At 36.6% G+C, this 62,469-nt stretch overlaps 1 protein-coding gene across 1 annotated transcript; it reads right to left on the bottom strand.

Moving 5' to 3' along the window:
• Positions 1-13,150: 13,150 nt before the first annotated feature.
• AEBP2 (AE binding protein 2) lies at positions 13,151-44,101 on the bottom strand. The gene is made up of 7 exons (XM_010288984.1): positions 43,896-44,101; positions 40,565-40,672; positions 32,182-32,368; positions 26,309-26,433; positions 19,539-19,606; positions 15,360-15,473; positions 13,151-13,728 (listed from the first exon to the last, which is right to left on the bottom strand). Exons 1-7 carry the CDS (start codon positions 44,085-44,087, stop codon positions 13,698-13,700), a joined length of 825 nt encoding a protein of 274 aa, XP_010287286.1. The 5' UTR covers positions 44,088-44,101; the 3' UTR covers positions 13,151-13,697.
• Between the last annotated feature and the right edge of the window lie 18,368 nt (positions 44,102-62,469).

The raw sequence follows: 62,469 nt of genomic DNA, 5'->3' as shown, positions 1-62,469 counted from the left end.
GAAGCCAACCGATCTTCAAAGGGAGAAAGAGGAAGAAAGTGCATGCAAGAAACAGAAGGACATGATGACTCTTAGATTTTTACTTTTAAAATATACAATCACTCAAAACACACGTCATCTGTAGGACTGACAGCTAAAACTTTGTCCCTTGTTAGGACAAACTGGAAACTGATGAAGTGCAGATGGCAACTTGTGTATTGAGTTGGCTGCTTCATAAACTGTAATTATGGCTGATGCAAAATGGATCACCTCATCCATCTGGAATAAAAATGGGATTATAACTTGGCAATTTTGTTCTATATAGAACTGCAAGATATCTTGCCCATCTCTACTCCTTGGCATGGCAGGGGTTTAACAATGAAATACAAAAAAGAAATATAAAAGAACGCAGAGCCCAGATTATCTTTTATTTACAGAAATGATAAATTAACCACTGGAAAGATAAAACCTGCCCAAACAATCATCTCTCCTCACTGACCTCATGCTTAGGCACTGCTTGGAATGAAATCAGCTTTGGAAAAAGTAATCCATAATTGAAAACAAATGGTGACAATACACAAAAAAGTTACACCAATAACTGACTTGAAGCTTCAAGACAATTTCTTAAGCTCCATGAAAGCCTGAACCATTCCTACATAGGCAGCGAGTAATTAGTGACACACTTGCCACCACCTGCGAGATTACGGTCATGTGTCCATTACACATCAACCAGTGGATTTGTTTGGTAAAAGACAAGTAATGGGAACTATTGTGCGCCTTTTAGCTGTGCAAACTGCAACAAAATAGATCTCACTATAAAGTCCACAGTACATCATGCAAAACACATAGCTCAGGACCATGGAAACACACATAATTATGACTCAATTCACCACTTAGAATCACAGAATCATTAAGGCTGGAAAAGACCTTTAAAATCATGAAGCCCAACCATCAACCCAACACCACCATGCCCACTAAACCATGTACCGAAATGCCACGTCCACACGTTTTTTGAACACTTCCAGCGATAGTGACTCCACCACCTCTCTCAGCAGCCCGTTCCAATGATTGACCACTCTCTCAGTAAAAAAATTTTTCCTAATATCCAATCCAAACCTTCCCTGGCGCAACTTGAGGCCATTTCTTCTCGTCCTATCACTAGTTACTTGGGAGAAGAGACCAACATCCACATCGCCCCAACCCCCTTTCAAGTAGCTGTAGAGAGTGATAAGGTCTCCCCTCAGCCTCCCCTTCTCCAGGACTGCTGATAAACGATGAAGAGTGGCTTGGCAAGCTCCTCCACCAGCTCCCTCAGCACTCTCGGGTGGATCCCATCAGGCCCCATAGACTTGTGAGTGTCCAGGCGGTGTAGCAGATTGTTAACTGCTTCCTCCTGGCTTATGGGGAGTTTATTGTGCTCTCCATCCCTATCTTCCAGCTCAGGGGGCTGAATACCCTGAGGATAACTGGCCTGACTATTAAAGACTGAGGCAAAGGCATTAAGTACCTCAGCCTTTCCCTCATCCTTGGTGGCAACGTTCCCCCTGCATCCAATAAAGGATGGAAATTCTCCTTGGCTCTCTTTTTGTTCTTAACATATTCGTAAAAACATTTTTTGTTATTCCTTATGACTGTGGCCAGATTGAGCTTTAGCTGGGCTTTTGCTTTTCTAATTTTGTCTCTGCAAGTCCTAACAAGATCCTTGTACTCTTCTCGAGTTGCCTTCCCCTTCTTCCAAAGGTGACAAACTCTCCCTTTTTTTCCTGCATCCCAGCAAAAGCTCCCTGTTCAACCAGGCTAGTCATCTTCCCCACCGGTTCGTCTTACAGCACATGGGGACAGCCTGCTCCTGCGCCTCTAACATTTCCTTCTTGAAGAACATCCAGCATTCCTGGACCCCTTCACGACTGTGTCCCAAGGACTCTCTCAACCAGTGACCTGAACAGGCCAAAGTCTGCCTTCCAGAAGTCCATGGTAGTGTTTTTGCTAATCCCCCTCCTTACTACACCAAGAATCAAGAATTCTACCATTTCATGGTCAGTAAGCCCAAGACAGCCCCTGACCACCTCATCTCCCACCAGTCCTTCTCTGCTTGTAAACAGCAGGTCGAGAGGCACCACCCCTGGTGGGCTCACTCATCAGCTGTGTCAGGAAATTGTCTTCCACACACTCCAGGAACCTCCTAGAGGTTCCTCTCTGCTGTGTTGCATTTCCAGCACATGTCTGGTAAGTTGAAGTCCCCCATGAGAACAAGGGCTAGCAATTGTGAGACTCGCCTGGGCATCACAAAGCCTAATGTCATTTAATGCAAGTAATGACTTAGTCACTCAGCATTTGCTTGTGTACTTACATTGACACCTTTAAGGGGCCCTTCCAGCTGAAAGATTCTATGATTCAGGAAGTACATCAGGGTTATGCAGTAAATAGCTACCTGAGTTATGAAACTAGTGTTTTAAAACCTGAAGATTATTTGATGATGCCGCTCCTGTTGGGATCGGGGAGCGAAACCACACCGAATAAATCCATCTTACCCTTTGTCAAGGATACTGACTGATAATTTGTAGAAATATTAAAAAAAAACCCACTTACATCATTGATTCCAACGAAAAAGATAATTCGATTTGTTCTATAACTTCTGATGAGCACCCTTGCTAGCGCTCGTAAGAATTCAAAATCACCTGGATAATTAGAAAATAACTTAACAATAGACATGGCCAAGAAAAAGATAAATTAGCTCTACGTCACTGGAAAAAAGTGTCCAAAAGCATCAAAATCCTATTTTCAACTGTGACTCATTTACCACTATCCCATTATAATTTCTAGTTTCATTCAGTTAATCACCCATTGCCTTTCACATCATGGCAGAATAAGTACAGGAATCCTACACTTCTGCTTTGGCAGTATTTTGCACCCATTTTAGATGACAGAGTTGAACAGCAACACTGAATTTGGCTAACAAATTCTTACATAGTTGAGATGCTTGCCAAAAAACCGCAAACTCATGTTTACTCATCATCAAATAAAGCACTGAAACAGAGAAAAGCATCTAAGAAACTGCCACGCTCCCACCTTCTCCTTGCAAATCCTTGCCGTAGCAATAGTGAGATTTAAGTCTAGGTCAAGGGATTGCCTTCGCATCAGATTATCTATTAATCTATTCATGGATTTTTAGCCTTCATAGTCATGACCAGAAACTGGCAAGCATGACCCAAGTGTACACAATGTTCTTCACCGGAGACTGCAAAGAGCCTAAAACTACAACTCTGGTGAGTTTTCTACACCAGAAATTTGATGACATTATCAGAGGCCCTAGAAAGCTACAGCGAGGGCGACGAGAAGCTGGTCCCTTTCCAAACAACTGCTGAATGAAGGAAAGAGGGCTGCAACCAAAAGATTTGGTATAAGGTTATAAGGCTCAGGTTCTACGACTCCTGGGCTAGGTGTGGAGCACAGCCCATCCACTGCTCCGTTCTTCCACATCTGGCTACGCAAGACAGTTTCTGAGATGCCAGCTTAGAATTTCAGGCTTTAAGCATGAGCAAGAAAGACACTGGATGTTAACAGCTCTGTGCTTACTGCATTATCTTGCACCACTCTTGGATAGATGCAAAGTAATTCCCCTTCTTACTGGGAACAGAACTATTTTGTATCATACTTCATTTACTAGAGGAAAAACGGTATTGTACGCGATTACTGCAAAACAGTAGATGCATCAAAAGCCATTAGAAACCTCACACCATTGAAATAAAGCAGGAAACAAACTAACACTTTTTGGAAAAAGGTTTTTCTTCAGAAAAGTTCTATAAAAACCAGCATGGTAGAAGGTTTGGTACATCTTACCATCATCACTTCAATGCTTCTACTGGACAATTCTGAGGGCAAGTGTAGATATGATTTTGGGAGTTTGCTTTAACCCTGCCTTGCACATGGCTACTAATTTTACAGGCAAAAATTGTGTTTTACCTCTGAAATGACTACTCAGATACAGAAAAAACTGTGATCCTGATTCTAGCAGCATTTTTATCCAGTCTCCTAAGGTGAACACTAATCTGAAACGTTTTGCAATTGGCAGAGAAATTCAGAAAGTTGTTGTTTTTTTAAATCCATGTTGAAATTGCCAGATTTTTACAGGGGAGGGGAGAAAAACAAAACAAAACAAAACAGCCTGATTTGATTGCTTAAACAAGTTAAGTTTTATATACAATTTAGCCAATAAAAACAGAATTCCATAAACACACTTCCTTTTTGTGCCCCTTCACAAAAATAATCAGGTGGTCAAAAGTGCAATCTTGGGCATCCCTGGCAAAGACAAAGCAACTGCAGAAAAAAGAGACCAAGCACCGTAACTGCCCAACATCATTTTACAGAATTCGGTAACAATCTTTTCAGTACTTGGATAATAAAATAAGACATTTCTTTAAAGTATTTTCACTTCTATTAGTCAGTTTTATGATAAGAGAAGGCAGTTTCTATTCTCCTCTGCAATATCTGAGACAAACCAACCAGTAAGCCAGTTAGGAGAGATGTTAAAACAGTAATACATAATTCCACCCTGTATCGAAGGCAACAAATTGCACATAAGGGAGACTGGTTTAGAAAAGCAAGTGAACACCTTAAGTAACATCACTACCAAGCGACACATTACATTTATAGAGTCATAGCAGTGTGGTGGATTGCTGCCACCTTTTGGTTACAGATTGCAATGAAATTCAGCTTGTACCTAAATCACACGTACAATGGAAATGCCTACCGTGATGTGTGGGATACCAGCATCTGGGAGAATAGCGGGGTGAGACAGGAACATCATTTGTACTTTCCCTAAACTGCACAGTATGTGGTTGCATGTCTTGACATCTACTTATCTTCCAGCTTAAAATATCTTCCTATCTTCTTCTCTCCCTGAAATCAGCTCCCATGGGAACGCATGTAATGGTTCCTAAATCATGAAATACCTTCTAAGATTAAACCTAACAAATATATTCACCAAAAGAAAAAAAAAAAAAGAGGACTCCAAGGAGATAAATACATGAGAAACTACAACGTGCAGTTTGTACAGCTTGTAGCAGATTACCCAAATGAGGCATTACCCAAGATAAAGCTTTTGTTTTGCACAGTAATTCACATCTGAACAATATATAGAAACTAGGCAGTTCAGCACAGGGCACCTTTCACCCTAAAAACAGCCTTCTGAAATTTTTACAGCATACATTCATTTTTTATCCTCATATGTTCATTTTAAAAGCTATTACTAACTAGACAATGAGAAGCAAAACATGCAAAAAAATTACTGCCACCATAGATTTGGACCCAGGCAGCCTGTGTTACAACTTGAGAGTCTATGTATGTAATGCATGAGCAAGTAAATCCAGACTGTTTTACCCATGAGGAAGATACTTCCAGACTCCAAGATCTGACTGTAACATAAATCATCAGCCTTCAAAGCAATGGCAAACCCTCAACAACAGTAGAGGGACTATCTACAATGAAACTAACAGATGAGCACAAGATTATTATTAAAAAAAAAAAATCTTAATTATTCCCCTTTTTAAAAGGCTATACAACCCAATCAAATGTTATCTGAATGAGGCAGCATGTGTATCTGGTCAGTGAGGACGAAAAAATTCAGAGATGACTGCACAAGCAACTCTTTGAGCATAGAGGCAGAGCAAAATTTTTTACACATGAACTTGCTCACTGTCAGCAGAACATCTCTCAACATCCTTTCATGATTCCTCACCTCCCCAGTTGTTTAAAAAGAAATAATCCAGCTGCAGGCAACTGCTAATTAAATACTTTGGATCTCAGCTACAGTTGCTGTATGCACACATCTGCTGTGCAATAAACACTGTTTTAAGTGTAATTGACATATTTTTCATGCTCTAGGAGAGAATATTTATGACATGAAGAAAGAAAAAGCAAGCAGGGTCCAAGCCCCTGCCTCATATACACTAGAAAGTAATAGCTGCAAAGTGTTTGAAATGAATCCTGCTTAAAATACTTCTATTGCTTATGGGCAGTCTTTAATCTCACATTCCAATGCTTTGCTCCCAACAATGTATTTACTAATTTTTTGGCCCCGAAATTGTGTAAATCCAACCATATATTTCAGTGCCTAGACACGTTTAAGTGGCTCATGTTGAGCATTTTGGCTTAAATGAATCATAAGCAACATCACGTTTCATTCCCCCTGATTTCACAATCTGGGTTTTGGACAACAGATTTGAACTGAGGTAGACAAGTCAAATACGCATAATGAAGTCCTTCTGAAGTCAACAAGGCATCGGTCAGACTCCATATGCCTGTACAAATCTCACTGAGCTACGTGAGCTTAGACATAACACGGATGGGACAAGTCAAAAAACATGACTGAACAATGACAAAGGAGATCGCAGAGTTTGGTCAGTGGCATTAAACCCCTAGTACTATTACAGAATTAGCTTTTGACTAAGTTGTTGTGCATTACTAGTATTCAAGTATTTCATAAGTCCCTTTGGAACTTATGGTGAAACATCTTCATGCCTTTTGCTAGATATTGTTGAAAGCAGCTATTCTCACAAGCATTACCAGGAGGAGGAACATTTCCATTTAGATTCACCTACCTCCCTAATCAGTAAACATTCTCCTTAAATACAATGCAACTATACACTTTAAAGGAAAAAGAAAAAAAAAAAAAAAACAAAGGACAAAAACCCCAAAACATCACCAACTCTAAATTTTCTTGCTTTGCTTTGTTAGTCAGAAGGGCTACTCACTGTCTCAAATCAGAGGCAGTTCTTCACAATAAATTTATGAGGTGATCTTATAGCCTCCACCGAGACTATGAACACAAGAAAAGTACTAAGACGAAAGGATATTATAATTTGACAAAACTTTTGAATGGCATCCAGTAGACAGTACTCAAATCTTCTGTAAGCAAGCCAACCCAAGGGTATGCTGATCAGCAATTAGCTGTCATCTGGGATGAAGTAAACAGATTTATTGTATTACTTATTATTTGTTGCTCTACTACCAAGGAGGATTTACACAAGTGAAAAGGACCATGTTTAGAATTAGTAAAAACAAATCATGTAGCATAAATCACAGCCTATTAGTCTTCACAAAAAAACTGCAAGAGCTGAATGTACCCGTAACTGGCAACAAATAGTCTACTTTTACTATGCAATCAACACAATTTTATTCTCTTTACACTTAGAGCTACATTTCTTTATTCTGGTCTAAGTTACATTGTGACATCAAAGACATCCTGATTTTAACTTTTCTCTAGAAAATAATTAGAGATGGAAGTACAACATATGTGTTGTACATATGTGGGAGAAAAGGGGAAATAAATATGAGAAACTTGATGTACAGCTAACAGTGAAATAGCACTGGACCAGAATAACAGGCTAGACTAGAACATCGCTTTTTTTCTTTTTGCCTTAAAATGTTGGAAAACAGAAAAGAAAAAAAAAATTAAGCATAGAACCTTGTAAGAGAGATCTAGATCACAGTTCCTTCCAGCCTAGAACTGAGCACAGTATTACTAACTCTTAATCTTCAACAGCTACCAAACTCACAAGTAGCATCACCTTCTTCCCCTCTTGTTCCAAGTCTACATGAAAGTCCAATAGGACCGCTTGGCACAGTGAGCCTTGTGGATATCACCACAGAAAGTGATGGTAAGATCATTGGAATTGGTATACTGGAATTGGTATATATATTTAAATCATTTAAGAAATTACAGATAGAAGTACTTTAAGATGAGGTTGCAAGGCAAGTTTTCAAAAATTAGGGCACACAAGAATTATGGGTACAGGCAGAACTTTACTTTGGTCCACCTCTGTACTTGTAGTACTGTGTGCTATAATATAGTGTAAATGAATTAGCACAGAAAGTACTGGACAGAAAACATAAGCAAGTTGGTTAAACTTTAAGGATTACAAAACCTTACGAGTAGACAACAGTATTCCAACTATACATGTCATTAAAATGAAGAAAAATACAAAGCAGTTATTACAAAGGATTTTCATGAAACTGTATCAAAATACAAACACACATACTCTGTAGATTACTGCAGACAGTAATTTTCGTACTACAGTATGCAGTAAGACACATGGACATATAGTCTGGGAAGAACTTTCCGCTTTAAGGACAGCTGCTGTAATACAGTAGAAAAGCAAAGTCTCAATATTGCCATTTCCAGTCAAAATCCAAAAATACGGGTTGCAACATTGGTCTACGCTCATCACCACAGTTTCTTACCTGCAAAGAGTAAATTCACACCTCCCGTCTCCTGGAACCAATGTTCTGCTTTAAACGCAAAACATTAATGTCTAGTTTCTCTCTCCCTCTGGGAAATAACCTGAGATTTGACAGCATAGCGAACATGTAGTTTTTTTCTCTAGTTTGTCAGCCATATTCAGGGAAGTGTAACAAAATAAATGGTTAAAAAAAAAATCCTCATCTTCCAGGAGTATGAGGTTTTATTGTTGGTCATATTTTAGTTTATCCTGTGTTAGAAAAAATATTATAATAGAGATTACAACAGTGAAGCTCTTCAGCACTGTAATAATCCTTCCCAAATACACTTTGAGAAATTCACCTCTAGTATTTCTACCTGATTCTTCTCATTATAAGCACTAGAAGACTACAGCTGTATTAATGAGTATTCATTCTTTTTGTCTAAATTTGGTTTATGTAAGTGCAAGCACATAGAATTTTAGAAAAAGGGGCCTTATTGAAAAGGCATGAACAAATGGATATTCTTGGGTTTAAAATACTTTTTCCACTGTATTGCTCAGACCTGTAGTACAGGGGATATGGGGTGTGTGTCCCCAGAATACATAATTCAAAAAATTTTAATAGAAGTTGAAGCAGCATAGTTTACCAAAGAGTTTTCTTTGCTTGGAATAAGTAAACACCAGGAAAACTAACAGATCTTTACTTGACTAAGAAAATCCATATGATAAGACCATCTTCTGCTGCTGGAAAGTTTTGCCAAAATGCCTTGCTTTATGGGTCAAACTGTTTATTTTACTGTCAGAGCCATGTGCCTATAGGACCCATTCAGAGAATGTCTACTTAACAACTCATAGAAAATGACTGAAAGAAACCACAGATTCAGCTGCTTTTAAAAAAACCAACTTTCCTCATTCCCCCTCCGCCCGTTGTACCTGTCAATACCACATATTAATGTGACAAGAGAAATACTTATGATAGGTTCACAGGCAAGTTTTAAAAAAAATCAAGGCAAGAAAGAATTAAGTGAGGATATCTCATCAATTTCAGATTTAAGTATTAAATAAGACTGGTGTTCTATGGTAATCAATTCACATGCTGCACTGAAAAACTGAAAGGAACACAAATCAACCACTTGAATTCTTATTATCAAAAATAATGCAGATTTAAAAATAATTAACCTATCTGTCCCCAAATGAAGCTAGTCCAGATTTAATATGTAATTTAAATTGGAAACTACTTATAGAATTACTTAACAGAGAATTTTAAAAAACCCACAGTATTGCAAATTAGGCATTTTGCCTAAAATCTACAAAGTCAGAGTGACTTCAGAGAAACTTATATGAAATAAGAATTAGAAAAGAACTGATGTGTTTCTGCTCTAAAGTGCTTTAGTAGATAGAATGAGATCTAGTATCAAACAATCAGCTGTATGCTATGCTCAAATGCTAGGAAGTCTTCCCAGACAAGAATTTCCATCCACTTAAGCAAAAGCCAGAGATGTTCTTGGTTCCCAAAACAGCACTCCTCACTCAAAAAACACTACCACTCAGCTTCAGAAAACTGTAAAATGCAAGCCAACACATTCCTAAAGGACTGGTGATTTTGGGCACAGTTATTTGGGTGCACTGCAACTCCTGAAAAGTGTAACTCTCAAAGAGCTTGATTCAGCACTTCCTTTTCAAAGGCATCCAAGAAGTAAGATAACCCAAGACACTCACAAACACATTTGAGATTTCTTAAAACCCTTGCTGGTGTCACCCAACAGTGAAGGAGTAAACATTCTATCCCAAGTCCTTTTCTGACCCACATCCTCAAGGATCAGCATCTACCTTAAGATGACAGTGCCAGGGTAGTTCGAGCATGCAGCAGACCAAAACAAACACAGACTACAGCCCCAGATCCAAGTAACTGCCACAGCTAATATACTTTCAGTTCAAACAGCTCCAACTCTAGCCATGATCTATGAACATATGAACAGCTTGCTAATGTGATCTAAAGATAGCTGATGTCTCCCTGAGCTTGTGGGCTGGAACAGAAAGCCTACTTAGTTCCAAATCACAGAAACACAGAATAATTAATGTTGGGAGGGACCTCCAAGGGAGCATCTGGTCAAATCTCCTGCTCAGTGCAACACTAACAACATTGAATCCAGACCACGTTACTCAGAGCTTTGTCTGGATCTTGAAAGACATCAAGAACAGAGATTTCCGGGGTCTCTGGGAATAATCTATTCCAACGCCTGACTATCCTCATAGTGAAAAAAATATGCCATTTCAATTTATGACCACAGACTCTCAACCTCCTGCTGTGCAGTTTTAAGTCAGCTTGGCTCTACCTTCTTGGTAAATTCTTAGGAACAGGAACACTCTTGTTAGGTTCCCCTTCTTTTTTTCCCTTCCTCCCTTCTTCTTTTCAGCCTTCTCTTTTCCAGGCTGAATTTGTCCAGCTCCCTCAGCCTCTCCTCATGGAATACACACTGCGGAATATTTTGCCATGATTTAACTGTAAAATTAGTAATTTTCTTTTGCTCACCTTCAGTAGTGTGTTAAAGATAATACAGAACCTCTCAGCAAAAAAGTATAAATTTAGGGTATTTACATAGTTACTCATTAAAACACTCTGGAAACAGACTGCAGTGAGGGTAAGGTAACTACAGGTTTGTCTTGGTGACATTTCTCTACAAAGAAAATAAACACTCCAGCTGACAGGAAATGCATCGTGTAGGTATTTGGAAAACCTATTTTTAAAAAAATGTTCTTGAGAAAGACAGGAGGAAACCTATGTATGTTACATCCCAGAAGAGAGCACAGGGAACTACTCAAAAAGGGGAGGGACCAATTATTTCATCAACACTTTTCAAGAATAACAATAACAGCACTAAGATTTTTTTTCAGAACAAAGTGACCGATGCCTCCCAGCACACTGTGCCAGTTTCCATGTATCTCGTACTCTAACAAAACTGAAATTCATCTAGGGGCACACACAAAAACTGAAGCAGAGCTTTAGGAGAACATGACTGCCATTTGAAACATAAACCACCAAGTAATTACATAATTTGTAGAATACAAACAACTTTCAAGCATAAATAATTTTAGCAATTCACTTTGATAACTTCAAGGTAGAAAACAACCAAATGTCCGCTTACCTTTTGACTACTATGGAAAGTTTAAATAATGCAGATGTATCCATTTGTTCACAGTTGTTTTGAGTTTAAACTGATTTTTCCTTCCAAGGCAGAAGCTGTACGATGAGAACATCAGATAATACTTTTCTCAAGCCCAAGAAGAGAAAAATCACAGTCTACATGAACAATACATAATTCGAATCCATGAATTCCCCATTTCATAAATGTATGCATGTTACTACTTACAGGGGAAATAAAGATATAGTGACATTTTTATATTTATCTTTGAAAACTTCATTGAAATCTAACAATTTTGAAGCTAATGAGTTTTGTTTGCTTTGTTTTATTAGAAAAAATACTCAGGCAAGGTCTACAATCATCTGTCAATTATAAATGACTTACAAGAAACTCATGAAGCAATAAAATTAAAAAAATACAAATACAAACTATATCTGAAACACTTCTATTTGGCAATTTTATAACAAATTCAAAAAAGAAACAAAGATTATGGATTACTTTATAGGTACAGAAAAAGCAGTAGGTGAAGTGCTCAAGCAAAAAAAAAAACCCAAAACACTGCATTTTTTTCAAAAATAAAGTCACATCACTACAGATTTTATGAATAATACCCTTATTAAACAACCATTCCAGAACATCTTATATTAGTGGTGCTTTTAATCTGCACTTCATTTTGTTTGATAAGATTTTTTTTTGTGTGTATATAAGTAACATTTTTAACCCACTGGAGCTAAGCAAGACTCTCATGTCAGTACCAATGCAGAATGCATTTGTATTATATTAGGATATGCTCACTTGTGCAACCAAAGGGTTACTTTAAGTTTTATTCTATTTAATAAAAATTTAGTGTAAAAATTGCTGGTTATTAGTTTCACTGTAGTAAATTCCTCCCCAATAAGGAGGACTAACTCTGCAGTTTGACTGCATATCTCCATACAAATTTTACATATTAGTTCCTTCCAATAGTAAGGAAAAGACTAATTTCATGTTCACTATTAGAAAGGAGCGCCATGAATTAATTATGGGTACTATTCATCCCTCTAAGATTTCTGGGAAGGACGTTCAATGTATTTTTGTTCTTACAACCGATATTAACAGTAGTATATAGTCCCTTAGGTATGTAAAAGAAGGTTTTTTTTTTTATTGTTAAGGAAGGTGCTTTTTTTAAACAATTCTTCTGGCAGCACTAGTGAATTACAATATCCTTCAATATTATTTCTACCTTAATATATACATTTTAACTTTCATGCCTCTAGAAAAACATCTACAGTACATTTCATAATATAAAAATATATTACAAATCTGCTGAAATATTTACAAGCAATGTCCTATTATCTATATGCAACATTTTTGTCTCCATACAAAGACTAACAGGTTAGACACATCTCTATTTGTCAGTTAAAAAAATCCATTGCTTCTTGCTTATTAAGCAAGAAAATGATTTCACTTTCCTTTTCAAAGCCAACTTTGGTGCATAAAGGATTGAATTTCTAGATTATTTTTTTAAAAAATACCATCTTCTTTACATCTAGAAAACATCAGGCCAAATAAAAAAGTATACTTTACAAGTGAACGTGGATCCTAAAGGGCCAAAAAAGTAAAATAAAACACCAGTAACACTAACTGCTTAAGTAAAGGTTTTTCAAAAACCGTCCATTGATATGGATCACATAAAAGCAGATCTCATTAACATACTATACTACTCCTGAAAAGGGGGTCAGACATACTGCAACACTCTTTAACATCTTTAAACCGTACTATATGTATTCATCGTTGACTGGAAAAGACAAGCATTCCATCAACATTTGTTTAAACATTATAATCCAACATATTTTAGGGATCTGCAAAAGGACACAAGATTACAAGTGACAAATGATTACTATCCACCATACTCAAAGGGCAACAGGATAATCCCTTGGTAGTAGTTTTATAGTCTGGCATGTGTTATATTTAGTTAACATTGACAAGAAGCCCAATAGATTGTTAACAGTTCTCCTGGCAATTGTGAGTAAATGGTGATGGTTACTTTCTCTTTTCTTCAAATATGAACTACTGTAATCACTAAAGAAAAAAAGCAGCTTAAGGAAGCAAGCATGCAAAGCCTTTTAGTTGTTCCACTAAGTTGCCAGAAGAGTGTTTGCTCAGTCTCCCACTGTACCATTCCATGAAAATGTGGATATACAGTAATATATTAATATATTCCACAGAAGCATCAACTTCATTCACAGAATGTTTACACTAAGCATAAATATTTATCTAAGAAAAAAAAAAAGGATGGGATTTGACTAATGTGCAACTTTATTTCTAAATCCATTGTCAGTGACTAAGACTGCGGGTGTCCCCACTTGCTTGGTTTTTACCTCTTCAACCTCTTCTGGGGCATTGTTCTGTAAAAGAAGATAGTACAGTTTTACATAAAAACCCCAAGATGTGAATTTGAGTCAGCTAGAGTATATTAAGAAATCATGACTAGATAAAATCTACTTTCATTTAATTTGATTAAAACTGAAAGCCATTTCTGACGATCCCTATTAGCATACATTTCAGATAATTATTTCACACTTTCTATTGGAGTCGTCATTTTAGCATGACATTAATCGTTGTCACTGAATTCCCTTAACCATTTTCTTCCCTTGCAAAGTTTCGGTCTTCAACTTTATTTCTTTATCTCCCACAGTTGGTCCCAAAGCTCTTTTTAATCACATGCTGATCTATACTGCTGAAGATCTAGTACAACATTATGTGATGGGACCTTAATTTTATTTGGGAGAGGTAGACACAGGTTGCTCATTTTTCTCAGAGGACTTAATCCCAAAGATCACTACAGTTTTATCTTAAAAGGTTATTTTTTCCTTTTCAAATCAAAGTTCTGCAAAGGTAATCAATATAAAGATGATTAACACCTAAATTAGATTATGATATAGTCACCGTGTTAAGCAGTTTTAAAACACACCATCCAATTTCCTCGTAACATTTTTATGATTTACTGTTAACATCAGTAATCCATATGCTAAAGTAAGTAGTTTAAATACTTTACAAATATAGCAGATATAGTACAATGATTTATTTTCATATTGCAAACCAAGTTTTCATTAATTTGATTAGTGAAATACACTGAATATTAAAGGTGAACTGAAAGGCTTATCACATATCAAGACCTCAGATTAGGGTTCTAGTTATTCCTTTAGACAATAGGTCACTGGATGTTAAGGAAGAAACATAGGAACACTGAACTTTGGTTATGGAAAAAAAAAAAACCAAAACCCCACCTTTTTTCCCCCCGACCCATTTTCATGAATTTTTACTATAATCCCATAAATGTGTATCTTTGGACGTTCAAAAACTTAAGAGTAAGTTAAGCATTTCAGATTACCTTTAAAAACTGTACACACACAGAACTGTGGGTACTGAAAATTATGTGAGCACACTAATAAAGAGAGGGGGAAAAATAATCAGGAAATTATTAGAAACAAGTTGGATTAGAAGCCAACCTGAAGTCCTAAAAACACAAATGTGAATGCAGCTTAAAGACAAGTAACGTGTACTGTCCCCTTCTGTCCCCCTCTAAAGAATCTTGTATTAAAAAATAACAGTACTTGTATACAAGTACAGATTTCAAGGTAATACTGCATGTATTACAGTTGAATATAGAAGATAAATTTGGACTTTAAAAAAATTGGTATACAAACCAGTATGTGATCTTAACAGAAGTGATCTTTCAGGATTCCACTGTATGTACCTCCTTTACTAGAATTTCTGTACACCAAGCACAAAAAAGTAAAATACACTTGGTAAATACACACATTCCCCATTTCTCAGTAACTAGAGTTCAGTTCAAGAAGTTAAGTAATTCTGAAACAATTTAAGACCTCAGAACTTAACTCCTGGACGCTGACAGGATCGAGGCTCCCTGGTCTGGTGTATAATACATTAGCAATCCTGATTTTCCAACGTCAAAAAGTTAAGTGAGGCTTAAGACTATATTTAAGTAAGGAAAGTTTCAAAATTAGGACGTTACCTGTATATGTTTGGGTCCAGAAGCAAGGCAGTATCTTTTGGTAGTTTTGATAAATGAACTACTTTAGTTTTTAACTGATGTCGCTCACTTTCATTTACCCACACATCAGGCAGACTATGAATAAATAAATAAAATAAAAATATTCAAAAAAGATCAACCGTTTTTCTTACCATAAAATTACGTGGTAAACTAGTACATATGAATTTTTTTTTAAGTATTCTTCACATTTCACTGGTTAAAAAGCATCTTCACTGGAATGAGGACAAGACAGCCCATCTTTACACATTATACTTCAAAGTTTTCCAAGTTCTCAGTGTGAAAGAGATATTAAACAGAATTTAGATTATTCTAGAAGAATACGAAACCAAACATACAGTGGTAATAGTACTACATTCTCCATTTTAACAGTTTAATGTGAAAATGGGTAGCAGGAAAAAATAACAGATATTTGAAAATATTTTACTGGGCATAAAATTCCTTCATGCTGTCAAAAAAGTAGGAGTTATATGCCAGAATATACTGCAGGCACCAAGCTTCAAGTTACACTAATTTGCTTACTCCAAGTTCAAAGCTTTCAATGTCAAAATGCACCAACTTTGCTGAAGTAAACTGATTATCTTCTGAGGGAATCCAGGCAATCACCACAAAATATTTTGGCTACGTAACAGTTCTCATTGTGAAATGGAATAAAACTTGCTCTTTACACATTAAAGGGAATTGTTGCTCTAGTGTCACTTGCAGTGAAACCTGGGGAAGAGGGCTGGAGATAACATACACAATTGACCTATGTTTTGTACTTAAATTCTTTGAAACCAAACATGCCTACTTCAAAGTGGCTTACTACATTATCACTTCTTTTACTGAAAGCACATTGGGTTTTTAAGGCCCTGCTGAGCTTTTTGTTAAAGAGAGGCACTGGGCTTGCAGAGGTCATCAGTATCTTACTGAAAACCTGCTCTTCTGCCTCCTTCCAAAAGTTCACAGTGACCAAGGCTGTGCAGAACAAGTGTTCTATTTTGCTTCCACTATTGGAAGAAAAAAAAAAAAGAAAGAAAACCACAAAAACCCAACACGCCCCTGAGATTATTTTCAGCCCACATAAAGCTGTTTGTTTTGGGCGTTTTTTCTGTTTGTTTTTTTTTTAACATGACCTAGGAGCCAAAAATAAATTTCAGGTTGGGGAAAAAAAGTTTAAGTTTGTACTTAAGAATTCTAACATTTTGAAACTAGTTTCAAACTGAGAAACCCAACGTTTAAGGCTATCTAAATGAAAGAGTTCTGATCAAAGCTATATGAAATTTTACAAGCTTTCGCAAATTATTAAACGGAATCTCTATTTTTCAGGAATTAAAGCTAGCTGTAACTTAAATTCAGTTCTTTGGGTAAGCCATCCCAAAAATTAAGTGAAACAGACAACTTCTATCCCAGTAGGAAAAGAAGTTTCTCCAGTGATACTTTTGCCTTTTCAGATGGCAGGCGGAACAACTTTTTTCTTCCAAAAAAAAAAAAAAAAAAAAAAGCAGCAAGGTGAACCCCACTCAAGAGGCAAGCCATATATTTACTAATGTTTAATATGGATCAAGAAATGTGAAAAAATATAAGGTTTTTTTTAAATGAAGCCAAATTAATTTTTTTTACAAGCAACGTTTGGAAGACATTTTTAGTAGAAGCTATATGCTGAAGATGCAAAATAATAGAAAGAGCAAGTAAGAAAACTTTTCACGTGCAAAGACTATTTGAAATATAAAGACAGCAACTCAGTAAACTAAGAAATACCGGCACAAAGAATAAATTCGTGCTCTAAAAAAAAATTTTAAAAGTTATTTCCCTCTTGTATAAGAAACAGGTTAAAGACTAGTATTTACTTTTCCTGAAAAAAATACTTAATGCACAGAGAATCTGGAGCAGTTTAACAGTTTCCCAAGATCACGCACAGAGAATCTGGAGCAGTTTAACAGTTTCTCAAGATCAGAGTAGAAAAAGTTAAATCATTATTACTAGCTCCATCTGAAAGGCTGATGAACAGCTCAGCACAATGGAAAGTAACCATCGTGACTGCATTCAACTATTCTAAAGTGTGAGTACATTCACTATGTATGACAGGTGGATGACATGAGCCATGATACCTTGCATTTGCTGTTCTCAACTGTAATAATCAAGATGAAACTGAATCTGCTGAATACTCAGTAATTCAAAACTACATCATTCAGTGCAGGAAATATATCCTCTACCTAACCCAACCAAGATACAAAAAATACCAATATAAAACCCACCTTATTCCTTTGACCTGACCAACCAAATCTACATTCTATTGGGAATGTCTTAACATTACTGAATAACTTGTATTCTCCAATGCAGAGATTCTAATATTGTATTCATCTGCATGAGCAAAAACCTCATTCGACTCTGTATTCGAAAAAAAGTACTCTGATTTTTTTCATTTTTCATGTTCTTAGAGTGTTTTATGTTTTTAATGCTTTTATCTTCAAATGCAATCAATATTAATTATTTTAATAAAGCTGATTTCAAAATGCTGTTACATACAGTATTACCAGCTGTCCTAGAAGGAAGCAAAAAGTACGCTTTTTACTAGACTATTTTAGTTACTCTCTCTCAAGCTGAATTGAAACTTGCAGTCTACAAGTGCTACAATGAGCAGCAAAAGCTACAGACACTTTAAAATCACATCAGAATGCCGAACATTGCTGCAGATAACTTATCAGAAACCTTAGTCCTCTGCAAATAAAAGTTATAATAGATTTGCACTGCCAAGCTCACACTACTGCACATGACTAATTTGGGACACTACAGAACTGAGTAATTTCAGCCACTTCACCAAAGCAAAGGTAAATTTCTGTTATGCTCAGGCTTTGCGTCACCAGCCCACTCAATCACTTAAATCTAAAAGAATCTGCACTGAATCTAAAAGATCCCCTTGTTCTAAAAGTTAATTGCATGAACTAGGACTATTTCACCTGAAAACAGATATCCTTACCTAATAAATTCTACCAATTTAGAGATATCTTCCTCATAAAACTGAAGTTCCTTTTAAGAAAGAGCCTCTAAACCTGCAAGTCCTACCTAATTATGCAGCTATTCATCTTAGTGCAAACTAAATGTCTTGGTAACTTCCATCTTAATGTGAACTAAGTAAGTTCACATCTCAGTAAGTTCATCTGTATGCAGGAGTATGGATCTAGGAATTGGTATGCTGGTGTATGGATCCGAGAAATAAATTCTATTATAATTATTCTTACCTTTTTCCTTTTCAAGTAGTTAATAGCCTTAAAACTTGTGGAAAACATGGACCATACAGCTACTGCCTCTCCTAAAACTACTCTGCCTACTGCTCTCCTACAGCATAGCGGAAACCAAACATTTATTCTACTATTCCTTACAATTCAGATCAACATATTTACATAGAAGTTCTTTCCTATGTTAGAAGAAAGAGATGAGATCTCAGCTATTTTAAAAAAGTAGATAAATTATTTCTAAAAGTGCACTTACTACTTCATATGTCTCAAGCCTACCCGAGGGCAGTACCTTCATCCTGAATTACATACAAGGCTACTCATTTGGAACAAGGCAGAACTTTGAAAAACCAAAGACAAAAAAGCAGCCAAACATGCTGGAAGATTATTCCAAGCTTCAGTGGGAGAATCCAAACAAGCAGCAATATGAGATGGATTTCTTAAAGGGCCAACTGTGGTTATTATACTGGCAAAGATTCTTGTAGTTCTACTGTTACACTGATGATTGTACATTTTTCAGTACCTAAAAGTATTTTAGGATCATGATGAATCAGTGGGTAAAACAAAGTTGTCTCAGCGATAACATTTCCTTATGCATATGGCTAGCAAAACTAACCTGAACTCTCCATTCAATAATTAGAGATCCTTGTTATTAATACCCATAGTGACAATATGCCTCAAAAATACAGCTTCCAGTTTACCTAAACTGGTATCGGAGTCTAAAGACTTGAAAGCTAATGTAAAAATCAAAGCATTTCTTATTACTTTTTAGATTTCTAAATTACTTTTAAAAAGGCATTTTTTAAAACGTAAACTTTAATTTAAATATTTAAAAGCATAACATAATTTAGTGATAGACAGTTCATTTACCGCACTGTAAACTGCTCCCCATTTAAGTCTTATACCATATCATTAGCCATATACTCACATGTCCTCTGGTGTCCAATGAAGCAAGAGTTTTATTTTTCCAGAATCTTCTTTTCTTTTAGCTATTACCTGATAATAATTACATAAGTCATAATTAAAACTAAATCTGCATTTTTTTTCTTAAAAACTGTTGTTCTTCATGTTCAACTGGACAATCATAAAAGGCAAACTTTCAAAAAGTAAAAGTTGTATTAATTATATATATATACACATATATAGGTAGAATGTACGTATCACTACTCAAGCCGTTCTCGGCAAGGTTTAATATTTTCCTTTACCATTTGTCAGCTGAATGCTCCCTGAAAAAAAAATAAAAAAAACGCATCCTGCAAGTTGTCATCTTTCTTTTAAAATAGTTCAAATTTTGAAGCAGCTATTCCAAAAGCCTTGAAGAACGTACATTCCTCTACAAATATGCTCATGTTGTTCCACAAGACAGCTATAGAAGATGTGAGAAACTGACACAGCCTGTAGCTTAATTATTCCATGGTATAAGAATAAAATCTTGTCTCAAATGCTCTGACATCCGGGCACATCATACGTATAACTTCCTAGGTAACCTTTACTCAGTCCTTTTCAATACCTAAACCAAGCACTGAATGAGGCAACAGCAAAGGCTGCTTTGAAAGAACTCACAGGCTTACAGAAATTGTTTAATGTGTACATAACGGGGATCCTTAACACTGTAGAAACTACACTTGCTACCATTTTTTTATGAATGACAAATCAAATGACATGTCAGAGACCTGTTGACAATTGATAGAGTTTAAGCAGAACATATGTACTCCACAGGCAAGGTCCTAGAGAGTAAGTGAGAACTCCTTTGTCACAGTTTCTTATACTAGCTCAGAGTAGACAAGCACGTAAGATACCCTCACAGAGAAGAAAGTGCAGGACCCTGAAGCTAGACCCCCACCTTTAACCAAGAGAAAAGTTAGAAATACACACACAGAAAGTATAAAAAAGGAATCTGTTCATTCACGTACAAATATATTCTTTAACACTGGCATTCAAAAGGTATCCCAAAAATTTACAGTATCCAGAAAAACAGGGAAAAGTTTGCTTCCCCTGCCACTGATTTACCCTCAGCTTCTCCTTTACTACATGTCACAATACTTCATACAGATTTTCCTATTTGCTTCAAACACCAATTCTGCCACCTTCTCCACCTCTGAGCAGAAAATGCTTAATTAAATCTTTGAAAGATTCTATACATAGCCACTGGAGATATTGTAAACTCCAAAAAAGTTTACTAGAGAACCTTTAAAGCACAGAATACAGAAGAGTGGCAAGTGATCCTTATGAAAAGGGCTAAACTACAATATAGCATATGAAATTTAAATACTGAAGTCCGTAATATGCATCAATCAAAGCAATTTCCCGCAACTGAATACCACAGTAAATTAGTCATGGCATTTCAAGGGATTCACAAATTTGTTTAAAGTTTCATTTTTACAACTACGCAGTGATCTTCTAAGCAAAAATGACACAAAGTGTCCGTTGATCTAACGGCCAGATTATTAATACAGATATATTTGAGATATCTGAAGGTATCAACATGCTTCTACATGAGAACTGGAATATTGGGTTTGCATGGCAAGTTTTTGGTAATAGAGAGGCTACAAGGGTGGCTTCTGTGAGAAGCTGCTAGAAGCTTCCCCTGTGTCCCACAGAGCCAATGCCAGCTGGCTCCAAGATGGACCCACCACTGGCCAAGGCCAAGCCCATCAGTGACAGTGGTAGCGTCTCTGGGGTAACATATTTAAGGGCGAAAACTGCTGAGCAACAGCAGCCAGAAAAGAGGAGTGACAAAATGTGAGAGAAACAGCTCTGCAGACACTCAGGTCTATGCAGGAGGGGCTCCAGGCACCAGAGCAGAGATTCCCCTTGCAGCCTGTGGTGAAGACCATGGTGAGACCGGCTGTGCCCCTGCAGCCCACAGAGCTCCACAGTGGAGCAGATCTCCACCTGCAGCCTGTGGAGGACCCCATGCCAGAGAAGATGAATGTGCCCAAAGGAGGCTGTGACCCTGTGGAGAGCCCACACTGGAGCAGGCTCCTGGCAAAACCTGTGGACCCATGGAGAGAGGAGCCCACACTGGAGGGGGTTTGCTGGTGGCACTTGTAACCCCGTGGGGGACCCATGCTGGAACAGTCTGCTCCTGAAGGACTGCACCCTGTGGAAGGGACCCATGCTGCAGCAGTTTGTGAAGAACTGCAGTCTGTGGGAAGGACTCAGTGGAAGGACTGTCCCCCATGGTTGGGATCCCACGCTGGAGCTGAGGAAGAGTGTGAGGAGGAAGGAGTGGCAGAGACAACATGTAATGAACTGACCATAAACCCCATTCCCCGTCCCCCTGTGCTGCTCAGCAGGGAGGACGTAGAGAAATCGGGAGTGAAGTTGAGCCCTGGAAGGAGAGAGGAGTGGAGGGGGGAAGGTGTTTTAAGATGTGGTTTTATTTCTCATAATGGTGATTTGATTGGCAATAAATTGAACTGATTTTCCCGCAGTTGAATCTGTTTTGCCTGTGATGGTAGCTGGTGAGTGATCTCTCCCTGTCGTTATCTCGACCCACAAGCCTTTTGTTATATTTTCCTCTCCCCTGTCCAGCTGATGAGGGGAGTGATAGAGCAGCTTTGGTCAGCACCTGGTGTCCAGCCAGGGACAACCCACCACAGTGTTTGAGATACAGAGTTTCTAAAAAGCGTTGAAGGCTCACACTAAAAGGTTTTAAGCCAAGTTTGTCATGAGATGGAAGCGGCCATTCAATGGCCTAAGGTTAGAGAAGCAATAAACAAAGTACAGTAATGCACAGTGCTTCCAAAAGGAGGAGTTTCCCATTAGTTAGCTCCAGTTTTAGGACCTCTCATTTAATATATATTCACAATTCATCTGGAAATAGGATTGGAATGCAGAGTCATAAAATCTGCTTTTGATATCAGGCGATTCAAGACAAATTGAAGGAATGCTCCCTGCAGGAACTGCAACAGGATGTCATAGTGGGATACTGTAGATAAATGACAATAAAAAAATCTTTTTCTAGTAGTATTTGACAATTAGACAAAGTTTAGTTGACTCTTGTATCAAAGAATACCATAAGGTTATTCAATTTAGGCATGCAAAATACTGCCAAGACTTTTCCTTATAAGTCTCAAGCCATACACACAACAGGTTACAACTTTTTGCTAAATTTGGAGCAGGCATGGAAACCCTGACTTCCTCTTAAATAAAGATTTAGAAAGTACTCCTCTAGTCCCTTCCAACTTTAAGTTTTGGCCTTTGCCCAGAATCCAGTTGCTTCTCCTGCAAACTGTTTCTTTGCTGCAGACTGGAGCACCTGTGCCTGGAATAAAGGTAAGTCAAAGCTCACTGTACAAAGCAAATACAACTCAGTTCTCATCAGCTTTCCCATTCAAAACCATACATTTTCTTGTATGGTCCAGCTCATACATACTGAAAAGTTTACAGGTGACATTCTGAAATGTTAACATGTGAACACTGTAAACTAGCTACACCCAAGTTAGAAGGAAGAAGCTATTCTCCACAAACTGCTCTTCATCGCACAGATATACTTATATCTGATGTGAATTTGCAGACTTTTTCCCCATTTCATTGGCTTATCTTGTCCCTACTATATAATCAGTATTCAAAATCTGAGCAATTTACTTGATTTTGACTGAAAGATTTTTCTCTCCACATATGGAACAAACCTATTTTTGTTTAATATTAAAGTAGCATGTTAACTTTGTTAGGAGACAGCAGAAATCTGGCATCTATAGCAGCCATTGCTTTCCCCCATGTATAGTTTGAAATTTATAAAATTTCTTCATATTTGACAAAGGTATAAAAAGTATCCACTTTTACCACAATTAGTGCAATGAAAATTTTACCATACCCTAGGCAGGCTAGAGTCAGAAACACAGCTATGATGCAGACAAATGCAAAATTGCAAAAATGTTGCGAAAAAGCAACTGAAAAAGTTATTTGCTATTTTCACATAGTAATCAGAGCTTTATGGTCAAACCTGCAAAATTTACAACTGAAATGGAAGAAATCTAGCTTGTCTGCAATAATGATGCTCTAAGACTTAAAATTGTTTTGTCAAGAACTTAAGTCCATTTAAGTTTTTCATTTAAAAGTATAATACAGCCAGTACATGTATGCTCAATACAGCTTTATTTGAAAAAATTTTTACTATATACTGTAAATTTCATGCATTGTCCCAGAAACAAAAAGGTAATTTAATTTGAATTTATCTCTGTGAAGGAAACATGCAAAGTTGTCTCAAATCAGAAATGGAGTTCTGCTGACCTCTTCTGGAAAAAGAAAAAATTTCACCCTATAAATTGGTATGCATCTTTATTCACTTACTGTGTTTCAAAGCTTTAAGATTTCAAAACACATGTAACTAGTATGAATACCTGTGATTGCTGAACTGAAACACGTAAAAAGGCTCAAAGCAGTGAAAAACAGTTTAGTATTCAACTATTTTAGAGACTTAATTCTAGCCATTTCAAAAAGCTGGGAGGGGAGAGGAAGCGGAGTACAGGGTAATCTATAAGCTGCATTTTTTATCCCTGTAATATCTGCTCTTTAGGTTAAATGGAAATGCTTGACTGATTCTCTGAATTGTCAGTTGGAAAAAGTACAAAGAATTTGACACCACTTAAAAAACTAAGCAGAAAAAATTCATAATGAAGTCAAAGTTGAACCCTGGATGGCAAAAACATTTCTTCAATAAGGCTTTATTGATGACTGCATTCTACAGCTTTCTGTATCTATGAAGAAAAACGTGGATTTTAAATATATGAAAAAAAGGAGTGCTTTTTCATAGGAGATGAAAGGTATCTACAGTGACTGCTTAGAAATTCTTCACATTAGTAATTTTTCACTAGTATATCCATCCTGTAAAATACTGCATTGTGCTGACACTATTCTTATGCTGTATAAAAAAAAAACCCACATCATTTATGTCAGTTTTCAGACAGCAAGACAATTTTATCTCCATATTTTCCACCTTTCAAATTAATGACCCTGATAATTACGTATTTTTTCTTCATCTGAAGGTGGACAACACAAACCATATTACGCCATTTAGCCAGTCACCACTCAAATTCAATGTCCTAATGCTTATGAGTTATGCAAAACGTGTTTGCGTCTGAGGTGACCATTAGCTCAGTATAACTGTACATCCACAAGACTGCTTCTATTCTACATTTTCTTTTTAAAGAAGATTTTAGGCTGAGTTTCATCAATATAGCTGATGTCCAGGTCAAGCCTACACAGCTGTGGCAGCACACTAAAACAGGGTAGCAAAGTGCAGCATAGGGCTGGAATCTTAGAACAGTTCTGCCACTGGCACAACCTCTCCCACAACTGAGGTCTAAGCAATTTCAGATCTAATCAACCCCCTACCATCTCGAGTGACGCATACACAGATAAGCTAAAAGGATTTTCACCACTCCAAGTTAATTCAAAGCAGTTTTAAAGCACATTCCTCCCTCTAATTCCATCTCCTTATTCCAATAGCCAGAGCTGAACTTCACCAAACCAAGTAGTCTGTCTGGATAACGTTTCAGATTAAAGCAAGCTGTGAAATGGAAGAGAATCTGCTTTTCTCACAACACTGTAAAATCCATGTTGTCCAGGAAAAGTAGAATGAGATTTAAATACAGAAACAGCTAGGCCACCTGCAAATCTCCACTTGCAGCTGGTGCTCAATGCACATAAAGTGCAGGAGTCATCATTTGGGAAAAATTTCTAGTACAGGCCACAGATATTTAACACACAACAGCCTTGTAGAACAGGACAAAGTAAGTTTCATGCATATGAAATAATCTTTTATTTATGGAAAGAGACTGACAGTCAATATCATGCATTAAGCCATAGCTGAAGACACAGCGATCAGCATTCCTTCCCTGGACTGCAGTTCTTCTTGCACTAGCCTGCCGATTTACAAAGCATCTTCCCTTATTATGTCCCATCTCTTAATTCCTTTCTTCAGCTGAGCCTCTACCCTTCATGTGCCCGTATCTCCCAATTTGGTTAAGAAAATCTGAGGTTATAGAGCTTTTTGAACTTCTGATCCCTATATTCCAATTCAGTACTTTTTTCCCTGTTTTGAATTCCTCTAAATTAATACTGATGTGTATCCTATCCGCAAACAAGTGAAATTAACAATTTCATACAGTATATGGAAACAGGACTACAGGCCAGTTCCCCACTTGGTACTTGCCACCTCCTAGCAATCCACTGATATTTTGGTGGTAAGTTTATTAAAAGAAAAAGAAAGAAGGGGACAACAATAGATTTATTCAGGACTATATTTTTTAAACTGGAAAAAAAGTAAAAAACACACATTTCAGATCAGCATCTCTAAATATTCAATTATACAATTACCCTCAAAATAGTCGTTGTGATAAATTAGCCCTGTCACTCATGACTATGGAAATGCTATCTGAATTGCATTCTTATTTAGAAGATATAACCAAATTTTTCTGCAACACATACTTGCTGTTAGGTATTTCCCCAAGTGTATCAGACAGGAAATGTTGCAAGCTATTAAATTTGTAAGCTAGAACAACTACTTGCACTACTTTAAAAAGTTAATTTACTAATAGAAATGGACAAATCAACAACGTAAAATACCCACATTTACTTATTTCTGATTAAATGCCTATAGCAGTAAGAAGAAAACATAAATCTTTCTAAAGTGTTAGATATATTATGCATTCTGTTTGTTTACCTATGTGTCTGAAAATATATACTTACAGTACTGTGAAATACAACACTGTGGCCTTTTCCTAAACTTTCTATATGTGCTGAGAGGTTAAAGCAGATGGCTCGATGTCTTATAGCATCCAGTGTTTGCGCATCAAAGAAGTCATGAGGTCTTGCTAGAAAAAAAAAAAGGAAGCGATCCTTAGTGTTCAGCACACTGAAAGCAAACACATTCAAGCATGTAAATAAGTCTGAACTTTCATTAGTAAATAATTTATCATTACAGCAGTAGCACTACCTTGTCAAAGAGTTGTAAACATTTATCTATCTGAGAGGAAGGGAATGACTCCAAGAGGGGCACAATCCATTTACATTTGGTCAAAATATACTCCTTGTAGATGAAACAGCTATTTTGACGAACTGAATTATACTCGCTCATTTTTTTAAGTTTCAAATGAATTCTATTATTTCTTAATCTTCAAAATTAAGAATTCATTAATTTTGCTGAGTACCTCTGGGAACATCCATTGCTATCACCTAAAAAAAAAAAAGTCCCAGTACAAAGAAACTAAACCCAGAACTCATTAATAAATGTGAGTTCTAATTTAATGCAAAAACAGCCCAGTTCGCTTGTGATGTTTATGGGAACCTAACTGGCCAAGCCACCCTTACAGCACAGTCAATAGTTCCAATATTACTGTTGTGACTTTTTTAAAAATAGTATTAAAGTACTTTAAAACATGATAGTGCATATAATCAATATCTTAAAAGCAGAATTATACTAATATATTATTTCTTAACTTTATTTTAAAAAATCTGCTCTAATTTCATTTATAACCACTAAAAAACCCATCTATTTCCCGTGAATACTGGGATGCTGCAAGGAGATCAACAACGGCACTGAAAACAAAACTGCTTGGTACTTCAGTGGAACACAAAGAAAAGGATCAAATACGAATTAATGTGGACAGAAAATAATAGCTCATCAAGAAATTTTTGATCTCCAAGGAGTAATAATGCTTAATAGTCACGTGGAAAATTCCACACTGCTAGACATGTTTCTTTCTATGTAAAAGCTGTCATTCCATGTTCTTTGACTATTAGTAAACAGGTTAGTTTCTAGCCAAGAAGCACCAACTGCATCACACACTACAGTTCAATTTATAATGAGTAAAGTGCAATTAATATCATCTGATATGTTACAAGTAGTCTAAAAATCAGCATGCACATTAAGAATAGTTAAGTGTTTCTTGAACACTAAAAAAAAATATTGAATTCTGATTTGCAGTACAATGAAGGTCTATCAATTCTACACTAGAAAGTACTTTAACTAAAAAATAACTGCTACTAGGCACATAATTGCATACTGTTAGAAATACTTCACACAAATCTTTAAAAATATATCATGTAGTACAGTAGTAAAATTACATAAGCCAATGCAGTATGAAAATGTTCACATTTTTTTAAGCCTTACTTGAGAGCAGTAAGTCTCTATAAAACACACTGAAACTAAAACTAAGGAGTTGATATTACATTATCAACTACATATCACCCTTTAATCTGCAAAAACAGTGATTGAAAGTTCTGTTGTCTTAAAACAACTTCTATATTCCTTTTCACCAAGATTATCTAGCCATTGTTTCAAATCTACAAATTCCACTTAAAACTAGTATTTGCTACACTCCTGGGACTAATTGTTGTTAAGCATTCATCTGTACATTATGTTCTGTTCTTACTCTCTCTCAGTTGGATACTGCCAATTCGGCAATCCTTTCACTGAAATGTTCTCACTGTAAGTGGCAACCTAGAACTGCAGCTCATGCTGCAGGTGGTCAGTGATGCAAGCATATAGGTATTTTATAAATAAATATGAAGCAGGAAGGAAGGGAGGGTGGAAAGGAAAAGACTACCCCAAATTTTTCCTTTTGGTTTCATACAGCAAATTTTTTTCAGGATTTAACATCGGGTAACATTCAACAGATGCAGAAGAAAGAGCACAGTTTGTCAAAGGCATATGACTAGAGTTATTCCTTATTGAGTGTTAATGCTGTATCTTCTATATATCTTAAATCTATTCCCTCAAAATTATTTTCAGAGTAAGGTGTCTCCCTTCCTGTTTAATGCAAGGTCCAAGCACACATCAATTACTTAAGTCACAAATTAAAATCTTCATACCAGTAGCCTACTAAACAAAATTCAGTGTCTTATGCAACTAATATTCTTACTGTAAATTCCACAAATAGTAAGTTTCCTTATCTCACTTATATTTCTCTAGTAAGCTCAACTGTCATCATTATTAATAACTACAGTGTCATCTTTGCTATTGGAAAAGCAAGTGACAATACCGTAAATATAACCTTAGGTTCTACAAATTTCTTTGAGGTGGCTTCGGAATAGCAATACTATGACCTATTTTAGAGATACACACTTTCAATACTCTTGGCTCTATACCTCTGAATGACAAACTACATGGAGCAGTGAATGTGTTTAAGGCTATCCAGAAAAGAAAGCAACCAACTGACTGTAATTCTGAGTTATTTTGCAACATCAAAATTTATATGACAAATCAGATGGTCTCTATAGCACCACTAATGTAACCAGCTCTAAAGTTGGCTACAGTAAAACATGCTTTCATCATAAAATTTCTCATTTCCAAATTTAAAAGAACACATACTCTTTACAGACAGGAAAAAAGAAATGCAAAACAGTTTAAGAACAGCAAGATGTTAAGAAAGAAAAAAAAAAATCAAGTAACAGTAATAATTCTCTTTATAGTCTAAGTTAGAAGATCATGTTCTTATCACATATAAAGTCACAGTAAAGTCTCTTTTATTTATGCATTAACGTCTCAGAAGGATGTTAACATTTAGATATGAAACACGCGTCTATGTAGAGGAAACAAATTAATTGATTTACTGTATTTAAACTGTTCAGAATTTATACATGAGGATGCTTCAGTATTATGTATTAGCTATCAATTGCCAAGAAATATTTAGTAAGCCACTTACACCTTGCAAAAAAAGCCAGGGTCTAATCAAACCACAAGGAGGTATAAAGAACATGGTCACAATATTTTTTCAGGAGAAAATTTGTTTTGTCATGCAAAACTGTAATTTCATCAAATTACTATTTGCAAGTGATTTAAACAGACTGTACACTATCAAACACCATCTTGCTTTACATCCATTTGTCATAACTTCTTCTAACCCAACTTGCAGAGAACCTGGTACCTACGTTCAACACCTCCTCTTTTGGACACTTTTAAAATATCTAAATCTAAATCTATGTTTCCAATTTTACATAATCTAGAGTGAAAATACTTAATGCTGTTACTTTGGCTTCTTAGATAGGGGTTTCCACCCCACCCCCTGCCTCTTCTTGTACAGACAAAATATACAAACTTGCACACTTCATTCTTTAACTAAAATTAAGCTAAGAAACAGAAAGACAAGCCACATTGTATCAGCCCTTTGTCAAGTTCACCTAATCAACAATAATCCACAAAAAGTTTTAAAGAAAAGCTACCACTACTTGACATTTCCAGAAAACGCCATCAACTTTAGATACATTTCTGGGTCACATACCCTCTGGAGAAATACATTACAGTAGGTAGTTCCCAACTCAGTTGGAGATGATTTTTGGCTTAAGGCAAAACTCTACAGCCAGCATTGCAATTGTCTCAAGAGGCAACAGGATTTAAAAAAAAAAAAAAAAAAAGTTCAAGCAGATGTCATTTTTCTTCCTGTGCAACACTCGATCAAGACAGCAGACCACTGAAGTACTAGAGTTTGGTCTTTAGCATTCCGATAATATTTACTACTTCCAAGTTTCAAATCAGAGCTTCATCATTAAAATTTAAGATTATCTGCTAAGATGTTCTAGTCATAGAGTTTACTGCATAATTCTTGAATTAATCTATGGTGAAAAATGTATGTCAATAACATTCATCAATTACTAATAAAATGCCAACCTGAAAAACTACTTCTGCATATACTGGGGGGAAAATTGAAGTAAGATGCATTAAATCAGACACCTAACAAAATCAATACAGATATGCAAGCCAAAATGCAACTCGTGAATCTCTGAAAGCGAAAATTTTGAAGTGAAAAGTCTTAGACATCTATATTTTGTTTGAGTAACACAGTCTACAAATCAAGGTAATCGTTTAGGAACCTGCAAATATTTCAATTAAGTCTCTTTTGTTACATCTAAGATGAACAAAAAGGATACTGCAAAGTGACCACATAACCCTTCACTGATCAGCCTTCCCTTCTTGAACCTTCTCATTTACATAAATTGCTAGAATGAAAAGGAAAGCTCTTTGAAAGTCAAATTCTGAAAAGAACAAAAATAGCTTTCTACCTTCTTTGAATTCTGAATCAGTGTCAAAATTAGAGGAATTCTTCAAGTTTACACTTCTCAGATGTGTTTAATGATCTAATTTCCTGACATATTTTAAGAACACCCAAGCATTAACAAAAAAAAAAAAGGTAAAAAAAAGAACCACTGTAACTACAGTTAAGAGGGGCTCTTCTAGCACTGAACTGCACAGCTATCACACAACGTAGAAGACAGGCACAGGAAATACACTTTTCAGAATTCTAGGTGATACTGTAACTTTCCAGGACAGACTTCTTTGCGTTCAAGGCAGAAGCGTGACCACTGCTTTATAAATTTCAGTTGCTTAAAACACAGGTGACATATTAAGATAAGAATAATCACAAATGTGTGATACAGAGTAATCTCTTAAAACTACTAGCATGTGCATCCATTGTTGCAGCACCACTTGAATAATTGGTAACCGTATTTCTTCACAGGAACAGAAAGATCAATACAATGAAGTGTTCTGCCATGGAAAAGTTCTGGAAAAATGTAATTGCTGACCCAGCAAAATAACACAAGTTCTTCTGCACACCATCACTAAAATCCTACTGCCAGCCAGTGGACAGGACTGAAGTAATTGCCTGCTTATGAACAGAGCTGTATTTCTGTGGACAGCATAAGATAAGAGGTCCAGTGGCTGTAGTTGCTAGTTGACATACTAGCAGGAAAAAAAATCTAAATGGGTTTTTACATGTCTCTCAAATGCTACTATCACAGTAATAGTTTAAAATTAGTAAATAATCACTTCAGTACTGGAGATTTGCATCCAAAGCAATTATAAAACAAAGTTAGTTTTTTTAACAATTGCTTAGTCTTTCCTAAGCATTTCTGTACCTTAGATTCTCTAAATAAATTTGACATGATTATTAGTCCAATGCTAGGACAACTCAGGAGTCAAACTACTGGATCAAAATGGACTAGTACAGGTACTAGGTAAGTGATTATTACTTGCTAGAGGAAACAATTCTCACTTTAAATGATAAATCACACTTCTCAGCACATCAGTTCATAGAACTTTAATGAACACCAACTGTGTGGAGAAAGCAGAAAAACACATAGCAAGTCAGATCTGCCCAAAATTAGATCTTGGTTATGCTCATAAAATTGTCATTAAGCTAATGAAATGTTGTGCTTGAAAGAGAGCTTATATAATATGCATTTATCTCTAATGTATACGAATCTGCAATCTGTCTGCAGTACTGAACTTCGGATGTCATCGTCACTAAGTAGAACATTTTCCAACAGTAATTTAGTCAGCAATCAAAAGGCAACTCTAAAATGAAAAGTATCTTTAAATTGTAAACAAACTGTTGCTCACAGAAAACTGATCTTTTCTAATGAACACATAGATCCTTTACACTAAAAAGTAACACAAACAGAATCTGGAATTGCTTTACTCCCATGACAAGGGATGCCAACACTCTAATGCTGAAGATCACCAGCCCTAACAGACCCACATCTGCAGAGAAACATCCAGATTGCAGAGAAACTTCCTATCTAAGACAAAACTTTAAAGAATGTCTTCTTCTGGAAATACTTACGTAATGATCGTCGTCTCTTGTTCTTTAATTTTCTTCTTTTATTCATTCCAGCTTTAGATGGAGATTCCTCTTTGGCCTTTGGCTGGCTGGCTACTTTTGAAGAGTTCTGCTGGCTGAAGTGTGTGGGCACATGACGGGCAAGTCCTCCCTGAGATGCAAAGCTGGCATTGCACCCACCAACTACACACTACAAGACAGAAAAAAAAAAAAACAGAACCACCACATCAGTGTGCTATACAGCACTCATTCACAGGAGTTTGATAGATCTTTCAGTTCTGTATTTTCTGGCTCCCTCTTGTCTGTCAAAATACTGCACTATTATTCTGTACTTCACAACAGCTCTCCAATCTTCTGCATTTGATAATAGTAATGTTCTCTAACACCCTCCTCTCTTGTGACATGGCAGAAGTAAAAAATACACAACCTTATCCACATTAAACTCAGAACAGCTTAACGCTTATTGAAAATGCTACATGAAGTCAATAAATAGTTATCTTACAGCTCCATCTAAAACTTAACTTCAGTAACTTGAAAGTTATATTAACAGTTATTTATACGTTTGTTTTGGGATGCTACTATTACTTCAGAAATATTTTAACAAGTTCTTATTTAAAGAAAATGGCCTGCCTTTCTCAAAGAGAAAAATAAGAAAAGGTCCAACAGTGATTAAGCAGAAACACAGAAATCACAAGACACATGCAACTAAGCTAGTACTGGCTACAATAATTATTGGTATTCTTATAAGTATTTGCTTTATATTTACAATTATTTTGTTTGCTAATTAAGTATTTAAATAATGTGGGGGAGGGAGGCACAAACCTTCTCTCTCGTTCTCTGAGCTTACAAGGGCAATAGAAAAGTGGTTTTAAGATATGCATTCCATCATTGGCTGCAATGAATTGTGTATCCACATGGTCAATTTTTCTTCTGATCCAGAGAATAGTGGTAGGGCCAATGAGTTGATCAGCCAGTTGCAAGAAACCACTCCAAGCCATTGGAAAGTCATCCTTCTTCCACATCTGCTCCTCCCCTTCCCCTCTTTCTCAGCTCCTCCATCTGTACCTGTCTTCTCTAGTGCTTCCCTTCACAGCAAACTGATGAGGCTGCTCCAGCAGGAGTTCGAGAATAAGTAATGCTGCAACTATGTACATAGTGCTAGGTTTTCTCTGAAGACTAAGGATGAATTTGCAAGCTCTTACAATCTGCCCCAAGCCTGCACATTTGACTGAAAGACAAGAAAACATCAGTCGAATGCGACTCAGCACATTTTGTCCCTAAAACTCAACTGTGTTGTTTTCCAGCTGTGGCTGCAGAATTCAAAAGTCTGTTTCTGCCTCAGATGTAGGAAATGGTTTTCCATGGTCATCATGAAACAATATAGTGTCCATGAAGAAAGAAACCTGTGTCATCCCCAAGGACTTAATACTTGCTATATGTCTAAAAATATGTATATATATTTCAAGACAGTAGAAGACAAGAAACAGGAGGACACTTTTCACATTTTTATTTGCCCCCCTTTTTTTTTTTTTGGAAGGGGAAAAAAATTAGAGGAAGTTAGGGAAAGTTTCAGTACTGAGCTAACTACAGACTTATAATTCCCTGACAAAAAGCTTTAGGATCCTTCACATTGTATTTGTTCCTCCTTGTCTCCCCCACTAATAAGTATTTTAACAGTTGTGAAGATTTTTACCAAAAACCTACCTACATTTTTTTACCTTGCCCCGTAATTTCCCATGTTCAAACAATAGCAATATTGTATAGTTATGTTTCTTACAATGTAAGAAATCCCAGCACATCTATGGAATTAAAAACACTCAACATCCTGATCTCATTTACACTATGGTAACCTTAATGCAGTATTTATTACTTCAAATTAATACTTAAGATCCAAATTTACACTTATAAAATCATAGATTGGTTTGGGTTGGAAGGGCCCTTTAAAAATCATCTAGTTCCAACCCCCCTACTATGGGTAGGGACATCATCTACTACATTAGGTTGCCCAAAGCCACATCCAACCTGACCCACTTCATTGTATTAAGGATGATCAAACTCACCATCAACAGTTACAGGTAAAAAACATGTGCGCATTAGTTCTAACAATTTCTTATTCTCAGTTTTTAAGTCCTTGAAATAGTTGTCTTGCCCAAAAAAGCAGTTTCATGAAACTAAACTAAGCAACTAAGTCTAAAGTTAAGTTTAACTTTCATTAAAGTTCTCTTGACTGCAGCTTTTACTCTTTCTGATCCTACAGATGGTGACAGGGGAAAAATGAGCGCAAAAAAACCCCCATACCCTGAAGTTCAATTACATTGAGGAATTAAAATTTCAGTCTTGCCAATGCCTGCTAGAGGTCCAAAATAACCTAAAATCTTGGCAGAATGCATGCATTACCATATTCCAAGTTTCTTAAAGTATAATATCAAAAGGCAATACATTCTGAAAATAACACAAACTTTGTCAGGCACATTTTTAAACCTTTTCAAATCACAAGCTCATAAGATCTAATTGTATTTCTTGTCAAATGAGAAACATTGTTTTATGACAAACTGCAGTTTGACTCCCAATGTCATAAGCTGACTTTTATGTAGGTGTGTACAAAGAAAATAACCACAGATATTCTACACAGATTCTCTATAGAAGCACTTAATTTACTTTCTGTGCCAAGTTTTACTTTCAAAAGCCCCAAACCCACATCCTTAAATCTTCAAGATATGCAACTTACAACTAGAAATTATCTTTCTCCAGAAAGCCTACTTATAGTCTGCAGCTGTAGTATGAAATATTTGCAGAAATCATTACATTCAGATATTGTGTAGTTTGAGACTACCTGATCAAATAAAATGACTACCTGAATCAAATAATCAACAGCTGATACATCAAAGATGACACAGAATGCCTTTGCAGTAGACAGGAAATAGTAGAAGAGGAGAAAAATCTTACCTGTTTTTTTCTTTTTTTTTTTCTCTAAAATAATATATCCAGCAATCCGTTACTAATGGGTAAAGTCTCTTCTCTCCAAAGATAGAGGAGCAGTTCAGGCTGTCACTTCAGGATCTCTGGACGGTAAGTCACACCAAATCAGCTTCCCACCAGATAATTATACAGATCTAGAGGGCTTCTAATAAATCAAACTCAACTATTATGCACAACTTTAAACCAATCTCTTCATTTTTTTCCCCCAAAACCTAAATCTCAAAATTTTGCATTCAATTTTAAATATGATAGATTGGGTCCGGATTGGTGGATATGTTACTTCAAGAGAAAATAAGTCAACACACAAGAAGTTTAATTTCTCCAGTGTACCCATACCCACCACTATTAATGGGCAGTAATGACCAGTGACTTTAACAAACAGGATATAAAAATATCTAGCAATACAGGTTGGTTTTTTTTCTATTGAATTCAAAATAACCAAATACCCTTTTTAGAATATTCAATGTGTAATTCTTCCAATAAATCTAACAGTAATATTGTAGACATCTGGATAAACCTTCTTATTGTCTCATCATCTACATGTTCAGGCAGAATGCCTTTACATTTTCTATCTGCATCTGCCGTGCTCTAATGGACAGAAGATATTCTGCCAAGAGAGCAACAGACACGAATTCTGAATGAGGACTGAAGCTGCGTGGCTGTGTTTTCTAGATTTCAACAAGTGTCACACTACTGAGAGTCACACCAAATGCACTCACCCCTTAATGAATTCTGGAAATTACAGGTGGCAGAATGAGCATAAAATCTCATTTTTAGTAATACTTTCTTCCCCCTTTTTAAACAAAGTCTCCAATGAGCCTGTGTACTGTTACTCATTGTTATTGAAAGCTTTTACCCCAAATGAGCAAACCTTGCATGACTGATCTTAAACATTAACTGCATACCCACTGGAATCAGTATGTGAAAGCAGTTGATATCATACCCACATGCAGTCTTACATTTACAGAGGATTGCTATAGGCAATTATTTTGCATAAAATCTCCCACTGTTTTGTATTCACTCTACCATTTGTCCTTTCTCTGTGCCTAACATCTTGTATTTGGTCACCTAGACTACATTTTAAAAGTTCATTTGATATGTCTTCAAGTAACTTTTAATGCCCTGTACAGCAAAAAGGCATGGCAAGTAGTACTTTGATTAATTTGAGTATCAGAAACCATGCTGGAAAATGCAAGTTGTCACAGCACATTAACTATTCAAATACTTATTATTTGTAACAGCCAAGTTTAGAACAAGAAAGATAAAGTGAATGAAGAAATTCTCTCTCAGCTTGCCAAAGGCAGCTACTGGCATTAGTTTTTTTTACTCAGCAGATTACTCCTCTAGATCCACCTGTCTACATATTCTGAAAGCTTGAAAGTTTTTAAGTTTTTGAACCTTCAACAGGACCATCACATGTTGACAATACTCCACAACATTCCACCAGTTTCTAAAAAGCTGCAAAAATTATGTAATAACAGAACTAAAAAAGAGGTTTTTTTTTTTTCCCTCTCAAGTCTGGATGTAAAAATCATACACAATCATGAACATACTAAATGTCTTCAGAGAAACCATTACATGCTCTGATAATTCCTATATTAAATGAATGTGTACAATGACAAAAAAAAAGGAAAGAATGGCTATAATCACACTGCAATAAGCAAAGAGAAAACTTCCAGCAGCACAAGGGCAATGAACTTTAGGTATTAGGAGAAGCAGCATAACCTCAAAAATACCTAACAGTGGGCCAAAGGTGGCTGGTAAGTTCTCAATGAGAAACATATTCTGGAAAACCAGTTTGTTTGTTTGTTCCTCCTGACAAGAAAAACAAATCTAGGAAATGGTGCTTACCAAAAGTACGATTAGAAAAGCACGCTGCTTTGCAGAAAATGTATTTGACTACAGACTGAAAACTAGCTGCAATGGCAACTGTCGCATTTAGTGGACACTTCTTCTTTGGTGGAGGGATTGGTGGGTGCTCTAGGAAAAGATAGTGTATCAGTAACAAAGCTTAGTGATGATGGCCTCAAAAAAACCCAAACAAGCAAAAAAATCAATCTATGTGTTCCACATGAAAACCAAAGCCATCAGTATTAAAAGCTTAAAAAAAAGGGAAGGAATAAACAGAAAAGCAATCTGACAACTAAATGGGAACTGAGGTCCTAAATTCTGCCCAAAGATGTAAGGGTTTTTTTGGGGTATTTTTTTCCCCTTAGTTCAGTAGATAGCTCAGATATTAAATGACTCCTTCTTATGAGCTAGACATACACTACCAGGAAATTGCCCCATATAAAAATGGAGCCAGCGTAACAAAGGTCTCAAAATGAAATTTACCTTTTCTGTGACACAGGTATTGCAACATTAATGCTGAGGACACAGTAAACTACAGAAACAGAAAAAATAGGCAAAACGTATAAAAATATGAAACATTTTGCCTTTTTAATTTAGAATTGGGTTCACTTCTGTGACAAATGAACTACAGAGTCATATAGTTTATATGAATGCATGGGAAGGACAGGTAAACCTACAAAGACCTTTTAAAATTAATGCCCAGCAGCTTATTTGCAGCCAGCTACAGCTTTTAATTGAAGGACAACACCATATGTATCACAAAAACAGAAAATTATCCCAGAAATGGGCAACTACGTAAAATGAGTCCACTTGCAATCAAAAGGGTGATAGGACAGGGACATACCCTTCAACAGGGTACTTCTAATACAAAGGACAGCTTTATGCCTAAAGCAGAACCCAGCTGCTTTTCAATTTAAGAACATACTTTTGCCCCTTATTTTGACTAGAAGTATAGGAATATAGCAACCTGCCATATATTTATTACTCTCCTCTAGTCATTAAGTGATTATAGTGTTCTTTTACCTTTACAAAAGTAAATTTTCCATGCTTTTCATTGTCACTTCCCTAGCTAACATTCTTTGCTTTTCTTAAAAGACATCCTGAACAGTTCCTCAGACAACAGCATAAAGTGATATTATTTCCATTATTGCCTTCTGTGGCCTTCCTCAAACAGTGACATTTATTTATTTATATAAAACACTGAATAATTAGGTACTTTCAGCAAGTTCTCTAAAATTAGAGATTCCTTTTATGCTAGAACTCAACTGTATTCTCATGAAGCAACAGAAATTTCATTTGTAATTTAGGTTTTGGGAGATATTTTGTCTGCAGTAATCATCAAGCACAAGAGGTCCTTAATCCAACTGTGACTTCAAAAAAATTGGCTTTTCCTAAAAGGTGAGCAATTAATATTTATAAGAACAGCTAAATATACCAAACAGAAACATTTGCTCTGTAAAACTATTAGTAACAGCTGTTCTTGAACTGATCAAGACTAATATCTAACACTTTAAGTGTTTTTGTATCAGACAGTATATTTCAAATCTCATAGAAGGCAAGAAGCAAGGAAAGAGGACTAGGTAATTAATAGGTCACTATCACAGACAGTTACATACTTGGCTACCTCATGTGAGCCCTGAAGCCTACATCCAGCATAAGTGACAGGGAAACAAAAGATGTTACGAAATTCTACTCAGACCACAATTATCCTGTATTCAAACCCCCCCAGGAACAGACTGAGAATACAGAGACAAAAAACAAAGAGGGACTGAAGACAACAGTAGGAGAAAATACTGAAGGTACACACATTGAGCCACGATTAACTACTGCAATCCTAACCTGTGTTTTCTTTTCCCTAGTATGACCAGAAAGTACTGAAAATCTGCGGGTGAAACAACACATATTTAACACAAGATGATTATCATGAGAACTAATTGTTTTAAATTTTAGGGCTCTAGCTGTAACCAGCCTAGCCAAAAAAACTGGGATACTTAGCAAAGTCAGTAAAGTTGGTAACTCTGACAGACTCAAAAGTATTACTGGTATTTCTGAGCTATCTCCACTTCATCTATAAAATTGAGTCTCTTTGAGCTAGGCCAAGTAAGTATACAAGTTACCCTACTGAAAGACTTTCCTTCAAGACCAAAGCTTGCCATTATACTTTAAGGTAAATAAAATATTTAATTCCAAAATGGGAAGACCTAAGGTAGAATTTTCCTCTGATGACTGTTGTGGCTTTTTTTGTGGTTTTTTTTTTTTTTTTTACTTTATTCAGGGATTAACACTTAAGATTAGATCAGTTGCTTGAACAATCGTATCTGCAAACTTTCAGGGATCTCTGATCCTTATGCTACGCTTCCAAGAGCATGCTAACCTTATTCCTTTGAACAAAGGATATGATAACCTCAAGAGCAAGTTTCCTGTTGTTACTCACTCAGAAGTTTCCAGACTAAACTACACACAGTTCAGTATGGAAAAAGTCTAACCTTTTTTAAAAAACTTTTTCACCTGCAATGCACTATTTTTAGTCTCTAGGCTTCGAGTTTAGTTTTGTTTTCTGTCATAACTACTGCTACAAGCAGTAGTTATGCTACTGCTGTGCGGAAATAACTTCTGGAAGACATCATTGTAACAGAAAAGTGTTTTTTAGTAATAAAACTGCCTTAAAATAAAATAAAGCAGAATATATTACCTGAGATGAAAGAGAGAAGAGGGGAGTGGAGAAACAGTAACTACAACTTGGTAGGGTTGGAGGGTGGGGGACAGGAAGGCATAAAATGCTACCCAAACTTAATAAAAAAAAACCCTAATTCATTTTCATATCCTACATGTAAGGAGAACTTCAGTCCGAAGTAGTGTGGGTGGGACTTACCATCAAGTGATCCAGGACTGACAGCTATGAACTGCCCCAACTGTATCCATAAGAGGATGAAGCAACTCATTAATAACGGATTGGTGGATATGGGAATGATAAACACTACTATACCTAGAATTGCAGGTACAGATTAGGGGGAGAAAGAGAGAGAAAGTTAGAAAATACTATGCAGGAAATACAGTCAGCTCAATGGTCCTGTATTTCTGACTTCCTTATTATTCTCAGAGAGGGTAATCATAAATAGTCACTGTATTTCATCTGAATTTTGTTAACAAAACCAGCTCTTACTCAAGCACACAATGTGCACCATCAGGCAGGATCCAAAGTTTAATGGGGAAGTGTACAGCATGAGGCAAAATATCTCACTGTTACAGTGTAAGCAGCTCGGCTGGAAAATGCACAAAAAAAAAAATTGAACTTCAGTGCTATTTAGTTTTAGAGTCCCCTACCATTTACAGGTTAAAAGAAACAGGCAGAAAGAAGCAATAACAGTATCTTCACATGTTTTCATAACAGAACAGGACCTTTGGGCGCTATTATTGCGAAGATGGAAGGCTCAGCTCACTGGATACTTTAAGAAATCCTCCTGTGATGGCATTTTTCAATTAATATGTTGTATCAGGAAAAATAAATAGGATCATTCTTAAAATAATGGATGGTGTATCTTACAATGAACCTTACCTTGAAAGGTTTGTCCCCACTGTGTGTCAGCATATGCCTCTGCAACCAACTCTGACTTGTTGAAGGTGTATTATATACTTTGCAACCTTTCCACAAGCAAACAAACACCTAATAGAGTAAAAATGTGGTAAGTTTACACAAGTCAAAGAAAACAGTAAGAAAAAAAAAAACAGATTAGCAAAGAAGCCTGTTTTCATAATACAAAGTACTTCAAATTATTTTGAACAATAACCATTTATTTTGCAATACACTTCTCGTATCTCACCGAATAAAAAAAATAATTATAACCACAAGTACTCAAAAAAGCAGGTCACTGGAATAAAATAATGAAAAAACAGATGCTCCTGCAGATAGACACAGTCGAGAGCCACAGCATCCACTGTAGAGTTTGTGTTTGCACTCAATATCTGTACCCACCAGATATTAAGACAGAATATTTTTAAATTACAAATTTACATTTTCTGGGTAGTAGGTATAAAATCATTTACTCTCATAAGCAATAACTTTATTATTTGAGCATGAAAAAATAAAAACTCTTCATTACAATATCATTGTTTAGATACCAGAGTTTATATTATGATATACTGGATACCTCTAGTTAGGGACTTCTACTCAATTCCTGATGAAGAAAGTTACAATTTCTCATAGGATTCAAAAATCTATGGGCGTTTTGTGATTCTAGCGTACTGATCAGCCACATGCATAATAGTGCATTTTATGGGGAGTAGAACTTACTCTGCTGCTTTTCCCTCTCCTCTTCACTGTAGCTATCTATAATCGAGAGAATAAAAAAGCTCAATGAACTTGCCTTTCATTAGAATTTCCTCAACAGGTTTGTGTGTGAAGGGAGGCATAGCCCTAATTTGTAGCAGCAAAATACAGTCCCCAGGAAGAGCACTGTACATAATACAGGTTTTCAGAACACAGGAAACTAATTGGATTTGAGTTTCTTGTTCTCTTTGGGAGATTAAAAAACTCAGTCTTCAAAAGACTATTTTAAAAACAAAAGAGCAGCCACAGGAGCGCTATGCACTTGCTGTATAATATATAGCTAACCCAGCTTACTAATACAAAGCTGGAAAGCCTTGCATGTCTCTATGACTGATCCAGACCTACTGACACCCAAGGCCCAAACCCTTAAACCTTTGGTGTCTGCTGCTCCTCCATTCTGAGATTCCCTGAAGCCACAAAACTGGAATTTCTGAGATTATTGGCACTTCAAGAGCTCCATAACTGTCCCAATATTTCCATCAGCAGCTGCAGACTACAGGGCACTCGGCAAAGGGGTACTACTATGAAGTTACAGATTCTGGAAATGCAACTCCTCCAAAAAACAAGTACTAGGTTTTACAACAACCCACCAGAAGTCCAGGCAGGGCTTCCTGTGAATCCTTGTCAAAAGGCTGAATCCAAAAATATTACTGAAAAAAACTTTTTGGAGGTAAAACCATTTTGTCAAAAAGTTTCCTGGGTTCTACATGGATCTATCTGGTTTGGAAACATTATTTCAGTATTAGCCTGAAAATATAAATTTTACCATAGGAGGACGCTTATCACATTGCTTTTAAGTTCTCAAGATGCAGTTACTACTCCCACTTTTCTTCAAATTTATAGTCGTTGTAGCTGAGTAATATCTGAAACCCAATCAACACCGCAAGAACAAAATTTCTAACACCACTTAAACACCTCGCCAGCAGGTGGCAGACAAATCCTTGAAACAAAACAGCCAGGATCAGTCCCCTTCCATAGCATCATGTTGAAGAACTTTTGAAAAAATAAACCAACTCCAGTCAGGCGATAAAAAGTGTGAAATGACTGCAACATTTATTAGACACTTGGTGCTTCCAACAACCTTCTCTTTCAGAAAGACAAGAACAGTCTAACATTTTCTAAATAAAAATATCCACATTCCATGTGACATGATTTGTAAGTGAACAGAAATCCAATCCAAAAAAAACCCAACCATGAAAAAAATCTTCCAAACCCTTTTTAAGAAATGAAAAGGGGTCAGGTATGAGATAACAAAGATTCCCAGAGACGCAGTTATGTCAGAGCCCACAGGATACTGACACACCTCACCCATTTCATTGTTTCAACCAGGATTCATATAAGACTTTTATAAGCCCATGAAAAGAACTACAGATACCATCTCATGGGTGACTAAAAAGCCAGCTCACTGGATGAATGATTCTGCTTAGAGCTTGGGTTGAAAAAAAATCACCAAATATGAAGCTGAAAGTTCAGTCATTCCAAAAAACATTAGCTAAATACAACCAAAGTCACAGCTGCCTCAGTGACAATTACGTAACAGATTATTTAAAGTAATGCAAATTAGCATTTTATTTCAGTCTCTTACTCACTCAAGATAAGGCGTAATGGCCTAACATTTTACTTCTGGAGAAGTGAGAGGACAAAAAAGTAAAAAGCTAATGACTACTCTAGGTTAAGATTTCATATTAGTTGTCCAAGAAATTAAAGACCCGCAACATACACTGCCTAAAGCAGGCAGATTGCTTGTGTTTGATGTAAGGGTAGTTTAGATAACATATTCCAGGTATCAAAGGTAATTTGGGAGGCTGGGGAGGGGCATGTAGTTAAGTACAGTTGAAATTACACTGCTGAAAGATGTTTTGAAACACTAAAATTGTGAGACTAACAGAAATCGCATTATTTGACCAGGGATTAGACTGAAATGTACATGATTATATATGTGCCTCAATTTAAAACAAAACAAAGCACACAAAAAACCCCCAGAAACTAGATGCAGTTATATTGAAGGTATATTTGCTATCAGTACTACAGACAGAGCTGTAAGACTTTGGGAGACTCAACGGTAAGACTTTGTACTCTCAAGTCAATGAGTCTTACCTCTTCCCTGTTACACATGATGTATATATTTTACCTCTAGTGAGACCCCGTTCATAAAAATAATCAAAATATGACTTCACCGAAGTTCACATCCAGTAACATGTACACTAATAGTTTTAAGAAAATGGATTCCAGATATAAGAACTTAAAGATATACCATCAGCTTCAGGATGTTGAGAAGTTAGCACATCTATCAAAAACCTGATAGCCTCAAATAATTTATTAAGAATTTAGTAAGTTCTTTTTAAAGTTACACATTCAATTAAAAGCACAGAATACCAAATCAAGTGACTTATGCAAAAGACTACAGCTGAATGACTAATACCAGACTGCTGAATGCCCAACCTTGGATAGCTGCCACTAGCTACAGAACTGATACTTTAAAACATAAAATTTGTTATTGTCTTTAAACATTAAAATATTGCCAACTAAGAGAGAGGGGAAAACAAGAAGTAACACCAACCCCTCCTCGCTGACCATCCACATGTATGGAGCGAATGTGATCTGCCAAATCCGGGCTGGAGCTGAAGCAAGCATGGCAGTGGTCCCAACAACAGTTATAAGCAATGTTTTTTGCAGAAGAGGCAGGAACTCCTTGTCCATTCATCATAACTGGAGTTGAACGTCCACTGGAAATTGTGCTGTCTACATCCATAATAGTGCTGCTTATGCTGTAAGACCAAAAAAAGAGAAAGTTTGTATTTGTTGCATGTTAACAGAATAAAAATCTTAGCTCTTTGGGGTTTTATGTCAGAAATACTTAGACAGGGTGAAAGAAAATCTCACATAAACTTACTACTTATAGTGGTTCATCATGTTAACTATAATAAATACACAGTCAGGAAACAGCTACTATTACTCAACAGCATAACTTCTTCTGGACACCAGCAACAAAAAGGAGGGATGGAAAATTCCCCTATTCCCTGACTTGTCAGAAAATTAACTCATGTGATTAACAAATTAAGCTACATTAAACAGTCATTCATAACTTTTATTTCCCAGGAGAGAAGAAAAGGAAGGGGAGGTGGGGCAGAAAAAAAAAAGCATGCTGCATCAGTCCAGGTATGTCTCTAGCCCCACATACCAATGCTTTTTGGTTTGGGTTTGGTTTTTTTTTTGTTTTTGTTTTTTTTTTTTTTTTTTTTTTTTTTTTTTTTTTTTTTTAAATTTTCCAGGGAAACCAGTTAGAAGGGGGAATTTTTTTAGCAGGGGTCATTTTCATCAGCTCTTCTTCCCTGTATCTTGGCAGATACAGAGCCAAGTATCAAAACTGGACCAGAAAAAAAATTGTAGAGTGTGCTCTTTCCATATATAAGCAAAACCTACGGAGATAGATAGATAGATATTCTTCCTTTATGTTTTTGTCTTCCACAAAGCCACAGCATTACAGAATAGCTCATCTTTGAAAGGACCTCAGAAGATCAGGTGGTCAAATCTGCTCAACCAGGAGCAAGTGAGATCAGATTGCTTTTGGTCTTGTCCAGCTGAGTTGTTAATGAGTATTTTCAAAGGCTGGAGTTTCTGCTACCTTTCTGAACAATTTTCCCAATGTCTGATTAACCTCATCGTGGGGGAAGTGCAAAATTTCCTAACACGTCATCAGAATTGCCAGTGTTGCAACTTCTGTCTGTTGCTTCTCATCCTTAGTAGCTGTAGGGTTGAGATGACTTTGCTAAACCTCCCTACCAGGTCATTGAAAACAGCAATAACCCTGCCCTTCTTATCCTAAAACTGAAGAAACTCAATCTCTCAGCCTCTCCATGTATAGCATTTGCTTCAGCCTTGTAACTTGGAGACCCTCCACCAGATCCTCTCCAGTACATGCGTATCTGGGATGAGTCCCAAACCAGGCACAGTAATCCAGACATAGTCCTAATGATGCCAAGTAGAGGTGAAGACTCACTTTTATTGAGCATATAGATACACTTTTGATAATACAGCCCAGTATGCAGCAGTAATTTTTACACAGGTACCTTTACATATTCTTCTGAGCAAAGTGCAAGGAAAAAAATAAATTGCATTACTTTAAAGAAATAAAAGAATAACTTCCTATTCAGCTCTACATAATACTTACAATTTTTTAACTTTTATCATATCCCTTTTCTTCCCCACCTCTTGCACATAATTTCTATGCTAAAGCATTCTACTTTTAAAGGTATAGTCACTGTTCCATGTTTTTGACCATCACTACTTACATACCCATTATTGTTCTATTACATATTTTGAGACGGGTGAAACAAAACCTACATCATTATTCAAAATTTGAAGGTATCATTAGCGTGTTCGCTCTTTTGCTCTAAAAGCCTTTACTAGCAATTTCTCAGATCAGGTCTATCTTTAATTACTACTGTTAGCAGTTTTTTCCTGTGATAGATTTTAAAATCATATTTGCCTTGTTTAGATTTCCCCCACCCACTCACCATGTGAATTCCACTGCATTTATCAATAAAAAAAAAAAAAGTCTTGCCTTAGTCAAAATAACAGATTCCCTTTAGCAATGCTTTCCATGTAAGTTTTAATCACCCCAAGTAACTTGGTTTCCTGACCAAACTCAGATCTGAGAGATACCAGCAAGGTAACACTTATGAAAACGCTGACTACCATATCCCAAGCACAGATCTCTCAAAAATCTGCCAACCCATTAGTCTCCCCCTATTATTAAAACTGACCAAATACTGTTAGGCCTTTGTTTTCCAAGTTAAAAAGACAGTTTGAGACCTCAACAGGTTTTTTGCTTTAATAAAAGTGTATCAAATACATACTTCCTAAATGCTATACAAATATCATATGCCTTTTTTTTTCCCCCTTCCCAATTTCAAAAAAGATCTAACAATTTACAAGGCATGGCTTCTACCCTGAAAGTCACACGGGCTCTTTGCTGCTACACAGTATTTTGTCATGTGCCCACTATTTATTTTCTTCTTTTTTCTATACCCTGAACACACACAGCTTTCCATGATCCCTCCCTACCTCCCCCTTCCCCTGCCACGGTAGTCTTGGTTCCTTTCATGACATACAAGCTCACAATCTGCGACTAGCAAATACAGAAAAGGTAGCCAACAGAAGCCTCTAGATAGGGTTTTGAATCTGTTCCATATTGCTGCTTTTGCCAAAAAGCTTATTTTATATTCACCAGAAACTTTAAAAAAAAAAAAAAGCATCCAGCACTGAGCTGACACTACCAGTGCCAACAGCATTAACAGCTACTAACTACAACGACTAGTAATAGCAGTTTAGGATCTCTCTAGAAAATTGTCAGAAGCCTTAAATGCAAAAATACGTGGCAAGCAATCCAATTGTTCCACCATGCCAGGCCCACAATAAATGCAACTAGGAGACCAACATCCCTCCTCAGCTGATGCCTAAGCCAAAATTATCCCCAAAAGTAAAATCTGTAGAACTGTGATATGAAAGCAAAGTTTACCAAAAGGATAATGGGAAAATAATTAAATGTGACCACACACACCCCCGAGTTATCCAAATACAGTTTTCTCAAAATCAGTACTTAGAAGTAGGTTTGAATGCATGCAAGATGGCACATAGCCTGACCACTTTTGTCACATACTGTAATGTTACACAGATCAATAGTTCCAACAGGAAGTTGCTTAACCAAGGATGGCAAAGCACTGCAGATGCGGCACTCATGCAATAGCTGCCTCAGATCATTTCACATGGATAAGTAACTCTTTCTCACCATTGAAAGGTACCAAAGCACAGTACTTTATAAATACTTTACATAGGAGCTCAAGCATCCAAGCTCTTTACAGTCAGCTGGTGTTTCTACATCCACTGACAGTATTAGTACCACTCTCAAAAACACCACAAATAGGCATAAGCAAATTTCCAACTAAGAAGAGGCACGGTGCTGGTGACCACAAGGACAGAGGACAGACTATGAAGGGGTATTTAGCATCTTTCTCTCAAGGGTGCCCTGGTTTTACAGTCTGGTCTTAAGAAGGAAAGCAAAGAGAAAACGTAACCCAGAATGAATTGTGTGAAAGAACTGGGGGGATGTGGGAGCACACTCATGCAGGTGTGTGTGGTTTCTCTGGTTCACCAGCACACAATCCAGTTAATTTCTCTAAGCAGAGATAACATGTTTTTTTTTTTAAGACATTTAGAAGAACAAACACCAAACTGATGAACCTGTAGCATGAATTTCATATTGCAAATGCAATGCAATGTACCATGACCACCTTACAATACAAAAAATCACAGGTCTCTAATTTTACAGCCTAATGAATGCAACTACTTGGGCTTTTCTTTTTTTAAATATATACATTCCATCCTACCTGTAGAAAATTATTCTCGTTTTTGGAGAAAAATATGAAGTAGTCAACTAGTAATACTGATCCAGCAAAAGATATTCTAATAAGCAGGGTTATTAATGGCATGAGAAACCAATAACACTTAGAAAGCTGATTTAGTTATAATAGTTTAAATGTTTGCTTGGTTTGGTTCTAATAGCCTAAGTGTTTGCTAAGGGCTAACAGATTAGAGTTGCATACACATTATCAAAATTTAGTATCAGAGGAACTGGAATAAAGAGGTTGCCCGTAGCACTTAAACCAAGTAGCAGCATATAGAATTTCTTGGAAATTGAAGATGAAGTGCTGTATTGGACTATGATTCCATGATCTATTCAAGATATACACTAAAAATGGAAAAAAGTAACTCAAATCCAGCTGAGTGATAACAGATCAGTATTTTATTTAACTGGGAACACCTTCCGTTCTTCTAGTTTGACAAACTTTGTGTAAGACATTGAAGAGTAGAGATGAATATTGCTGTAACAGGAGCTATTAGAGAAATAGCTAAACTGCTTATAAAACAAAATAGCTGGGAGTCATACAACAAGAGATCACTGTTTTCTGATGGTTCTCTTGATAGGCTCTGCCAAAATGCATGAAACTTGCTGCCCTGACACATTCCTTCTCTAGAAATAACCCATTAAATAAAAATGTAAAATGAGGGGTTTTTTTGTTTTCTTTTCTGTGCCTCCAGAACCAACACATTTCAGGTGATCAGGTGCCTCACAGTACTGAGAACCCAGAATTGGATTCTTTGTCACTTAGCGAGTTCTGGGTCTTTTCCCCAAGAAAAAGGTAAAGGGGCTGTGAAGAGAATTGTGAAAGACCAACAACATCTTTCCTCTCTGTCATAGTGTCCTGTACAGCTCAGGCATGTGTACTTTTTCCTTAGTATTCCAAACACTGAGAAAATATCAGGAAGATTTTCAGAGAAAAGTTTGTAGTACATATAACATCAGAGAAGACACTGACTTGGGAGGTATCTTGCCCTTGACCTATCATTTCAAGATGAAGCACAGGATGATTGTAAGTTTTAGAGCTGTGGCTGCTGCTAAGTCTGTGAAGACTTAACTGCAACACTGGTTTTGTTAGACCTGCTCCAACTTTTTTGTTTCTTAGGATTTCAGAAAGGGTGTGAGGGCGGGACATACAAGTGGGTAAGATGTGTGCACACAATCCACCAACTTACCTAGTCCACTTGAGTCTTTTCCTGACCAAAGAAATGCAAGCATGTCAACTCAGCCCAAGAAGGGCTGGACTACCATGTCCGTATATCTTTCAATCCATGAATGGGGCTTTGCAATCTAAATCTGACTTTCTATTTGCTTGGGATGATCCAAGAGAAGGAAAACTTCCTTAACAAAGGCAAGGTAGTAATGGAAATTACATCCTTCTGCTTTCTCATCTGAAATCCACAAAGCCTGTAAGTGCGAAAGTAATAATGTGTATCAAAGAGAAAACAGAACAAAAGTTAGGAGAACATACATTCTAGCAAACTACTGATAACAAAACAAAGACACTGAAACAAATTTTTAGCTAAGTAAGTTAAAGCAAATTTTTCTGCCTTTTTCTAAGCCTTTTTCCCCAGCCAGGAGATCTGTTTAAACCCTGACTGCCACTATCAAAGCAGAATGACACGAGTAGAACTTAAAGCGCTTGTGGCATTCCCCTATTGCAAGTGACAGACAAGTCTGGGTTTGCTCCCAAGCTGTAAGCAGGCTCCAGCTCCATTGTAATGGATCTATAGACCATAGCCTGATGAAGAACATTAGACATTTGAGTTTCAGAGAGTTCAACTCAGGGGTCATCCCAAACAATGCAGCATCAAAAACAGTCACTGCTGGAGAGAGCCTGCATACACAATAGCTGTTTTTAAGAAGCACCATTCAAAAGATTGACTAATTACTAAAATTTAAAACTGTTACAGCAAGCACAACATAGTCTTCGAGCTTATGTTATCCCCACTTTCATCCTAATCCATGCATCAGAATCAACTTGAAGTAAACATCACAGCTCTAGAGGCAAGAACTGAATGCCTTTCTAAAATACCTTACTAAACCCACACCTCATTTTACCAAGTCGGCAAACGCTGGCAAACAGTGCCTTCCAAATGCAGCAAGGTAGAACTGAAAACACAGAATCTTCTCAGAAGAGTCAGACCTTTTTCCCTCCTCCTCCAATTTTTCCCTCTGCCAAGAGATCAACAGCTTTGAAATGATACTGACATTTACAGTGTGTTCATTAAGCAACAATATTAATGCAAGCTTAAATAGAGGAATCTGGCACTTAAATAAGAGGAAAGGCCGTGTTTCAGGTCTTATTTTTACCTGTACCTACTCTACCTGTAGCTAGAAATAATACATCTTCATAATCAAGATGATTTCAGATTTTTTTAGCATCACTTTGGTTAATGGTAAATGGTTAGCACCTGCACAATCTGTATGTGCATGTGAACCAAATGCGTCTAAGCTGGTTAAATCCAGTCCAAATTGTATTTAAAAACAATCCTGAAAATGAAACAAAAATAATAGCTAAAAACTTGTAAGTTGCAAGTCATTTTCACTTTATAGAGAAAAAAAAAAAACCTCTTCAAGCATTTTAAGTCCACCTTATTGTTTTCTTTTAAGGATTTGGGCAAAATTAAGCCACATTGGAGTCATGTAAATATTAATATTTTCTATACAGAAAAAATATCTGAATTATTCCAACTTAAAATGCACAAATTTCAAACTACATAGGTTACCACTAATTTTGGTACTAATTGTTGTGTACAGTTAAATGTGAATGAAAATATAACAAGCATATGATTTAATGCATTAAAGGAATGACACACCATTTTCTGACACACACTTGGCTCTCCAAGGAGATCAATTTCCTCACTACTGCAAGTAATCCCTTCCATTGAATGTAATGAATGGAATACCTGAAATTTTTTCTTTCCCTTTTTTGTTAATCTTTCAGAAAAAAAGACAGTAGGAGTCTAGAAGGAATATCAACAAAAACAAAAGAACAGCATAATTTCATTTTTACTTTTCATAAACCCCCCATTAGCAACTGTCCACTTGAAGTGATAGTAGAGCCAGGCACCAAACACATGCACAAAAGCCCAATCAATTTGCTATTATACTTTTAATGTCTGCTAAACATATTCCCTCTAGACCTTAACTGAGGTAACCTTCCCTCAGGCAAAATTCAGACCCAACAGATGGGCCTTATACCATGCCCTTGAGGGTCAACAAGCACTACTTCAGTCTGATCAACAGGAGCTCATTTCAGAGTTACAGCACCTCCACCGAGAATGCTTAGCTTCCAGTCCCCAGATGTTCAGTAGGTAAGCAAAGGACCCAGCTGATTTCAGCTAACACCAAGGGAAACGACTGTGACAGATCCTATAATAAATAACCTCATCTTGTAACGGATCACATGAAAAACGAGCAGAGATTTTAGTGAACACACATTGCAGGGTCGCTAAAACCAACATTACTGAGTAGCCATCAAGCTGCACATTACACTAATGGAAGTGAGGAATCTTCAGAAACAGTTTCTTCTAAAGTACACAGTATGCCAGTCATAAAGCATCAAATCTACAGAAGATTGCCTCCAACTAGATGAAAAGCATAGCTAACATTCAAGAATCCAAATACTTCACTGGAAGTAGGTGAATATTTTAAGGATAAAAAAAAATCCTGCTAGTTTCTTTAACTTTTACAGTGAAATACGTTGTCATTTCTGCATAGAGCATCAGCTACATTGTTCCAATCCATATGAAGAAATCTTAAGCAAGCAAGCTGAACTGTAACACTCAGCTAAAACAAACTCAGAATAATCAGAACACTGTGAGTAACAGTCCTTTCTTACAGCCACTTCAAGGGTTAAAACACAGAATACAGCAGAAAAGCTTTTACAACATGGAAGACCAAATCACAACTAGGTACTAATCCCAAAAATAAACAAACAGCATCAATCGCGATCATTCAATTACAAATGCCAAGTCAAAACAGAACAAAAATTGAAAGAAAAAAAAGTGACATGCCTAGTTACGTACCCCAGCACCTCATTATTTTCATTTCACTAGGAAAAGTCAAGAATGAAAACAAGAACTTCACACGTTTCCCCATTACTCTATTCTCTATTCCTTTCCAAGACAAGGGGTGGAAAACTTTGGTGTACAGCTCTGGCCAATGGACTAGGTCCACAAAAACAACAGACCAAGCAGTTTTACAGGTTTTTTTTTTGAGGCCACCAAATTCAACGTGACTGACACTCACTACTTCCTAATGTAATCAATGGTCAAGAGAAGATAAATCCTCACAAAGCTTGAAAACGATCAAATTATCAACCCTGAGCTCCCATCATTGATAAGAAGCTCCTCCATCTGTCCTAGGAATTTTATCTTTTTTATAAAATCTCCATCACTTCCAAACATGGGAGCCGCTGTATATTCTCCAAGAAGCATTACATGATTAACTTTTACTTTTTTACATTCCACTCAGCAATCTGCAGACCAAGGCTGTTAAAAACTGAAGTAGGACAAACATCATTTCTAAGAGCTAACAATTTCAATAGTACAACTGAATTTGATACAACTGATTAATAACAGAAATTGCTACACTGGCTCCTAAATGAAAGCAAAGGAAGAATAAATTCATATGTTTTTGTATTAAGATTTAACTTTTGCTGACCTTCAATGAATATTAAGCAAAATTTAATCCCATCCTCTTTATGAAGTTACTATCAGAACATCTGCATCAGGGTACCAGTATGCAGTAAAATGCAGTGCTCAAGGCAACTACACACAGGCGTTTAAATCAATCTTTGCTTTATGCTCTCCAAATGATCATGCCAATTTAAAAATGAGATTAAAACAGACCCAAAGAAAAATGAAGAGTTCACAAAACATGAACAACCACTATGAGCCAGCAACAGAGTAGAAAAGTTTAACATTTGCCTGATCTTTTTTGTTCCTCTCCCGATCTTTTGGTGAATTTGGTATTCTATGATGCATTCACACTGGTAACAGATACACTCCTACTACTAAATTCCCACGATTTATCAGTTTAATTCCCCAAATCAAACATTTATGTTCCACAAGCAAGAGTTTGCCTTATTTTAATGGATGTAGTTTCACTGTGGCATGGAAATATCATAATGCTTTAGAGCTCCTACAGTTTCCTTTCATCTAACCAGCAAGTAATTCAGAAAGAGTCTTCAAAGTAGACAGAAAATAACTTCAGCTACCCACATTTCTAAGGGTGTTTTTTTTTATTATCTTCCTGAGAAAAACGTTTGTCTTCAATTTAACTAAAAAGTATCCAAGACAATTTCATGACTGATAAAGATCAGTTTCTGAAATCAGGAAAATCTACCACCAGTGAGGAAAAAAAAAATAGTGTATACAGATAAACCACCATCAAAACAAGAACAGAACAAAAACAGATTGCAGAACACTGAACGGCTGCCAAAGAGAAAGATAATTCACATGGCAACAAGAAAATAGAATACCTGGATCAAAACAATAAGCCAAAACTACATGAAGTGATAGTCCACCACTGTGTTTTAAAGGCAGTACCTTCTGTTCACATCTGCTCTTGCAGTCCCTATCCACAAAAGACCCCTGCTATCAGACAACTCAACTGACTCCACGTCTCTTCAGAGGCAAGGAAAGAAAAATAGGATACGCAAAAATTGCATATGTCAGCAAAGTTATTTTGTGAAAGTGAGGGAGAATTAACCTTGCAATTAAGAGATATAATACTAAAAACTTAAAAGGGCTAGAAAAGGAAAATAGCAGTGTTTGGTGGTCTAGCATTTTCCAGAAGCACCTTCAGGTTCTTGATACCTTTAAATAATTAAAAGCAACATTAAAGGCAATTTTTAGATAAAGGAAAAATACCAGCATTTCCAGGACTGCATGATTTAAGAAAGCACCCACTCACTTGGAAGCACCTGTGCTTCTGAATCACTTAGGCATTTTTTTTTAAATCAAACCTATGCTTTACACAGATAAAGTTATTCTAACAAAAGCTTCTTAAAATGAACGAGACTCAAAAAGTCTTCAGAAATCAATCTTAAAAAGAAGTCTGCAAAACTCTTTATTGAGTATCTATATAGTTATATGACTACTAAGAAATTAACACAGTGGAAAATAAAACAGTCAAGAGAGATAAATTTATACAGCATGACAAGTGATAGCATTAAAAGACTTACTTTGAAATTCCTTTTGAAGCAGCAGCTTATTTTAGAGTAAAGCTATGTCTAGAGTAGGTATAAACACCTAGAAAAGGGAGCAACACTGCAAACATTTCAGACTGATAATATAAAAACAAGGGCAAAATAGAAAAGCTCTTCAAGATAAAGAAATTGAAGGAACTTAAAATAATAAACATGCACAGGAAACAAAACAAGACTGAGAAAGTGTGTTATGAATCACCACCTCTCTAGAGCTGTTTCCACTCTCCTGGATCACTCACTTTGATTATTTAGATTGTTAGCCCTAGAATACTTGCACTCATAATATTTACATAAGACAAACCCAGGTTATCACTGGATTTGCAGCATAAAGAGGAACAGGTAACACAATAAAGAAACTTGGAATGCCAAAATATCAGAAGAGCAGTGAGAGAGTAGAGAAGGTTAAACGTGCGTACCTTGTGATATGACAGCACAAAGACTACATATGCAAAAGGATTACACAAATCAAGAAACTGTAAGTAGTTCTGCCTTAAAGATACAAATAAAACTGACTTTCATTTCTGGGAATCACACTGTCTTCAATTTGATAGTCTCCTTGGAAAGTTAAGGAACAGCAACAAGTGTTTCATGATTTTCAGTCTTTACTGATAAAACAGTATGTTTACCAGCACAGCTTGAGAGAAGCACAGAAGAAACACATTCAGTCATTAAAAAACTACCAGGATTTTTTTTTTTTAACTCTGCTTTCCATTCCAAGAACCATAATCAATATGAAGCAGTCTTAAGCAGACAACACACAATTATACCAGCACTGGAAGTTAACAGCCTTCAGGCACAGTGTCAAGGAAACTCCACCAGCTATAACTATTACCCTCCCGTTCTCCCATCCTCAAGATACCTTCCCTCACCACCAGAACACAAAACTTAGAAGACGAGCAGGAGACAAAACAACCAAAGAAAGATGCAAAACTCCAAGAGGAGACCTGAAAGCGCCCCTCCAGTTTCAGTTACCATCATGTTATGTTCAACTTAATAGAGAATACAAACATAGGATAGCATTCTATGAAGTAGCAGCTTTGCCTATTCATACCTCCGTGAACAGTTGGTACTTCAAGTATTAACCAGGCATCAAAAACAGAGAAACCAGCAAACTGAAACTCCACTACTTGGAGTTTTCATAATAGAAAGGTTGTAAATTAAGGTCTGATTCCTGTTCTGCTGGCCTAATCTACTACTTGGCATGCAAGTTTGTCTACAGAAGTCTACTTAAAGACATGCCAAAAGTAGTTTTATTTCAACTGAAAAAAGTTTATATTCCTCTGTTTACTGTGTATATAATGCAAGTATTTTCTCTGCACCTTCAAGATTTTTTTATGTTTGGAATCTAAGTTATGATTACAGCACAGTAAACTACAATGATCAAAATAAGGACTTTACTGCAATTTTACAGGGGAACTGGTAATTTCTACAAGATGCTGCATGGGACAACATTAAGATTAACAGTAAGTGGAGATTCTTTATCCTATATTCTTACTTAGGTAAAGTACATTTAGTAAATGATACTACCACTATACGTGCCAATAATCTTGTCTTTTACAAGTCTCTCAACCCAAACAACTTAGGTTCATTTTACTCCCTCTGACACTACACAAGCTATTTGAACTACAGCACTCTTCGTAGGTGCATCAAGGTGACAACAGGACTTTCAAGATCGTAACATATCTTTTGCTTTTCTATCACTATCAAATACCTTTGCATATATCTTAAGTAATCCTCTATTAAAGGACATATCTATTAAATATTAGCAAAGTTCAGCAAAAGATACTTAAGATTTTAAAGTATTAAAGATTTCTAGTATAGAGAAGAAAATTAGATACGGGAAAAGAAAACCCAGGGGTTTTTTTTGTTTGGTTTTTTTTGTTTGTTTTGGTTTTGTTTGTTTGTTTGTTTTGAATTTTACAGAATCACAGAATCATTAAGGTTGGAAAAGACCTTTACGATCATCAAGTCCAACCGTTAAACCAACACCACCATGCCCACTATGTCCCAAAGTGCCACGTCTACATGTTTTTTGAATGCCTCTAGTGATGGCGACTCCACCACCTCCCTGGGCAGCCTGTTCCAATGCTTGACCACTCTCTCAGTAAGGAAATTTTTCCTGATATCCAATCTAAACCTTCCCTGGCACAACTTGAGGCCATTTCCTCTAATCCTATTGCTAGCTATTTGGGAGAAGAGACCAACACCCACCTCACCACAACCACCACGAAAGGAAAAAAAGTACACCAGTATCTTGAATGAGAGACTTCAATTTTTTCCCCCCAATTATTTGTTGGTTTTTTGGTTTTGCAAAATCACAGTTTGCGAATCGTAAACACTATCTTAGCACATCACAAAAACAATGGCAAATAGCAAGCACAACATACAATATTTCTATTTTCTAAAACAAATTTATTTGAACACATTCATATTATAAACATGAACAATTCTGGACACAACACATATGAAGTTATAAAAAGAGAACCAGTTATGTAGCTAGATAACAAAACAAAGAAACCTTTACCTCGAAGAATCTTCCAAAACTACCACTTTTTTTTATGCAAGTCATGCCACCATATTTTTTTAATAGCAACTGGGATAGTGGATAAAACTCACTGTTCACACAAAGGCATTCCTTACTCTGTTCTGTTCCCTCCTCCCACACAATTTAACAGGAGACTACACTCCCACCCATTTCAAAGATTCCCTGCAATTACTTGGCTCCTTTACTGCAGGGACCAATTTTTCACTTCCATCATTGTGGGTTAAGCTCTCACTTTTTCCTCAGGCAGTTTATCTCATTCCCTATCATACCAAAAGTTTTCTGTGTGTATCTCAAGTCTTCCCCTTGCCAGAAACCCCTATGCTCATCTCAAATGCTCAGTCTGCTCCCTTCTATGTCCCCACTTTCCTATCCAGTAATAGGCTGCTCTACAACTATCCCAATGCAACAGGTTCTAGGTGTACTTCCATGCTAGCTCTGCATATTGCTCATTCACGCACCATTATTCTCCAGCTGAATAGCATTTTTCAAAAAAGATGTAAATATATTAAAGCTACTGGAAAGCTCTGCAGATTTGAGTAACAGTGGCTATGGTAGAACATTTCCACTGCACCATCCCAAAAAGTTCACCTGATCTGTGAACAACTCCAGAAATGCATGATGTCACATCTTTGCCAAATGGATGTTTGGCAGGCTACAGTTTAACTTAATGTTTCAGGCTACAGTTTAACTTAACTGGAAAGTGGAGGGAAAAGAAAAAGAAAGGAAAAAAAAAAAATACAGAGAAGAGCAACATAGTTCTTTCCACTACTGCCTAGGAAATTCCCCAAAACAACCCACCAAATCAAACCTCATATTCAGAAGTTACCAGAGTTAATGATGCCACGAGCTTAAACGAAATGCATGTAGACCTGTATGGATGTACAAATGCAACAGAAAAGCAATACCGTTTATCTCTTACACCAAATAGGGAAACATACTTCACAGAATTTGAGAAAAATATTTACCTCTTACTACAATAACTATAACAGCTCATTATACCAAGCTCTTTCATCTAGTTCACAAAAAGGCTTCATGTTAACCACTCAATTATACCAACCAACAGCTTTAGCAATAAAGATACTCGCTGTACAAAATACCTGGGCTGTTTTGTCTTCCCATCAAAAGCTAGAAAGGCCTGAACATAACCATTACAGAAACAAGGGGTTTATTTTGCAATCTGAAAGCAAATACAGCAACAATAAATGCTTTCAGAAACACTGCAAATACAAATTTCAGCAGAATTTTGGAATCTCAGGTAATCTTCTACATAGCCCACTCTGACGCATCAATATTACACACACTAAAAAAAAAAGTATGTAACAACTTAACCACCTTGCTGTAAGTGCTAATGAATGATTCTTCACTTCCTGGATAGGAACAAGTGAGACTATGCAGCAGAAAGACGCCTGAAGCAGTTTTTAACCTGGTCACATGGATACACAAAGCATACCTATTAGTACCATATGCCTTCCTGATTATACTTCAAATTTACTACCCTGCCTTCATAAACATCACTCGTACAATTCACATGTCACTGCCTAGTCAGTCTTGAAAATTCTTCACTTTTAAGAGTGTAAAAACTAGATAAAGACTATATTTAAGCCTTTAAATATCTAGTATTTTAAAATCAGCATATGTACTAAAGGTTGAGAAGGCCTTCATTTTAAATGAGAGTAAAAAAACTCAGCCTAGATCCTGGATTTTTCATGTCTAAATCTCTTATCTTTCAACCTGTTAGTTTCACACTGCCTCATTTCACTTGATAAAACGAACAAACCTGACAATCTGTAGCACAAAAAGGTTTATTATTGAAAAACTTGTCTAAAACGTCTGTTTTCAAAGCTGCTCGCCTATTACACAGGAACAGAATAACGCTTCTAGGAGCATTCTACAAGTCTATTATGGTTACGATAGCTAAAAGTTTCCTTGAGTATTATTGAGTATTCCTTGAGTTAGTCCCTCCCAATAACCAATTCTGTTGATGAATAACAGTAAACATGAAAAGGCTCGGGGCGGGGGGGGACAACAAAGAAAGCCTTACAAGTTAGACAAAAATAGCCTGATCTGTGAAAAAGATGGACATTAATTAGGGCTGTGCCTGAGGGAAATATTACTACATAGGTCCAACGACAACCTGTTACATTTGGCCTACCAGCTAGTCAATCAGCACTTATATGCCAGCCAGCAAAACAGCTGAAACATTTTTTCAGTGCTTCTTGCCTAGTCAGTAAGAGGGGGGGAGCAAAGGATATACTGCTAAAGAAGGATAAAGATGATGTAAGAACGGAAGACCAGGGTAACTTCTAGGTGAGAGTACAAAGATGCAAGACAAATTCACAAGGGTGAACAAAAAAGCCCTTCATATATTTTTACTACTTGTATTTCTGCTAAACATCTTACTACAATTGCAGTATCTAGCACTCTTCTCTAAATAAAATCTGATAATGAAACTATTTCAGATTTAAATATACTTCCATAATAAACTTTCCAGTAAACAATATTTAAATTATTTCAGTAATCTAACACCAAGTGTTTGTAAGTAAATATTGTATTTCAGCAATAACACATCAGTGAGCTGCAGCTGCATCTTCACTGCATTCACATCAGCTGATTTACACCCAAATCCATGCATCTACTTTGGTCTAGCTTCAGTACCTGTGACCCAATACTAAAGTCTGTTATTGTGATTACAGTTAATTGAACCGTTTTTTTTTTTAAAGTCGTATCAAATGTTTCTCAGCATTGTAATAAGACTAGCTGCTCCAGAGAATGCCAGAGAAACACATCCATCCTTTCAGCACATGTCTGAAGTTAAGAAAAGGCACAAGAAAATTACCAGCATTCACATGCTGATAGTAGTCTTTGTTCTAACTGTAAATCTGGAGGATAACTAGACCTGAATGCAGCCTATTATTATTGAGCCAGCCAATTCAACCTTGCTTAAAAGTCATAGAAAAACTTTAGCACAGTAGTGGGAACTTAGCACAATTCCCAGGAAAAACCTGGCATGATTACAGATGAACAAGATACCTACCAGTCCTAGAGTTATTGCACTTAATTCTCATTACTAATACCAGTGAGTTGAAAATGCCACCTGGTTATCCTAGGTATCAGTTTGGATTTTGCTTTTTTGGTTTCTGGTCTTTTTGGGGGGAAGATAAACATGTTTTAACAAAGTACAAAGTACGAATTCTGCCTATGTCCATGGAAATAGCTGATTAAAATTCACCCTAAGTTTCAGGGCATGGATATTCAACATTGTATTTGTTTCATGTGTTGTTACAAATATCCTACAGTAATGCCCCAAATTATTTACTCTGTTAACAGATACTCTCAAAATACATTCAAAATATTAGTAATAGAAATTGCTGAACAGTAGTTATACTTTGTTCATATGCAAGATATTCTTGTTCAGATGTTTTATTTGTAATTTATTTTATATTTGATACCACTGAATTTGATCACTCATGGAATTCAGGTGCTCTCACCACACCCTCTTATTTATTCAAATTTTCTGAAGAGGAAACAAGAAAAAAAATCCCAAGCCTAGGGGCATGATCTGAATGTTACCAAACCTGCCTACAGCAGGAGAATCTTTACCAAGCATACCCTTCTACTACCTTCTTCTCATTTAACCCAGCGACTGTAAATTCAAGTATGTTAGTTCAATCCCTCTCTTTCCTTTTCTCTCTCTTCCCTCACGCAGGTAATCTTAGTCTACAACACATTGTGAACAAGACACAGATAGACAGCAAAGGTCATGAAATACTGCACAATATGCTATTTCATATAAAACATAACTTAATAGATAGAATATCATTCTCTATTAGTTACAGAACTTACATTTTAATTATTCATTGATTTAGTCACCTCTGCATTAAGTCTTTAAGGATTTTAATATATTATCATAAACCTGTACCTCCACCTGTATGTCTAAACTGTTCCCAGCTCCTCCCTGGTATTTCACCAGCCTGCCTCACATACTCTTTAGCTCTTCAGCACATCCCCTACCTTTTGCAACACTCCCGCTTGTCTGTCTGATCATCTAAAAAGCACAAGATTATGTTGTGACTGGCTTCCAAGCAGCAGCAATCACTTGGATCACTAGGTCAAGCAAGTGACTTGCTCAATATGTAGCAAAAATAAAGCATTCTACCATGCTGCAACAAGAAGTGCACACAAAACGGGGTTTTCGATCACCCAGAATAACAAATGGCACTCTTGGTAGCACTGTTCTTTTCCTACCCAACTCAACAAGCAGGCTTTGAAACTATAGCAGAAAATTCCTTTTCAGGACCCCAAGTTTTCAGCCTGGAAGTTCAAGATAAAGCTTTGCAAAGATTAAAAACAAGGCACAGTCCTTATTTAAATCACTAAATGCAAAGAGTCCCACTCCTGCAACTGAGTCTGTACCAATGATACTGGAAAGGAGCAACGATGAGTACACACATAGATGTAAGTGCGTGACTACAGCAAGATAACCAATGAGAACAATGACAAAGTAGCACACGAGCTCTGGAGTGCACAAGCAAGACATGACACTGCACTTCCAGAAAACCCCTACAAGTTATTTCTGTCATTTCCTCAGCCCACAAACTGACATGCACTCAGATAAGATCAGGATTAGATTTAGACTTTAATTTGATGAAAAACAAGAAACTATTATCTTAAAACTCTATTATGTACCTGTTGTTTTTCCAGAAGGCTACTCTCATACTTAAGCAATTCCACATAAAGTCTCAGCTTGTGAGAAAACAAACCAAAACAAACAGAACCCCAACACCTACCCCCCCCTTTCCATCTTGCACAAGTTTGGAAGAAAGTGTGACTCCTATGAGTCTCAAAAGTCAGATGCAAACCAAAGAACTGATTTTTTTCTTTTTCTCCCGTCTTAACACTTTTAGGTCAATTACATGGTTTTGGGGAACTGACTCACTAGGATTTTGTTTATTTGTTTTTAACACTTAAGGTTAGATCTAGTGAAGAAATATGGGTATTTGTACAGATACACAAAATTTGATCTAACATGCATTCAAAGTACATTTCTGGACCAAACCACATCATTCTTCACACTTAACAATAAAACTATCTTAAGAAAGTAAAAACAAAATTGTAACTGTTACTTAACTGCAACTTTAACTGTGAAGTCCAACACTTTTTAATGTTAAACTGAAATTAAAAAATAGCACAAGTTTCCTAAATGATTTGAAAGGACTAATCAGTAAAGGGCCCTACAGCATTTTAAGACTGCTCTTACGTCCATTTTTCCACCCTATTTTCAGTTTGTCAATTAAACCATTGCACACAACATCCAGGAAAGCTACTACATAAACCATGTTCTTTAAAATGCTTGACTTTGTGGGCTAAACCAGACCAGAAAAGTAGAATTCAGCCATGTATGAGAATTTGGTTCCACCTTTCCACAAGAATCATGTTAAAGTCTTGGTAAAACGAGATGCCTAAATACCTTTAACATACAAAAACCTAAGAAATAATTTTTACATTTACTACTACAGAACTCATCCAAAGAAAACTCTGAGCCTCGGATTATGTAGCTTTGCTAAATACTGTGCATGCTTATTACTTGTGCACCCTAACACAGAAAGACTCGTCTCTTTATTTTAGTAAACTAGACTTCAATTTTTTTTTTTTTTCCTCTTACGCTTTAAGAGGCTACCACTCAGCTTTCTGTCTCTAGTGCAGAGGCCCTGGTGCGGGTGCAGGCAAAACCACATTCACAGATCATTCCCCATCCTGAAGCTTTGGTACACCCTGCCTGTGCGTTAGTGCAAAACACAACCCTAGAGAACCCCAAAAACACCATCTGAAAAAAATAAGCAGCTTCTGAGGAATGCGGCAACCAAATATCGCCACCTGACCAGGCAGCGCCCCGTGCTCAGATCGCAGCGGGGGCCTCTCCGGGGCTCTCCGTGAAACGCCTAACGGTGCTG

The sequence above is a fragment of the Phaethon lepturus genome, unplaced genomic scaffold, assembly GCF_000687285.1.
Source record: "Phaethon lepturus isolate BGI_N335 unplaced genomic scaffold, ASM68728v1 scaffold9286, whole genome shotgun sequence".
In the NCBI taxonomy this organism is placed as follows: Eukaryota; Metazoa; Chordata; class Aves; order Phaethontiformes; family Phaethontidae; genus Phaethon; species Phaethon lepturus.
Note: the sequence above shows the minus strand (reverse complement) of the source record. Positions and strands in the feature narration are given on the sequence as shown.

Excerpts from the sequence above, each read along its gene's own strand:
- AEBP2 (XM_010288984.1), bottom strand. The coding sequence starts at position 44,087 with ATGGATGTAGACAGCACAATTTCCAGTGGACGTTCAACTCCAGTTATG. Across the intron at positions 32,369-40,564 it reads GTGGGGACAAACCTTTCAAG|TGTGTAGTTGGTGGGTGCAA; the intron begins GTAAGGTTCATT and ends TCTGTCTTGTAG. Across the intron at positions 13,729-15,359 it reads CTGGACCCAAACATATACAG|AACAATGCCCCAGAAGAGGT; the intron begins GTAACGTCCTAA and ends CTTCTTTTACAG.